The following is a 72,089-nucleotide window of genomic DNA, read 5'->3' on the forward strand; positions in this document are numbered from 1 at the left end:
TGAAATCTTAATTCCCAGTAAGATGCTACTTGAAAGTGTGGCCTTTGGTAATTAAGTCTTGAGGGTAGAGGCCTTTTGAATGGAATTAATGCCCTATAAGGAGCCAAGAACTAGTTCATTTTCTCTGCCATGTGAGGACACAGAGAAGACTGCTGTCTATAAATCAGGAAGCTAGTCTTACCAGACACCAAATCTGCTAGTGTGTTGATTTCTGACTTCTAAGTCTCCAGAACTGTGAGAAATAAGTTTATTGTTTAAGCTATGGTATTTTTGTTATAGACATTCAAATTGACTTAATAGATATAATTTCACTATTTTATGTATATATATAATATATAGTCATATATATATAGTCATAGAATGTGCAAGAGATGTAAAATGATGTATTAATGATTATTTTAGTATTGAAACAACTATTATTATGAGAAATTCAGGGTAAACTTGAATCTTCCTTGAGATGTATGATTTTACTTGAAGTAGCCCCTCAAAGCTCACTACTCCCTTCTAGTTCCTCCCTATAAAAAGGTTCACAGATATGGATGATAAGAACAGTGTTAGGAACATTAGATTATTTTTGTTGTGCCTTATAGAAATGAACATTCTGGGCAGCCCAGGTAGCCCAGCAGTTTAGTGCCTGCCTTCAGCCCAGGGCCTGATCCTGGAGACCCAGGATCGAGTCCCACGTCGGGCTCCCTGCATGGAGCCTGATTTTCCCTCTGCCTGGGTCTCTGCCTCTCTCTCTCTCTCTCTCTCTCTCTCTCTCTCTGTGTGTGTGTGTGTGTGTGTGTCTCATGAATAAATAAAAATCTTTAAAAAAAAAGAAATGAACATTCTGATTTACTACTTTTGGTTAACATATTTTACTGTTGTCCATTAATTAGTGTTGAAGCAAAACCAACTAGAAGTAACCTGAAGCTACGTTCACATATTATACTTTGCAAATTTCTGTGCACAAAAGCATGAGAACTCTCAAAGAAGAGCAGAAGAATTAACTTCCAAGGTAACTCCTACAGAGTATCTATAATAGGCAAGCTCAGCCTAAGCCAACATGATGAAAGTCCAGGAGAGATATAATTTCATCATGAAAATGACCAAAGTAGAACTTTAAAGTGAATTGAACCTCTATTCTTCAAAGTAAAGCTTCTGTTTAAGCAAACTGCAAATGCCAGTTACTTATTGATCCAACCCAGGCATTGATTATCTTTTGTCTATTCACCAGCCCCCACTCCCAATCTCTACCTTCTTCAAGTTTAAGAAAAAATTTGCTATTTAAAATGCTTTTTATTTAAAATACTTACCTCCTCAATTGTTTATCTATATGCTTTATATGTAATAATTTTTAAAATCTGCTAGGAGATATATTTACCCAACACATCAATTACATCTTACTGCTGATAAAAGTAATTTTTATTTGATGTCTGGTAAAATGCCCATATACACAATCACACTATTTTTTTTCATCGCTTTTAAGCATGAACTGTTCTGTCTACTTAATACTTTTTTGTCCCATTGGCAGCAAATGCTATTGTGTGCCTTTGGGTTTGAGATATTGGGGGCTTTCTTTTGCTTTCAAACTTCTTGCTAATACTACAGTTTAGGTCAGGCTTACTGTACATGAATGCAATAGTTATATCATTATATTATAAGAAGCTAATTGTATTGCTTGTGCTAATGAATTATTCATGGAATAATCACATAAATTCAATCCACGCTGATGCTTTATTTTGCATACTAATTTGAACATGGTGCATTTTTCACATTTTGATCTAAAATGATCTTGGATAATGACCTGCTTGTGGATATAGAGGTTTACATTGACTTCAGTATTTTTTTTTCTCTAAACATTGCTCTATAATGCATATACTTCACCAGGGTGATATAGGTCATGCAGAGTCAGAGACCTGCTAATAATTTCCTTTAAGGCCTTTCAATTATTGCTTATTAACAGGATTTCCAAGAGAATTTCCTCAACACAAAGTATTGTGTTACCCAGGACCTTTCAAATAGCAAACATTCCTTCTTTTGTCTTTTCATTCTAACTCACATTTCACAAACTCATCACTCTCCCTAGTCTTCCTCAATCCCTGGATTCTCCATTTACTTACCTTCTCTAATTTGTACTCTTAATCCATTCATGCCAACAAATTCCTTACAGATAATGCTGAAGTTTTATGTATGGAGTAAAGACTTACTATTGACCCATGGCTGTGTATGCTAACTGTTCTCTTTGACTTGTCCTTCTCACCTCAAACCCTCACCCAGTTTTCAGATTGATCCTTCCACAACCAGTCATTATAGCATGTGCTTCCTCTGCACTGCTTCTTACCCAATACCCATGTTAAAACAGTTCTGTTCAGCTTTCAAGTCTTTTCTAAAACATTATTTCTTCCTAGTGATCTTATTTCATCTACCACTCTGGTTAGATCAATCCACTTATTGCTTCAGAGCATAGCATGTTCATACCACTATCTATACCTTTGTTTACCCCACCTGCAATTACCTAAGTTTTCTTGTACAAATGAAGTACTTGCCACTCCCTCAAGGCTCAGCACAAATGCAGTGTTTGCTGTGAAGCATTTTCGAATTATCACTACCTTTGGTGATTTTACCTAATTCCCCTTAACACCTGCTATACTACAGCATTTTATTATATGCTTTTTTGTTGTTGTTTTCACTCTTTATTTTTGCTTCTTACTCTTTTTTTTTTTTTAAAGATTTTATTTACTTATTTGAGAGAGACCATGAGTGGGGGAGAGAGGCAGAGGGAGAGGGAGAGAGAGAAGTAGACTCCCAAGCAGGGAGTCTGACATGGGGTTCAATCCCCAGACCCTAAGATCATGACCTGAGCCAAAGGCAGATGGTTGACCCACTGAGCCATCCAGGTGACCCTTTGCTTCTTACTCGTGTTCACTCATTTCATGTGTTTTAATTTTACCTTCCTAACAAGATTATAAACTTTTTGAGAGTCTGAACCCTACTGTATGTTAGTCCTCTCTCTCCCTTTGAAGGGAGTGAATTCTTGCTGCCCAGTAGAATCTAACATATCATAAGTGCTAATAAACATTTATTTGACTAATTTTTAATACCTGTCATAGCAGGTATTGATATGCACATAATACCATTAAAGGGGATCCAAACGACAAAGCTATATTTCACACTGTGGGTAGTAATCTAAGTAAACATATTTACCATGAAATGGAATTGTGATTTTTATTTATGAGGGTCCAGAGTTGGAAAATTATTTGACATATCTTTCTGGAATTGGAAGTATCTAACATCGACCTTTTGGATGTGAGGATAATTTAGCTGCATGACCTGTTACCATTTGATTACTGGAGTAGATTTAGTTCATCTGACAGGCTGGCCAGGTGTTCCTCTTATTTCTGAATGCTCAATTTGTGAGAAAGAATCAAGAGCATGAGCATCTCACTTGGAGGAGAAGGTATTTCAACCATCTTTCTGCATATTGAAAGTAGTATCTATTCCTAGCTATTACACAGACTGGCAAAGTTTTATTTTAGTCCTTGGAATTCAATGCCTTAAATTAATGAAAAGATGATTTTAAAACAGTAAAGTTTCCTTGGAGATATGCAAGAGGTAGATTGCAAATTTCATCAAGGAAGTCAGAGACCATGTCTATTTTATTTCTGTGGTATCCCCAGCATTCAGCAGTGTGTCTAGCACCCAATGGATGCTCAATAAATGTTGCTTGGAGCTATCAATGGGAATGTAAATTTAAATGTAACTCAAATATTGTGGATTCCACCCACCTGTGTATACAGAGATATTCTCACTGATATTAATATTCTACCTTTTTTTTAAATATATATATTCATGATAGACACACACACGGGGGGAGAGAGAGAGAGAGAGAGAGAGGCAGAGACACAGGCAGAGGGAGAAGCAGACTCCATGCCAGGAGCCTGACATGGGACTCGATCCCGGGACTCCAGGATCAGCCCTGGGCCAAAGGCAGGTGCTAAACCGCTGAGCCACCGAGGGATCCCCAATATTCTACCTTTACTTTCCTGAACCATCCTCCTGTTCAACTGTAAGAAGTCAAATGTTTTGTAGTTTCTGTCCTCAAAGATTTCTGACATCTCAAGGGGCACTTGTTTTTTTTTTTTTTTTTTTTTAATTTCTTTTTATTGGAGTTCAAATTGCCAACATATAGAGTAACACCCAGTGCTCATCCCATCAAGTGCCCCCCCCAGTGCCCGTCACCCAGTCACCCCCACCCCCCACCCACCTCCCTTTCCACCACCCCTTGTTCGTTTCCCAGAGTTAGGTGTCTCATGTTCTGTCACCCTCTCTGATATTTCCCACTCATTTTCTCTCCTTTTTCCTTTATTCCCTTACACTATTTTTTATATTCCCCAAATGAAAGAGAACATATAATGTTTGTCCTTCACTGACTGACTTATTTCACTCAGCATAATACCCTCCAGGTATCCAGGGGCACTTGTTAGTATTTGTTGCTTGCTGCCATGGCTAGAAAGTCAGGACTTTTCTGGTCTTTGGCCCTTGGATCCATGGAAGAAATGCTTTAAGATTAAAATATTGTTTCCATGACCACCACTGCTGTCATGGCTGCTAGGAAAATCTCCCATGCATTGTGTCAGTGAAATTGGATCTATGCCTCTATACCTGAAGATGAAGGGGTCATGCAGTAGTAAAAAGGATGCCAATTCTATGTTAATTAGGACTCCCATGACAAATTTGCTTGAGCCCAGTGGTTAGGGTCAACACCCCAGCATTCTCATTAACCCCCATATAACTAGGGAGCCAGGATACCAAAGGTGCAGCTCTAACAGCAAGACGTAGGCTGACACTCTGCTCCCATCACTGTTTCCCTACCTGAACTACCTGGGCAATCTTACATTCCCAATGTCAGTGAAATAGGAACAAACACTGCCTAAAATGACAGATATTTCTTCTCTTCATCTGGAAAATCTGCCATGCTTAGAATATGACTCAAAGACTAAGCCCTCACTGGCACCCATGCAGAGTGAGAGGTAAAGTGTTTCTTCTCTGGTCTAGTCAGCCAAGGATCCTAGAACTAGGCTGCTTGAACTCTCAACTGAATGGAAATATCAGAGAGGGAGACAAAACATGAGAGACTCCTAACTCTGGGAAATGAACAAGGGGTAGTGGAAGGGGAGGTGGGCGGGGGGATGGGGTAACTGAGTGACGGGCACTGGGGGGGGGCACTTGACGGGATGAGCACTGGGTGTTATACTATATGTTGGCAAATCAAACTCCAATAAAAAAATACAAAAAATGTTTTTTTGATGACTCATTCGAATAACATGTGCATTAGGGTTGTTTGGTCTATTTAGCTAATCAGCTGGCAAACTAAACCCACATCCACCACCCCCCTCCCTACCCAGGCAGAATTGCTGGCTCCAGAGCACAGGATTAGGCCACACCTGTCTTTCCTGTCCTTTGGTTTCTGAGCTCATTCCCTCCCACCTCTGACCCACCCATATAGCTGAATCCTTCTGGTGGATGCACTTAAGTAAGTAAAATGACACCTAATATAAAATGCCAGAGTTCCACTATTTTAAAAGTAAATATGAAACAAAATGCACAAAACACCTTGCAGTGTAAGACGTCCATGGTTTGAGATGACTTCGCTAGAAGAAAAATGCTGGTGAGAACTTGAGTGATAATACTGCTACTTACTATAAAACATTTCAGGTGGTTCCTGCATTGCAGGGAAGAGGTAGATGCCAGCCAAAGGAGCCAGGAATGCTGTAGATCTACTCACGGTATCTTGATGTAAAACCTTACATGAAATCTTTGTAGAGTTGGCTGAGGTTTTTTTTTGTTGTTGTTTGTTTTTCTTTTTCTTTTTTTTTTTTTTTTTTTTAGGTGATAAGAGGCCATTTCTCTCCTTTCTTTCATCAAGAATGGGGGGGGGGAGTTAGGAGATATGTATTTTTCAAAGGAAAAACAAAGGTATGCACAACATCTGTGCCCTGGATATAAGACTTCTGTCCTATTAGTCATGAGGTAATTTAATAGATTAGAAGCATAAGAGAAAACCATCCTCTATATATGACTATAGGCATTTGGCAGGAAATGAAAGGGACATTATAAGATTAAGAACTACAAAGTAACCTCGGATGTCTTATGATATGTAGAAGAAAGAAAGGAGAGAAAGAAGGCTTGAATGAGGCAGTGCAGGATTTATCACTAGAAGCAGGGATCTACTAATACTAATACTTCCCTAATTGCCAAACATTTTATTGACTCACAGCAGTTATTTCCCCCAAAGAACTGAATGGCACTTACTGTGTACCCCCTGTGTAAGGCCAGATATTTTCACATATATTATCTCATTTCATCTTCATAGATCCTCAGGTATGCTACCCCCTTGTTCAGATAATGGAGGTGCACCTCAGAGCCTTTATGTAATTTCTCCAGTCTCTGGAAGTAAGGGTCAGAGGGAAAATTTTAATCCAGGACAAACTCTAGAATCCATACTTTGTTGGTGGTGGGGGGAGGCTTAATATAAGAGAATAAGAATTTTAAACAATTAATAGGAAAACACCCCTAAATTCCAAAAAGGCATTCTCTTTTTTCAAGATTTTATTTATTCAGTCATGAAAGACAGAGAAAGGCAGAAACAGAAGCAGCCTCCCTACGGGGAGTCTGATGCAGAACTCAATCCCGGGACCCCAGGATCATGACCTGAGCCAAAGGCAGATGCTCAACCACTGAGCCACCCAGAAAAAAGACATTTTCTAAAAGAGTATCATCATCATCATCATTGTTATCATCAGAAAGAAAAGTAGATCTGTCATCTCAATGCACCCTGGCTTAGTGCTAGCATTAGCTTTAAAGGAATTAATAGAGTCATTCCCTTGACTATGGTTTTAGAATCATTAAAAAGACATTGAAAAACCAGTGTGTCTTTTTAGGTATTTTTACCCATTATTTTGAAACTCAACCTTTTTGAAAACTTCCAAAACTTTCTGTTCAATTCCTTATGATGTCGATTAGGAGCTGAAAGCAGAAAGTAGTTTCTCTTTCGAAATCTTAGTGACTATAAACACACCACACCACCACGTTTTGAGCTCAATATAATTGCTTTAGAATGAGGCTCTGTATTTTTGTTAAAGCATTTTTTAATTTAAAAGACATTGTTCTATTATCAAACATGCCTTATGTTTAAATTGCTTGAAACATAACCACTTAGAAAGTGAAGTCAACTCAATTCAACTCAACTGAGACTTTTTTGGCCAGCCTTGTGGGTAAGGAGAAGAGAAGGAAAAGAAAAAGGTCTAATTATGGTGATCAGGTGCCTGGAGAGGATGGAGGTAATGCTGCCAGACTGAGGCAAATAAAAATAGAGGCTACTCAACTAAATTTGAACTTCAGATAAACAATGCATATATATTAGTATAAGTTTGCCCCAATTATTGCATGAGACACACTGACAGCAAAAAATCCCCATTGTTTACTTACCTGCAAATTTTACTAGGCTCCTATATTTTATCTAGCAATCCTAGATGAAGGCAAATATAATTAGCATTGGGTCCCACTGGCCACATGTCTTCCATGCCCAGATCATCAGACTCCTCATAGACTCAAGTAGAGCCTTAAAATTGAGGCTGCTTTTACTCACTGCTTAATAGTGACAAGCTATTGATAGCCAGGCATTGCCAAATTCTCATTAGTTTCTAAAAGTCAGGAACTACATTTAGAAAAAAGCAGCTCGCTTATGGAGAGGTCATCTATCCAATAACCTCAAGTACCAGGAACACAGCTGAAACCCAGGAAACGAGGAAAAAAAAAAAAAAAAAAACCTCTGAGGATCCAAAATAGAAACCATGTGCTAAAGCTCATGCTCTTTTCTCTGAGAAGGGGCCCTCAGACCTGCACTCAGTATAATTTACTCTTCTTTTAGGCACCATCTGAACAAGTTTACTTGTCTGATTTCCCCACCATTTGAGATAAAAAGCAGGAAATTACGAGGTGGGCAGGACAACTAGATAGCTGAGGGGTCAGCTGCATAAAGGAGAACCAGGAGGGAAAAATCCACACCACTATATAAACGATCTCCATTAAAAACTCAGAAAAAAAAAATATACCAAGCTGTTATTAGCAGTTATTCCTCAATATTGAGCTTACAAGTGGTTTTTATTTTCTTCTCTGCACTTTTTCACACTTTACAAACTTTTTACATGCATATTTATATCAGAAAAAGTAAGGCAGATTTTTTTTTTTCAAGATTTTATTTTATTTATTTGAGAGAGAGAGTGAGAGCAAGGGCTGGGGGGAAGGACAAGAGGCAGAGGCAGAGAGAGAGAAGCAGACTCCCTGCTGAGCAGAGAGCCTAAACTGGGACTGATCCCAGGACCCCAATATTGTGACCTGAGCCAGAGGTAGATGCTTAACTGACTGAGCCACCCAGGTCCCCTGCAACACTGATACTTTTAATATCCTTGGTCCTCTCAGGAAAGTTCTATCCTTGGATCTGTTAGGAGATTTACCAAATTATAAGCCAAATGTTTATTTTTCACTCTCTTCCACCAGTTTGTAAGCTTTTGTAAGGGCAGGGTTAGTGTCTTTGCAGCCTTGTGGTCCTATAATTAGCATAATATGTAGCATAATGCATGCTTAATAGGTATTTGCTGAGTAAATGGCTGAAGTCAAAACACACAGAGCTTCTGTGGGTTCCTAGACCTTCGGTTCTCTAGCCTCAGTCACTCTGGGACAGGGCTATACTACAGTGTGCTTCCACCTTGACTATTACCATGTTTCTAAGGTCCGTGATGCAACTGAGAATGAGGACTACAGTGTTTGTTTTGGAAAGCTCAGAGGAATATAATTCATTCCTGCAGAGTTTCTATTGAAACAGTTAACAGCTTTTAAAATTTTGGCTTAAAGGAATAAATGTCAGTAATTTTGAAAATTTCTCTTGTCTAGCACCCCCTGGGTACTCTGAGGCCTGGCTGTATTTGTTAGTTAAGTGTAAAGGGCTACAGAGATAGGACAGAGCTTCTTAAAGTTGCACTGTAGAGCAAAGCACCATCTGTAGTCTGTTGGCGGCAGACCATGATCACGTACCGGGTTTATGTGAAGGAATGATGAACCAATAGACACGATGCTTGATGTGCAAGCTGTGTAACATGTACATGTTTGCAAATTAATAGAAACGTGACAAATGCAAAAGCTCAGCTTTCTTTGTAAACTATCCCTTTAAAAACCCCTCCTCCTCGGTGAAGCAGAGTGAATCAGATCTTAAAACTCTACCCTTTTCTAATTAGCATTTGTAAAAGGAATCTAATCATTCCTCTATCTTCTTAATGAGTCGGATTCATCTTTGTTTGTGTTGAAACTATGGCTATTTAACCAGAAAGAAATTTATGAGTTTTACTGCACAGTGGATTTCACAGCAGAGAGATCTGACCAGAATAGTATGATTCAGCATGTGTTATTTTTGTTTTGGAAATGATTTTGAAGCACATTTTAGTCACTTGGAAGGGCTTCTCAACATGGGGCAGTGGGGTTGCTTTCCCGCCATCACATTTTCAGGAAGCAGATTTCCCATTTTGCCCACAAATGTACCCAGGGCTTTGCCAGCAGAATCCCTTAGCCCCAAGAGGCAGCTCTTCAGAATTAAACTGCACATTAGGACATTTTTCACTATAGTCCACTCAAGCAGCAGTGCTAATGAGCAACAGGGCTAGCATGGGTAAATCAATCCAGGGAGAACTTTCTATTTTAGCCATTACATCTGACTCTATTTCCATATCGTTAAAGTTAATTCAGTGGTAAAGTTAAAGTTGTCTTTCAGCTTTTCTTTTTTTCTTTTCACTCCTTGAAGGTAATGCTGAAAACAAACAAACAAACAACAACAACAACAACAACAACAACAAAAGAAACCCAGAAAAGTCCAAAGCGGGTAAGAGGAGGAAGAGCGACAAGATGATGTATAAATGATTCATCCCTGGATACTTGAGATTTAATGATGAATCAAAACTACTTTCAGCTAATAATAACAATAAAAAAAATACCTACCCCATAGGCAGCAAATCTGAGGTACTGTCATAAGAATTGTTGAGGCTACAAGCATCAGCAATTTTAGGAAAGACTTAGTATGCTGTTTTGGTTTTTTAAAATATGCAGACTAATGTGTTTTTTCAAAGTAGAAATTATAGAATATATTCCTAACATTTTTGAGCAAGTAGCAAAGACTTCCTAAAACACACTTTTTGGTGTCACTCCTGAAGATCTAATAATCTTTTGGTATCCCACGTGACAATTGTTAGCTGTGAAGTGACTAAACTCTTTTGCTCTTGCTCAAATCACCACTGAAATGATGATGACTGGTTTACTACTCAGGAAACAGTTAATGGTGTTACACAGAAAGCATCATGGCGCCCAAGTTTTTGACCAAAAACATGAATCTGTGAACATGAAACAGTGAATCTGTTTGCAAATCCCTATCTTTTCCTGCCTAAGATAGAAAACACCCAGGGCACCTGAGTGGCTCAGTTGGTTAAGCAGCTGCCTTGGGCTCAGGGCATGATCTCAGGAAGCCTGCTTCTCCCTTCCCCCCGTGTCCCCACTGTTCATACTCTGTCTCTCTTGCTATCTCTCTCCCTCTCAAATAAATAAATGACATCTTTCAAAAATTAAAAATTAAAAAAAAATAAAATGTTGAAAACAACCTTCCATACCATTCTAGACATGAGAATGCTGATACTACAGCCACCAAATAAAGTATGTGTATCACTGAGTACCTCACCTACACAGAAACTTCTAAGAAATAGTGAGGAAAAACAATCCTCCATGAAAATCAAGTAAAGCTATAAATACTTTAAAACTGCATTTGGAATAAGAGCATATGAAAAGTAAGTTAGATTAGTAAGGTCTTTAAAATGCACACACACAAATCCCAAGGCTGACTTTGTAAGGCAAAGTTACTAGGAAAAAAATCCATTCTTTTGGCCATACTAGTTAAAGATTATCATCAGCTTATTACTACAGAAGAAATGGAGTGCCAAACTCCAATGCCCATATTTGCATAGAGTTGATCATGTCCAAGAAGGTCTGGTAAAGTTTGTATTGCTCTCATTATTGATCTTTGGGTCATTCACTATCAACAAATCCATTTGCCCTTTCATAGTCCTGAGTTAAAGAAACCATTACTGGGGTTCCAGGGATAGATCTAGAACAATAGAACAATAGTCTCCAACAATAGTCTCAGTGAATATTTGTGGAATGAATGAATTCTGGCTCTCCATGCTAGACTCATGATTCTTGTGTTCTGAATGGAGGAAACAGATAAAATAAAATCTTTAATGAATTCTCTTACAGTAGGGCATACTTTTGTCTGGGTGTGCTACACACTATCCTATGTTCTTCATCTTGATTTCAAGATGAAATCGAGGCCTCAGAGTAAATGTCCTAATAAACTTCATCTCTCTGGCCTTGACCTTTAAGTGTATTTTGGTTCTGGTCTTGGCATTTGGACAAGTGTCTATATAGAGTTTATCCCTCGTGGCCAGTTCAGTCTGGCTGAACATAATGTCCAGTAGAGGGCTCCCAGAGAGACTGATTTGGCCTACAAGTCCTTTTGGCCCTTTTAATTGGCAAGGCTAAAGATTTTGGATAGGTCTACTCTGATACTTCCAACTATCCCAGACCTCCTATAACCAAGAAGAGGTGATGTTGTTGTTGTTTTTAAGTATAGGCTCCACATCCAAGGTGGGGGTTGAATACATGACCCTAAGATCAAGCATCAAATGCTGACTGATCCTGTTGTTATTATTTTTAATAAGTTCTTTTGATCAGGGAAAATTGGTATATTAGTTTCCTAGGGTTCTCATAACAAATTACTGCAAGCTGGTTACTTAAAACAACAAAAATGTATTCTTTTACAGTTCTGGAGGCCAAAATCTGAAATCAAAGTGTCAGTAGGGCCGTGTTTCTTTAGAAGCTGTGGAGGAGGATCCTTCTTGCCCCCTGCCACCTAGCTTCTTGTGGCTCTGTTTTCCTTGACTCATCACATATAACTCCAAGTTCTGCCTCCATCTTCATGGGGAATTCTTGCCTGTGTTTTCACCTGTTCTGTGCATTATTAGGACATTTGCCATTAAATGTAGGACAAACCCAGATAATTCAGGATGATCTCATGCTAAGAGCCTTGATCTAATTACATCTGCAAAGATCCTTTTTCCAAATAAGATCACATCCATAGGATCCAGGTAAACATACCTTTTGGGGAACCACCATTCAACTTCCTGTAGTAGGTGATTTAGAACTACTCATTTTTGCTGCATTCCAAATTAATCTTGAAAGTTGAAGGGGTAAGCAGTCTGTGACATTATAGTGATATTCTAAAAACTTTTTAAAAAAATTATATGCTTACCTTAATCTGTGTCTATATCCTCAACTAATCATTTTAATTTAATATTATGATCATCTTCATTAGTAGTTCATCTGAGCCTTGATATTATTGACATTTGGGCTAGATTGTTCCTTCTCGTGAAGGGCTATCCTGTTCATGGTAGGATGTTTAGCAGCATCCCTGACCTCTACCCTCTGGATGCCAGAAGCATTCCGCTCAATTATGACAACAAAACATGTTTCTTGACATTTCCAAATGTCCCCAGGGTCAAGGAATTATTCTTGGTTGAGAACCTCTTCTCTACATCAAACATTGCTAGATGAGACTATTAGAAATTATAGTGAAACCTTAAAATTCATCTAAATCAAACCTTTGCTTTCTTTGGCTAACACCAGTGCCCTAAAAATATTTAAAAAAATGTTTTATTTCATTTCAGCCCAGAATAATGAATAAATGGAACATTTTCTGAGTGATACATAGTTTTAGATGGTGCAGTCTTCACTACCATGCCAATTGACAAGAAAGAATACAGTTTAGAGTGTGCTTTCTAGTTAACTTTTATGTTGTTCAAGAATAGGCAGAAATCTGGACACTTCAATCAGAAAAGAGAAACTGAATTTCTTCGTAAAAGAGTTTGACAGAGATATATATATTTGATATCCATAAATGAAGTTAAATTGCAGAAAATCCTGTTTTATACTGAAGAGTATAAACAACAGTGATTAATCAATCCTTTCTACTGTTAGGTTCAATATGGAGCATTCAAGCAATGGTTCTATTATTTAGAAACATCCAAGCCACTTACGAGTTAAAGTGAAATATTAGGCACAGATCTACAAGCTGTTGTCATCATCCATTTTAATAAAACATCAGAGAGTATATGACCAAAAGTTGCTCCTTCGAAGCTGTAGTCACCTCAGTAAGCTACACAACTTAGTAAACCATAGAACTCTCATTGCCCCCTTCTCTGGACATTGTAGACCTGGAGTAAGTACCAGGTTGGGCTATACCAATAATTCATTCTTGTTTGGAATTATATCTTATTTTGATTAACTCATTTTTAATGTATGTATTTCCTGCATTCAAATCCATATTTAAAATATTTAATTTTATACTATTATGGATATTCAAAAAATACCCAATTTCCCAAGACAATTCAGAAAGAGAATGCAAAAGGGTCACCTGAGTGGCTCAGTCAGTTAAGCGACCCACTCCTGATTTTGGCTCCGGTTATGATCCCAGGATCATGATATTGAGCCCTGTGTTAAGCTTACACGGGGTGTAGAGCCTGCTTAAGAGTATCTCTCTCTCCTTCTCTCTGCCCTTCTCCACCTTTGTGCTTGCACAAACTCTCTCTCTCTCTCAAAAAAAAAAAAAAAAAAAAAAAAAAAAAAAAACAAAAAACAGAGAAAATGCAAAAATATTTTGAGCAATGATAACATCTCTGCAATAAATATAAGACCTCCCAAGGTGACCACTCTGAGAAAGACAACATACATTTGAATTTACAAATTTTGGTATGTTTGTCTTAAAAAAATCATTTAAATTATTTTATAGATTTAACTTGTATGTGACCCATTAGCTAAAAATTCTCTGAAAACAGAAATCCAGTTTCTTGGTAAAGTTCCAGCTAACCATACTAAATAATACTAATATTAACAATACATATGATGGAGGATTATTTTGAGCTACTAATTAACTTGAGGGGTAGCATAGCATACTAGATAAAATCAGGAGCTTGATAGCTCAACAGTGCAATTCTGACTCTGCTACTTACTGTGTGACCCTGATCTCCTAACCCGTAAAGTAGGTCTAATAGTATCAATCTCATTGGGTTGTCATAAGGATTAAATTAGTTAATATGTATAAAGCATAAAGTATAGGGCTCAGCATATAGTAGGTGCTCACGAAAGGATAATTATTACTGCTATAAAGTAGTAGTGGTGTAAAGCTGCTATTGGTTTATTTTTCTCATGTTCCTTTTTATTTGGTTTGACCCAGGTCCTTAAAGACTTCAATGTTCTGAACCAAAGAGGCTGCTTATAATTTCTTCTATTCTGTCAAGCAATAAAAAACTTGAACAACAAGAGATTCTCTGCAGGCCTTACTTTTCATTTCTTCATTTGTTTTTATTGGCTTTGGGGATCATATCTCTCTGCTGCATTTTACAAGCTATTTCAATCATGATTTACTTTCATTATATATTAAGGCATATTGACATTGCATGGAAATTAATTTTGTTGCCACAGAATAGAGAACTTAAAAATCATTGTGTGAATTAAAGAAAGAGAAGGGGGATTATTTTGTGTGATATGAATCAAATATGGTAAAAAAAAAATGCAGTGCTCCCTCATGGAAGTAGAGTTCCATTGAGGAGTTGATGATATTTAAATTTTATGAAATAGGGGTCCCTGGGTGGCTCAGTTGGTTAAGTGGCTGCCTTTAGTTCAGGTCATGATCTCAGGGCCCTGGGATCTAGCCCCATGCAGGTCTCCCTGCTCAGTGGGGAATCTGCTTCTCCCTCTGCCCCTCCTCTGGCTTGAGCTCTCTTCATCTCTCTCTCTCAAATAAATTTTTTAAAATTTAAAAACTAAATACTTTTCCTTTAATTCTGTTTGATGGCACTCTACACACACACATACACTTAAAAGTTTTTATATTATTTTATAATGCATTTTTAAGCATGGCATTTCAGTGATTAATGTCTTAATCTTAACATGTTTATCAATTCCAGTGGGAAAAAACTCTTCATCTCTCAATATTCATAAATAATAAATGCAGTGTAGCAGTATTATTGTAAATATTATCAGTGACATACTAAAATGAACATTTTTGAGTACAGATTTTCTTAATTGAAAAGACACTGAGCAAAAATACATATGTTACATGGAAAATCACAGTGTATTAGAACTCCTTTACAAGAAAAAAAAAAAGAACTCCTTTACTAGCCTATTATTTACCTCAGAGGGGTAATAATTTTTAAAACTAGAAAGGATCTATTAAAAAAATGTAAAATAATGTAGAAAATAAGGCTACCAAAATTCTCAGAATCAAATTACAAAATATCCTTGAAAAAGAAAAACAAACCCAAATGATTCTTCATTCTCATTTCAAAGCTGTTTTAGTGATAATCTCTTTGATTCTAAGGAAAATCACCATTTAAAAAATTTATTTATTTATTTATTTATTTATTTATTTATTTATTTATTTATTTATTTTAGAAAGAGAAGGTGTGAGTGCAAGGCAAAGGAAGAGGGAGAGAGAATCTTAAGCAGACTCTTAAGGCTTACTCTTAAGGCTTACTAACCATGAGCCTGAAGTGGGGTCCTATCTCACAACCCTGAGATCATGACCTGAGCCAAGACTAAGAGTCAGACACTTAACCAACTGCACCATCCAGGCACCTCAAAAACCACCAATTTAAAATTAATACTGCAGGCAAAATTTCCAGAAGATAAGCAGTTTTTTTCTATTTGCTAAGGTAGTTTTTTCAAAGATGCATCATAATCAAATACTTTTATTAAGCTCTTCACCCAAGAATAACATATCATAGGAAGTGGTAATACTGAAATCGTTTAATCTTTTGTTAGTGCAAAAGAGTACCGGACAAAGCAATCTTTAAGACCCCCTGAATTGGGACAAAGTCTTGAGGGATTTGGGGCATGAGGCAGGAGGCTGCCTCAAGTTGTTTATGAAGGTAAAGAAAGAAGGTGATAGAGAAGTTACAACATTTGTACATAAGAAAGCATGAAGTTATATTCATTGCCTCTGTGCATTGTTCTCTTCCCAAAGCTCCAGAAAGAAAGGGGAGAATATACACCTCAATTCCTTCTCAAATCTGCACTCTACCCCTGCCTTTTCATATTCTTGCTCTTCAGAACATCCTTTCGACCTGAGTTTATCTGACTAGAAAATTGTTACAGTAAACACAAATCTGATAAGGATTTTATGTCTAAAATACATCATCTAGGAGATCTAGAAGGCTGTAACTGAACAACAAAACCAATTTTTTTTAAATGAGCGAAAAATTTCAATAAACAATTCACCAAAGAAGAGATTCAAATGGTAAGTACATAGAAAGATGTTCAACACTGCTCTTCATTAGAGAAATACCAATTAGAAATTAAAGTAAAATACTACCATGCACATTTCAGAGTTGATAAAATGTTTTAAATTGATAATACAAAGTGATGATAAGGATGTGGAGCAACCGAAACTCTTATACATTTTGCTAGTGGCAATGCAAAAGGGTATAACCAATTTGAAGCATAAGTTTGAAAGATAAACATACACCTACCATATGACCAAGCAACAACTCTTCTAAGTACTTACCTAAGAGTAATGAAAATATAGGTTCACAAAAAACCTGTATTTGAATGTTTGTAGATTTTTTATTCATAATTGCCCCAAACTAAAAACAACCCAAACGTCCATCAACTGGGAAACTAATAAACAAATTGTGATAACTCTTTACACTGAAGTGCCACTCAGTAGCAAAAAGAAATGAACTGTTAATGTAACAATGTGGATGGACCTCAAAAGCATTGTGCTAGCTGAAAGAAGTCAAATACAGAAGTCTTATACTGTGTGATTCCATTTATACAAATATTTGGAAAGAGCAAAATTAAAGGGATACAGAATAGTGATTGCAGAGCGGTGGGGGTGGGGAGGAAGAGGATTGAGACTGATTACAATGGAGTGCAAGGAGAAATTTGGAACCATAGAAATAGTCTATCCATATCTTGATGGAAATAATAGTTCCACGTCTTATACATTCATCAAGATTTATAAAACTACATAACTTAAAAGGGTAAATTTTACCATATGCGAATGATACTTCCATAAACTTGACTTTAAAATAATGATGCAGGGTATTTGAAATCACCCCCACATCTTGGGTAGTTTATTCCAAACTTATCTAGGCAGAACCAAGCCATGATCAGAGGAATAGATGTACATTATCATCATTTATTTTGGCTTCTCATGATTTTTTAGTACTGGATGCAGCCATCCAAAACCTGGTAGCACTGTTGCACTTGATAAGAAATTAACAATTTCCCTAAGGTTGCTGCATTAATCAGGATAGACCTGGTTATGCTAGGAGAGCAAACCTCAAATCTCAGCGGTTTAACACAGCAGACATTTATTTCTTGCTCATGTAAATCCTGTTATGATTTTCTGATGATTCTCTAGAGCAACTGTTGTCCACAGCACCCACTCAGTGGTCTCAGATGATCTATTCTCCTCCATCCCGTAGATGTATCATCTGGAACCTGAAGTCTCCTGGTCAGTGCGGCACAGAAAAAGAATGCTCACAGCAGCAACTAAATGCTCTAGCCTGGAAATGAAAACACGAGTCACCTCTTCTCATAATCTTTTTCCAGGAACTAGTCACATGGTCCAGCCTAATGGTAAAGGCAGAGAAGTACGATGTCCCCCTTTGTGGCAGGAAGAAGAGGGTAACCAGATAAGGATAAGCAACCAAAACCCTCTAACATGGTTTCTTTACACTCGATTTCACCATTTATATTCTTCTATTTCTTATTCAAATAGATTTTCACTCACTGTTGTTCTTCTGAACAGTTGAAGTAGCAATATCCCCAAGCAGAAGCAATATGGTGGCATATTCTTGCCCTGAATTTCATCATTTTACTCTCAACGTTGTTGCACTGGGGCAAATGAAGACTGCTAAGGGCTTAATGTTTTCTCCTGGGATTTCTTGTTGAGTTTTGGTATTTAGGGGCTGATGGGAATTAGTTTTGCATGCTTCTCTTAGTCTTCTTGCATCTGGGAATTTGGGAGCAATTAATGTCATCTTTTAATGACAGAGGGAATTAACACTGAATGTTAGCTATGTTGATAGAATGTACTCAAAGGTTCAGATGGCAGTTTGAACTTGTGAACTGTTAAGGGCCAGATACGTACTCAGTTAGTTAGAGATCCCTGAAGACACAAAATGAAGGAGAAAAAAAAACAAGACCCACCTTTTCCAGCTACCACAGGAGTTTTCTGTCTTTGTGGAATAAGATTGAAAATCTCTATACCATAGGGAGAGGAGTTAAGTTTAGATCATTGGTGAAGTAGAAGCTTTTATGGAGGTAGGAAAAAAAGGTTAGGAAAGAGGGCGCAGTAGTGGGGTACAAATGTAGAACAAATAGATGTCATCTCAATCCAAAAACAGTACTTTTAGAGAGCAATAAAAGTTCAGAGGTCTTTGAATCTGTCCCAATTTACTGTTTTCACTTGGAAAAAAATGAGTTAACCATTTTGTTTTTGTTTTTGAATCTGTTATAAGAGAATGTAACAGATAATGTGGTCAAAAAGAAAGTCATTGATGTCAACTAACTATCTCATTTTTTTTTAAGATTTTATTTATTTATTCATGAGAGAGACAGAGAGGGAGAGGCAGAGACATAGGTAGAGGGAGAAGCAAGCTCCATGCAGGAAGCCTGATGTGGGACTTGATCCCAGGACTCCGGGATCACGCCCTGGGCCAAAGACAGACAGACGCTCAACCACTGTGCCACCCTGGGATCCCTAACTATTTCGTTCTTAATTAGTGATAATTCTAGTTGGGACAGAAACAAGAACAATAACAAAATATGTGTGTAGGGGTGTGTGTGTGTGTTATCTGAGCACATGTAATACAAGTATAGTTAGGCAAGACATAAACAGATTTTTAAAAAGTAAACTGAAAAACTTTCAGAGGTGATAGATAAACTTTCTGTTACAATGCAGCATAGGTGGCTATAGCATAATTTATAAAAGATGCTGTATGTGATGCTCATTTAATCCCCTTCTCTATTTGGCATATCAGTAGGAGACGCATTAAAGGAATATGGTTCTTTTTTCATGGAACCCAGACCTGGCCTCAGTATCTTTCTCAGCCCAATACTGGAAGTAGCCACTACACAAATCAGTCAGTTAATCATCAATCTTTGCATTCAATTTCAAAGCTATTTTTTTCTCAAAGATCAGTAAAGGATTTCTGAATTTTCAGTGGTAGAGAAGAGTCAGTCTTTCAGAGATTTTTTTTCTTTCCACAAAAAGCTTAGAAAGGTTATTCATTTCTTTTTTTTTTTTCCTTCCTTTCTTTTGTCTTTCTCTAAACAAATAACAAGTACTCACCAGTTGCCATAAATTGTGCCAGGCGCTGTAGATGCAATGATGACCAGGACAATGTGGGTAAGTTTCACTTATTAGAAGTTTCATTTATTAGAATGCTAATAACCCCTACTTTGTCTCTACTGCCACTAGCCCCATCTACAAACTCTGTTCTCTCTTGCCTGGTGTTGCAGGAGCAACACTTGGTCATTCTCTGTATTTGCTCTGATCCCATCAAATTCATTTTCTACACTAGAGTCAGAGCAATTTCACACCAGATCATGTGATTCCTCTGCCTAAAACTCTCCCCTGGATTTTCTTTGTCCTGAAGACAGAAGCCAACACTTCAAAAACGGCTTCCAAGGCCCTGCACACTTCATCCCATCTCTGGGATGCATCCCATCCTGCTGCATTGACTGCTGCTCCTCCCTTCATTCTGTGGTCCACCCACAATGCTTTTCTTTGATTTCTCAAACTTCCCCATTTTTTTTTCTCCCCTACAACTTTGAGCATGTTCCTTTGTAGCCTGGAAGGCTTCTTCCCAGCTATCCCTCTGATTTACTTACTCTCAGTAGTCACTTTCTCAGAGAATGTTTCTCTGACCACCTGCCTCACCCCGAGAACAATTTAATTAATTTCATGGCACTGTATACTTTTCTTTCTTTCATCACACTTGATGATCAGACATTTTATTTGTTTGTTTATTTGATTTAATGTCTGCCTGCTTTACTAGACTGTAAGCTTAATGACTACTCCATGAGTCCAAGAAAAATGTCTGCTTTGATCATGTGTGTGTAAGAGAGAGAGACAGACAGATGTATTTCTAGCACACAGTAGATGCTCAACAATAGTGGATGTTTGAAGCCGTGAGTAAACGATGAACTCACAGGTTGCATTAGCGAACAGATAAAGATAGCTTGCAATCTAATGGAGAACCGAAATAAGTAGAGAGACGATTAGAATACAGTTTGATAAGTGGTCTGAGTACAGTTTGATAAGTGACAAGTACAGTGTGCTATGGGCAAACATAAGCTGGTGCCTAATGCCAATTTTGAGGGGCTAACTATACTAGAGATAAGAAGGAATTACATAATCAAGAGCTACAATACATATATTACAGAAATGGAGCAGTACCATGTTTCTAGCCCTTTCCAGCCTGTGTATAGTAGTAAATAAAGGCAGAAATACAAGCTGTGGAAATTCAGCTGAAAAAGGCTATATTTTAAAGTCTGAACTTCAAATGATTGCAAACAGAGAGACTAAGAATTCTTTCAATTAGCACATCTGTCTTTATTCAAGGAAGTGACCACACTGAGGCTGATTAACTGTTAAAAAGAGATCACAGAGCAAGTCAGCTGATGGCAAAAATCCAAGTAATGACAGAATAAGAGAATCAGAAAGGGTCAAAACTGGGGTATAGTCTTTCCTTTAGTTGTTCATAGCTAGAAAAGAATGTTAGGAACCCCAAGGATCTCATTTTAATTGTCTCTGAGCACCATGCCTAGGCTCTTCGACATATACATTTTATACAGACACTCTAATAAATATAATATAGTTCATTCTACATTATGGGCTTAGTCATTCTCAAGTCATCTTCTTTGTTGTTATTATAAAAATTCAATTAAAAAATTCAGTTACTATTAAGACGATATTTGGATACAAACAAATCCAAACCACATAGGCAGTTGAGCTTCTCATAAGCTAGCTGCGTGGTTCACCTGTTGTTAGGTGATCATGCTTGATCAAGATCTATTCCTGATGGAAGGTGGACCGCATGATATTCACAAGTAAATATACACTCAAATGCTATGGATTTGCCATGTAGCTTCCAGTGCTGGGGAAAGGAGGTCCCAGGAGAGTCTTTTTTTTGATGGTGGAGCCCAGCAACATGAGGGCAGAATGTAAATGCTAAGTCACAGAACACATTTTATCCTCACTGTGATCAACCAGATTTTGCTATAGGGTAGCAAATGACTGCAGGGTCCAGTGGGAGAAGCCAAACAGCTGTCACTACCCTGAAAAAATGGATGTCAAGAAAAGCATTCAGCAATGTCATACTGCCGTAGGCTTGTTAGAAGCTGCCCCACAGAACTCACCTTCCTCTTCATCCTCAGAAAAGGAAATTAAATATTACTGGTGAGCATGGAACCTTCCTGATTTCACCATTATCTTCTCATTTCCAAAGATGCATTGTGTCTCTTCTTAAAATACTACAAAAATGTCTAGCTACGTCTAGAAATGGTGTTTTGTTCTTGCACAAAGAATATTTCCTGCTCTCTGGAAAACTTTGCTCCTTTTCTTCTGAATTTACATTTGCAGGACAATTTAACATTTCAGAACACAAAGTAGATTATATATCAAACTTAGTCTTGGTGAAATTATCTTAACACTTGTAAGAAATACGTGTCCTTGGTTTAAAGTATTTTTTTTAAGATTTATTTATTTATTTTTGATAGACAGAGAGAGAGAGAGAGAGGCAGAGACACAGGAGGAGGGAGAAGCAGGCTCCATGCCAGGAGCCTGACATGGGACTTGATCCCGGGACTCCAGAATCGCGCCCTGGGCCAAAGGCAGGTGCTAAACTGCTGAGCCACCCAGGGATTCCTGGTTTAAAGTATTCTAATTAAAGATAAATATAATGTGTTATTTAAAAGATGGTATGCAACTGGGGAGTGCCATAGGTAACTACAGAAGATGAACAGAAACAGATTTGTATTCAGGATACCAGGCTCTAATCCATCTATGTTATCTATGTTAATGTCCTTAAATAAACCACTTAAGTGTTCTATGCCATAAGTGTCTTATACATAAGATGGAAGTAGAAAGTTTTAACTACCTTAACAGGTTGATATGTTTAAAATAATGCGAGTCTATGTTTGGGAAACTTTAAGTCACTAAACATCTCAGATATTAATATTATCATTGTCATCATCATTAGAAGCTAGAAAAATAATTAGATTACCTTTAGGTGCATCTTTAGACTTTATACATCCGTTTTTTTTGTCTTGATTTGGAGTCCTCGGTGTTCATCTAATTGAGCTTTGTAGTATACTGCCCGGCAGGGATGATAGTTGACTCAAGTGTTGTTTTTTGTTTTATTTTACATTGGAGTAAAATTCTGACACTTCATACGTTTTGAGTGACTAAGACTGCTCACTCGGTACCCACAACTTCTGCAAGATGGCACTGCATTTGTGTCAGACAGCCTCAGTGCCTCTCTGTGTGAAATATTTCCCCAGTGTTGCTCATTTTCAGCAGGTACAGACAGGCCCTGGCATCTTGCTGACCATCACCATTCATCCCAGGGGGAGCCCTGGTCTTTGCGGAGGTACACCATCGCCCTCTGCTGGACAGACCGGCGCACTCGGCTCGGAGTCCTCAAGTGTGGGCTTCCTGCAGCCACTCTCCCATGTCATTAGATCAGAGCGGTGCCCTACAGTCCTCATTAGGGGCTCAGTGATGTTGGTAACCACAGAACTTTGGGTATATCCGAAAGATGCTTTGCCTAACACCATAAACAAGCACCTGACCTTTTAACTTGGGAGTGAGTTTCAACCATACTCATTACAAACTGCCTCACATTCACATTGTGGAGAACACTCTTGCCTGTCGCTTGATTCAACCCATCTTACTGAGGAATCCTCAAGTCAGAGAACTATTTAACCTCCCATGAATTGAAAGAAATAGTCCCCCATAGTTTAGCATGATCTGCCAGTGAGATGCAGCTCCTCCTTCTGAGTTACATAAACTCCGGTAAGCTATCTTCTCAGCTTTTCTGTAATCAAATATATATTGAAAATCTACTATATAACCAGAAATCTTTGAGGTGACAGCAATCAATAAAATATTTCTGTTAAGTTATGTACCAGTGGCCCTGTATCTATTTCTGACCTGCTGAAATAGAAATTCTACTAAAGGATGTTCAACTTTGTATGATGCACAAATTGCTTAGGTTATAGCAGAATGCAAGAGCTTAAAACAAAAGTAGAAATTAAAACCAGAAAAAAAAAATCAATGAAATCGATGAGAAAGACTATCTATCAGGCAGGTGATGAAAAAAATTCATAAAACCTTAAAACTGAAAGGATCTAAAATTCATCCAGCTCTTTCTATCTAAACAAAAGGGTTTCTACTGGATTTTGATGTCATTTATTTTCTGACATGTTATTCCAAAAACTTAGTCTCTATTTCTCTTTTTTTTAATAAATTAATTTTTATTGGTGTTCAATTTACCAACATACAGAATAACACCCAGTGGTCATCCTGTCAAGGGTCCCCTCAGTGCCCGTCACCCATTCACCCCCACCCCCCACCCCCCTCCCCTTCCACCACCCCTAGTTCGTTTCCCAGAGTTAGGAGTCTTTATGTTCTGTCTCCCTTTCTGATATTTCCCACACATTTCTTCTCCCTTCCCTTATATTCCCTTTCACTATTATTCATATTCCCCAAATGAATGAGAACATATAATGTTTGTCCTTCTCCGATTGACTTACTTCACTCAGCTCTATTTCTCACTGATAAAAGTTATAATACATATTTTATTTAAATATGATCCTCTTAATACTCATCATTTTGCTTTAGGATTAACAAAAATCTTTATACATCCATGTACTATATAATGGCTCGAAAATAAAATTCAATATTATTTGCTGCTTGACATCTACTAAAACTGGGAAGGCCTCCAATAGCCTAACTGTAAGTCGCCCTCCTCACACTGCTCCTCCAAAAAAGATCCCCTAGACAAACAACCTTCCTTAGTGAGGAGACCAGGAACAGTTCCTGCTTATCCCTGAATAGCCGGTTTCAGTGCCCTGCCAAACTGTGAATCATTCAAACAAGCCAATTATATTCTTCGTGGGAACCAGAGTACCTCACTCTCTTGATACCACAAGGCCTGCCTCCTACAGCTCCTGGTTGTTCACTCTGCTCCCAGGTGCAACCTCCACATGGCCACATGGCCTGTGGTGTCCTCCTCCCCCAGATTGTGAGTATATGTAAGTATATGCTCACTACCTCATCTGTCCAGTGTTGTGTGTTGTGTGTTGGATATCACTGTAACCCTACAGCGGGAATCCCTCATTCACCAATGAAGTGAAGAGAAGGCAGTTAAAACAATCCACACCTATGAATTCTTTTTTTTTTTTTTCACAACTATGTATTCTTGTACAAAACTACAGAACTCTTCTGGATCTTCTCTTTTCCAGGCATTTACACTTTCATTCCACAAAAATCACTGCTTATATGAAGCTACCAGTCACTCAAGTACAAAGAGACATTGGAATAGATGTATTTTCTGGCTGGGTGCAATTGACACCCTCAAAATCCCAGTTGAGGCACAAGTAAGCTCAGAGTTTTAGGAAGCCAGTTGCTTCATGAAAACTAGAAGGACTGATGACTAGACGGAGAGAACTCAGAAATTATAGAAGCCAGGGGCGCCTGGATGGCTCAGTCAATTAAGCATTGACACTTGATTTTGGCTCAAGTCATAATCTCCAGCTCATGAGATCAAGCCCCATGGCAAGTTCTGTGCTTAGTGCAAGGTCTGCTTGAGAATCTCTCCTTCTACCCCTCCCCTACTTGTATGCTCGCTCTCACTCTCTCTTTCTCAAAAATAAATATAATCTTTAAAAAAATTACTGAAGCCAAAGCAAAAAGTTGGCTGGAAAATATGCATTTGTTTAGCAGTGATTCTTCTATGAAAAGGAACACCTAATCCTAAACCTCTTATGATATTAGAAGATGCTATGTAAATTCACAAATGCACAGATAATTTTCTTCTCTATTTTCATGAATGGTTTAATTCTTCTTCTAAACTAAACTTACTCTTTATACCCTGACTTGCACCTCCCCCCTCCAGAAGTAAATAAGCAAATGCACTGGATATAGATAGACATTAAGTATGATTTCATAGAATGTCAGCAATGGAAAGTATTTAAGAAATTCCTTAGTCCAACTGTCCACCTTTCACTGAATTAATGGATGTGAAAATGAGGTTCAGTTAAATTTCTGTGGTGAGTGTCAGGTGTCAGTGTTAGGCTTACTACTTTCAGCCAGATCTTGTTCAACCCCCACATCCCACCAAATTAATTGAAAAATGTCTTAATAGCTTGGCCAGGTTCCTAATGTGGTAGCTTTAGTATATTCATTGAATGACAGTGCACTGCATTAAGAAAGCTCAGTTTCCTTGTTACCCTGTGTTAAACAATATTTCCTCAAGAATCTAAAGAACTAGTACAAATTATCACTATTAAGAGGATTCTAGAATTCATGACATTCACAAATTAATTGTTTGATAATGTTATTTGGTCTTTTTCAAATTTAACAACATTTGAAATGCCCTACAGCTAAATATCAAGGAAACATAATTACACAAAATGTTAAATTCCACAGGATCAGGCCAGACCAGTATTTTACCTACGTGTTACCTACATGCACATGATAGTGCAAACCACAAAGCAGAATAAAGTCAACCAGTAGAAGCATGAGCTGTAAGCCAAAATCAAGGTGAAAGTGGAACCTCAGGGAACAGAGCCTCCAGAAGTAAGAACCTGTTCAATGAGAGTAACCCAAAGTTGAGAAGAGAATTCCTTGCAAGGCCAACCAGCACAAAGAAACTCAATTAAAGAAGGACATACCAAATAGCTAAGAGAATTTCAAACATACATACACACACACACACACACACACACACGTGCACACACGCACACACACACACACACACAAAATCTCTTCTAAAAGTATGCAACCCCAAAATACATCTCTCAATTACAGGGAGATGCAGGTTTTGTTTGCAGGTTTTGCCATCTCAAGAAAATGTTGAGAAATGAAATTGAGAAGTCCACGTATTTTTGATGATGTAGGTGTATTCCTTTCTCAAAATCCATATTATATCATGAAACTTATGAGAAACCTGAAGCCAGAGGACCCAGCTAAGCCATAAGGAAGTGTATGAAGAATTGCCAAAGTGTCTAAAATAAATTAGTTAATAGTTCTTCTGATAGATGTTAAGTCTGACAGATCTTAAGGTGAAGGGTAGCAATGTTAAGAAGGCTCTAACGGGATTCTGGTTAAGAAAATGAGAGTGATTCTGCATACCTTCAACCCAGATGAAGTCTCACCTTGAAAAACTAAGAACAGTGAAGAAAATGATTGAGCAGACAGGCCTCCACAAGTGGGAGACTTCCCCAGCCAAATTTCAGTGACAGCCAAAAAGACTAGGCCATTTCCAAAAAACCTAACTCACGAATTAATGGTGATTTATTACTCAGGGACCTGACATTAATTAAAGCAAATTTAGCAGTATCCTTATCACTTCAAGTTGATGTTATTGCAGTTGGCTGGTATGAGAATACAAATTACTCAGGCAAGGGCCGCCAGTCAATCACGTCCTCTTAAAATGCCTTTCTACCCTAGCACAAAGATTTCTGGAACTCTAGAACCCCCAAATTAAATTATGTTAGAGGGACCCTAGGATAACTGTCCTCTTAATCTTGGCCATCTAAACTTCTCTCCAAATGCATGACTTAGCTTTTTTAAAAATTCCACAAGAAAATGCATGAGGAAAAGAAAAATAGCCAGAAAAAGGAGTTCAGGGTAGAAGAGTATTTGGATTATTTAGCTTGACTAGCAAGAACACCACAGACTTGATTTAATGCTTACTGAATACTTATTATATGTACACATTTTTAACAGGTAATACTTTAATATATTAGAGGAAGATGATAAACTGATGAGTACAATAAATCTATTTTATTTGCTTTTGTGACAAACAATCCTAATTCACAGCTCTTGGGTACCCAAGGAATCCACAGGAGAAAGCTAATGATAGGGGAAAATACTGAGTTCCTTTTATACATTTTTCTAATCATCACCACTACTGACCTCCAACTTCTTCCTACCTTCAGAATGGGATGCCTATACCTTAAGAATGTAACGCATCTGTCAGGTTTTACAGTGATATTTTAAACATTCTGGAGCTAAATAGGAACCCGAGCCTTCAATTGCAGCATATTCTCTTTTTTTTTTCAAGTTTTCTGAATTAATCATTCAGATACTATCAGATTTAACTGGTAGTTACATCAGATGCCATCACCCAAGTGATTTATTCTCAGCTTAGAAACCCCCCACTGCCAGTAGCTGTCACATATTTCTACACAAGTCCTAGACCAGTGTCAATGAAAGTTAACCCTCATTGAGCTCTTGCTATATAGTCATACTATGGATCAATTCACTGTATTGGTTCTCACAATAACCTCGTAAGGTAGCCACTACTATTATCCCAGAGTTCACAAATATCTAAATCAAGGCACAAAAAGCTGAGGTAACCTGCAAACTTACAATTGCACTGCTACAAAGGAATGAAGATGGGCAGCCCTGGTGGCTCAGCAGTTTAGCACTGCCATCAGCCCAGGGCGTGATCCTGGAGACGTGGGATCGAGTCCCACGTCGGGCTCCCTGCATGGAGCCTGCTTCCCTCTGCCTCTCTCTCTCTCTGTGTCTCTCATGAATAAATAAATAAAATCTTAAAAAAAAAAAAACAAAAACAAACTAGTGAAGATGACATTTTGACATTTAAGCCCAGATGTATTAATTATCTTTTTGCTGCATAAGAAATTATCCTAAAAAATAATGGCTTACGACATTTATTTCACAGTTTCTGTGCATCAGGACTTTCTGTGGCTTAGCTGAGTCGTCTGGCTCTGAGTTTCTCATAAGGAGGAAATGACTGTCATCTCAACACCCAGCTGAAAATGGATCTGCCAAGTTCATGTGATTGTTTACAAGATTCTGTTCCTCATTTGCTATTGGTCTGAAGGCTTCAGATCTGTGCAGATTGTTGCCTGAAGGCTGCCCCTTGTAGCCTCTCTACAGGTTGGCATCAAACATGGCAGCTGACTTCCCAAATGAGCAAATAAGAAAACCCCAGAGAGAATTTGAGCAAAATGGAAATCACTGTTTTTTACAACCTGATCTTGGAAGTGAGATCCCTTAGAAGTAAATGATTTGGTCTAATGAAGGGGGATAGAAAAAGGTGTGAATAGGAGGAAGCAGAGATCACTGGGAACCATCTTAGGAACGGTCTACCATACCAGGTATGCTCTTTAAAAATTATTTTTGAAAATTTATCTTAGGCCTTTTGATGATATAATTTATAAATATACATCTCTTCTACCTTAATCCTTCTAACAGATTGTAAAACTACCATTACCAATCATATATATACAGGATTCTTACAATTTTGTGTATTTTTGAATAGTTATTAAAGAACAAAAGAACAACTCTGAATTACAACTTAGTGTGACTTAGTAAACAATTTAAAAGCAAATTTTAACTTGCTACTATATCTTGAAGTCAGTGGCTCTGACTTCAAAAGCATCTATCCTAAAAGATAATCTATAAAATGTGATAAGTACTAAATATTCTTTATTTGATATTAAACATAAATCATACTAAAAGGCAGAATTTTAGATTCAGGGAATTTTAATGAATTTGACATAGAAAGACCAAAAAAATAAAAAAATAAAAGGATGGGCATGCTTCTTATCTTCAGCCTTCGTTTTACACAGGCAGATGAACACAAATTCAAACATAGGTGAGATTTGCTCTGTCTTATGAGACAGTAAAGATATTTCCTCTACATTTAAATATATTCAGGGGATCCCTGGGTAGCTCAGCAGTTTGGCACCTGCGTTTGGCCCAGGGCGCAATCCTGAAGACCCGGGATCGAGTCGCGTGTTGGGCTCCCTGCGTGGAGTCTGCTTTTCCCTCTGCCTGTGTCTCTGCCACTCGCTCTCTCTATCATAAATAAATAAATAAATCTTTAAAAAAATAAATATATTCATATAACCAGTCATATATGTAAATATAATATCAATCCTCTTTAGATTGTACGATGGCAAGCAACAGCTCTGTGAAAATTTACATATAACTAATCCAACCTTGCCTCAATTTCAAAATGCCTTTAGAAAGGGTAATAGTGATAACAGTTACCGAAACAGAATTTCTACTAAAAAAAATTCAAAAGTGTGATCATATTCATTTAACCACCAGCCAATATTATTTAAATCAGGAGTGTTCAACAAGAATATTCCATCAGCCACTCATTATCTAAATTCTGGTTTATGAGGTCAACTGAAATATGGAATCTCTTTAAAAAAAAGTCATGAGACATTTCTCTCTTGTAATAAATGAGTAGTGGCTATTAATTGTTTGTATTTTTGAAAGTAGCTATCAGATCTGCCTTCCTCTCTTCTTATTAATGCCAGCTGAAAGATTCAGGCATCTTCATGACCATCCTCCCTTCCAATACTAACTGCAACCTTGAGGGGGTCTCCAAGATCACCCTCAAGTTTGTTAAATTGCTAGAAGCACTCTCAGAATTTAGAAGAGCCATTATATATGATTCTGGATTATTAAAGCAAAAGGATACAGGTTAAAAATCAGCAGAGGGAAGAGTCATGTAAAGCAGGGCTGGGAAACACCAGGTGCAGGACTTCCAGTTGTCCCTGACAGGTGGGGTAGTGTAGATGGTGCCTATTTCTTCTAGCAGTGATGTGGAACCATATACGTGGAGTCTTCCCAACTAGGGAATCTCACACAAGCTTTAGTGTCCTCAGTTTTATTGCAGTTCAGTGACATAGACATGGTTGACCTTCCACATGACTGACCTTAGTCTTCAGCCCCACTACAGGTAATGTGATTCCATGTTGCCTAAGGCCTTCACCATAAATCACATTCTTAGCATAGACTGCCTGGCATGGCTCAAACCTCCAGGTAAGCAAAAATACTCATATGAGGCATACATTCCAAGGGCTTGAAGATTGCTTCCCAGAAGTGAGGGTAAAGTTGAAGCCTCTCTTTGGACAAGGTTAATTCTTCCAAATAGAGATCATTTTTGTTCCAGGAATATACTTCTTGGAATTCTGCAAATACTCCTCAGTGTCTCCTATTACCATGTGATGTATTTGCTCTTATATGCATCTGTGTAAGAAAATCCAGGGCCTGAACTGTTTTCCACTCCAACAGACCATAAAGATTTGGCTCAGGTTTATGCTTGCCTTTCTTTTCCATAGTATGGCATTGGGCACACTTTTGAACAAAACCCCCAGCCCTTCTTGACATCAGCCATTTTTAATTCACTCTCTGGCTGGGTGCACCAAGAAGTTCCCAGTTGGAAGCTGGATGTCCAATCTCTCCTGGACATGTCTTTAACCACCACATTATTACCTTGACTTGAGTTGTTCCAAAAGAACTTATATGCAGGTGTAAATTTGGTAGATGGTTCCAAGAAACAGGAATGAGGTTGCAGGAAATGTGGGACAGAGGAGGGAGAAAATCCAATATGAATGTGTGATTTGGAGACTGCTGTGCAAAATGGTACAATATTCCACTGGGACCTCCTGAGAAGTTCACAAAATGCCTCTCCAAATTGTCTACCTGAGGTGGACAGGGAATAGCGATCCATTGGCCTATCCTCCATTGGTCAAGCATTACCCTTGCTGAAACTTGCTCTGACTACAGTCTTTGGTGTTGGAGGAGACTTGGGACAGAAGTCAAAGTCATTGCTGTTAGACAACTGGAATGTCCATTGGAACACTACTCCAGAGGTGCCTGGAGCCAGAAAATAAACTTCAGTTATGTCTGCTGCAACTTTATGACCTATACTAGTGATTCACAAATGTTGAATATTTTCTGAATCACCTGGAAAGCTCATAAAAAAATGAAGAGATGTAGATTCATAGAAGAGAGATACAGTGTGGGAACTTCTCACAAGCTTTAATGTCCTCAGTTTTATTTATAGTGTCCTCTTACTAAATTCTCAGGTGATTCTGATAAATACATCAATATTTGAGTACCAATTATGGTACTCTCTATGAACCCTGCAGGGACAAGGCAGCCTTACTAGGAATTTGAAGTTAATTTTGCTACTGTTAACCTGAACTTATGGCAGGTACAGAGTGTGCCCCAGGCTACCCCACACCTCCCAATCCCCAGTTGTGTTGTTCAGCCCATGTAATAGTTGTAACTGTCTATTCAGCAAGCACCTTGATACCCTATCTAGCTCTTGTCAACACTCCCCCTCAAAGGAAAAGAAAATTACATTTAATGAACATTTGCCATGAACTTTGATAGATATTTTAGAGATAAGACTTCTTTAATTCTGATGACAACCTTGCAAAGTAGGTGGTATTATTCCTATTTTTCAAATGAAAAAAGCTAAAGCTCAAAGAGATGTGAAGTTGCATGTCTACTCCACTGGAAAGACCTCTCCAGTCCATCACACACCTTGCACTGTGGAGAACTAGTAACAACAATCTGCATTAGGTCCACCTAGAACACATACATCTCTGCTATCTTAAACTTTGAAGAGGAAGACACTAACTCAGTTAGGCAGACATTTAAAGTTGTAGAAGTCAGACCAATCATCCTATGGGAAAAGTGGTACCTAATCACACTTTGACTGTGTGGGTTTACTTAATGGGAAGACATTTATGGAGCACCTGCTATGCACCAGGCACTGTGTTGGGTGCTTTGTATCATCTGTTTCCTTTAGTAGTCATTGTAGCATTGTAACAGGGCATTGCTGTCTCTTTCCTGATCTCACAGAACAGTATCTGTATCTTCTGGCAACAGTGTCCCAGTAGCTTTATTAATCAGGAAAAATATCCTCACAAAATATTAAAGGTGATTACAGGCAACAAATTACATTCAGATTTCTTGCTGTTTTCTCAGATCAGTTCAAATCTCTTTTGGAGACTAAAAGACAGCACTTAATTTTGAAGTTTGAAAATTCGGACTGAACTTTATTTATTATTTATACCCTTTGAAAAAAATTTAATTGAAAATTTAAATGCATTGTAAAGTGTTTAAGGGGGGGGGGCACCTGGGTGGCTCAGTGGTTGAACATCTACCTTTGGCTCAGGTCGTGATCCCACGGTCCTGGGATCGAGTCCCTCATGAGGCTCCCCTCAGGAAGCCTGTTTCTCCCTCTGCCTATGTTTCTGTCTCCCAATCTGTGTCTCTCATGAATAAATAAGTAAAATCTTATTATTTTTTTTAAATTAAGTGTTTAAGAGGAAGTTAAAATATGTCTTACTATGCAGTGGCAGTTTGGGCCATATCTTCTAATATTTATTTTCATTCCCTGTATTCTAATTGGTTCTTTCTAATTTCCCAATAGCTGTAATTAGCAAAGGACGGTCTTATGAGCATAATACAGCAAATCTACATTTAGTGCTTCCTGTCTCAAAAACAGTAATTCCATTCACTCTAGCACTCCCATGTCCATGGGAGATTGTTAACTCTTTTTTCAGAGCTGCTCCAGACATTCTTCAAAGCAAATGTATTTGGTATATTACTTTATATTCCTTGAACAGACAGCAACATAGTTTTTGACAGCTTATTTTCAACAGCTAAGCATGAAGTCATTGTAAAACAGTCTAAAGGCATTTAGCCTGGTGTTAATGATCTGTTTTGACTCTTTCTTGTCTACAGTCTGATGTTTCTGTTTCAACTTCTGCTGCTAAAGATAAGATGACATTTGATAGTTGGGTTCATCCCATGAAAAGTTTAATTTAATTACAGAAGGGGCTGATTTGCTAGATTAAAAGGTCAAGTATTGTAAAATTCATTTTGGGGGACAGAGATTTGAAAGAGCTGCCCGGTACAAAGTTCATTATAGTCAGAGGAGGGCAAGGCATTGAGGAGATGAGGCAAAGTGAAAGCCACTCACTGGCTGTTTTCATTCAAGGAGACACATTCAAATATATACAAAGGGTTGAACATAATACTTAGCATCCTTTATCATCAATACTGTTTTTTTTTGGGGGGGGGCTTTTTTTTTTTAGCTTTTGAAGAGTTCTGCATTAGGGTGATTGGCAAAAAAATTAACTCAAATAATAAATAAAGGCTAGAACCGTCTTTGTTTTAAAAATAGCACAAGGCTGGAGACTGTCAAAATGAAAGGCTCCTAGCCCTGGCAGGAGGGGCACGATTCCTCCTGCCGCCCACCCCTCCACCCCGACCACCACACACAAAATCTGCTGAATTTGTATTGAGATTAAGTGTCTTCAGGCTGCAGATAATTCCAGGGAGCTCTGTTTGCTCTCAGCCCGCTGGAGAAGATGAGGGACACAGAGCCAAGAGCCCAGGCTCCTGAACAGCTTGGTTTAAGGACGTGAGGCGCCTGGGGGATGAGACCTGGGGCCACCTGACCAGCTGATGCTAAAACAATCTGCACCAGCCCGGCGACTGCCGTGTCCCAAAGAGTCAGGAAGGGCAGAGGGGCAGCGGGTAGAAGGGCGTGCAGGGCTGCAGGAGCCTCCAGCACCCAGGGCAGGAGGGGGAGAGGCGGGTGGACTCGCACAACTTGGCCTCGTGCCATAGATCAAATGTTGATCAAAGGATAAAAGAGGATCAAAAAATGACTCAAAGACTCCTGGCTGAAGCTGCCGAAAGAGGGGCCGCTTCATTAGACAGTGTGGGGTGAGGAATGTGAGGAGCAGCTGGCATTTCAGTTCCATTAAAAAATCCTCCAGTTTACCGTCGGTTTTAAAGTGGCTCCTGCGTCCACACTCGCCCGCATGGCTCTTCCCTGCGCTCTGGGCCGCAGCTCAGGGACAGCAGGCCGGGAGAAGGTGGGCCCCTCCCCACCCACCCCACCATCAACCCCCACCCAGCCCCCAGCTCTTAAAAAACCTAATTACAAAATGACTGGATGAAGGGAACGTGTAGCTGTAATATGCCCGGACCTCCGTAATCCATTTGATGTGGTGCCTTGCAAAATCTGACTTGAAAAATTAATACTAATTGATTTGGACAGAAGTGTTGTTGCATGGATTGAAAACTGGCTGAAAGACTGTAAACAAAGGATAATGACAAATGGCAGTGCAATCAAGGAGCAGGAGTCGAGTTTTCCATAAGAGGATGGTGTCCAGGGGCCTCCCAGAGTCAGGATGGGGGTTTATTTTGGGGCAGTGCGGATGTTATCTACAAAGAAATGAAGAGCGTCTGAAGGAAATCGCAGCTGACTCTCAATAGGAAGGAGGGTAAACATTAATAAAAGGAGAATCATATCGGGTCAAAGGAATGCTAGAACCATGGAAGGGAAAGATCAAAGAAAAAAAATCACTATAAATATGAGAAAACGACAGGGAGATATTCTTTCCAAACTCAAAAATTTGGAGCAAACATGTAGGTAAATTCAAAGGATCGAATTAACCTGATACTTCATCATCTCTCAAATTTACTGTTGATGCTTTAGTATTTATTTGATCGAAATAATGACAGATTTCAGGGCAATAAATATTCTTACATCTAGAAAGCTTGTAAAAATACCTATGTCCCCTACTGCTTTCAGAACCCAGATCTTTGGGTGTAGGTTCATTTGCATGTTGATTTATCAGCTGAAAAATCAGAAAGGGTAAAACCTTAAAAGCACTTGCATTCAGACAACCAAACTGAAACAAAATGAGAAAAAAAAAAAGATATTGCAAATGCAGCTTGTATTATTTGCACCTGGAGCTTGTAACAATTGGTTTACCTTTTAATGTGAAGAAAACAATTTCCTGCCAATATGAAATAAATCAATTGATTACACATTGATTGAACATCTATTATGCCGTGAGTCCTTTACTAAAGGGCTTTTGTTTTTATAAGTTATTTGAAAGTAAAATTAGAAAAACAAGAAAAGTACATTTCCTTATCTGAAGAAGCTTTACTCACAAATAGAGTCTTGGAATTTCAGTGCCAAGAAGAACCTAAAGGCTCATGGATTCCTACACCCCTTCATTTGGGACAAGAACTAGACCCCACAGGGACCTAAGACTCCCCTGCTGGTGGTGATGTGGCCTGGTTAGGACCTGTAGATGTGTCCACCCAGATGTCTCCACACAACTGTGCATCCATAAGACCCAGTGTAATCTTTCACTTCCCATACACAACCACCATGCCTGAGATCTCACTTCACCACTGTCCTTTTGGCCAACCTAAGCCAAACTCAACTGAGGTACAAGGTACGCACCCCAGGCGTCCTTTTTGAAACCCTGACCAAACCTGCTAATGGGACCAGGCCACAGACGGTAGCACCTGTCAGTGCCCTTCTTTGTGCCAGGGTGAATAGCATCTAAGCCAGAATCTTTCAGAACCTTGGGACCACTTAATCCCACAGTGCTTTTCATTCTTGCTGTCCTTGGCCCCCACCCAAAACGCACATTCCAGCAGCGGCCTGTCCCCCACATCCGAATCCTCACCCTTCTCTCTGTTCCCTTCCCTGTGAGTTCTACCTGGTGAACACCCAGTCTCCTTTCCAGGCTAATCTCAATCATCATCCCCTTCTCTGCAAAGGAGAAACACCACCTGCCTCCTCTTAGCTGCTTTGGCCCCTCAAATTAACAACTCCCTTCATTTTTCTTCCCTCATAGGGCTTAACAGAAGCAAAAATGGAAGAAATTATCAGTTCTGTGGGGCAAGGTGGCTACCATAACTCTTCAAGTGGTTAGAGAATTTCTTTGTTTGCATATCTGCCTACACTGGATATAATCTTTCTGAGGGATTTTTTTTTAAGATTTTATTTATTTATTCATGAGAGACAGAGAGAGAGAGAGAGAGAGGCAGAGACAGGCAGAGAGAGAAGCAGGCTCCCTGCAAGGAGCCCGATGTGGGACTTGATCCCAGATCTTGGGATCACGCTCTGAGCCAAATGCAGATGCCCAACCACTGAGCCACCCAGGCATCCCCTTTGTGAGGGCTTTCACCTTATTTGTGCCTCCTGGTATACCCTTAGTGCCCAGGACAGTCTCTCCTTGCCCATCATAGGCTCTCCCTAAATATCTAACTCAAGGAGTATCTACTGGACCATTAGCTTTGTGAGGCAGAAAAATGCCTTCTTTCTCCACCAGCTCACAGTTCCTAGCACATATGACTAGATAATCACTTTAAATTCTTTCCACAGTGCCATCTGGAAGAGTTCTTCTACTGTAAATAAATTCCCCTTTCACTCAAGCTCTTTACTCAGCTCCCGCTCAATTTGCTTACTGTATCTTAAACCTGGTTCTCCTTGAACATGAGACTTCTCTTTTTTTTTTCCTCTTCAAAAAAGGCTACTTCTCCCTATAGCCCCTTCTACCTAGGACCTAAGATGGGCCTACTCCTAGATTCCCATTTCAACTCATTAGGTGTCCTTATAAACAAAATTATTGAAAGAACAGTCAGTACCCTGTGGCAATCAGTCTCCAGTCCCCATCTTCACTGACATGGCTCTTAATCGAGCCATATTTTGTAATGGACAATTCTTAAGCCTATTTCTGGCTACTTCAATTCTCAGTTCATATGTTTTTCAACTTCTCTATAATATATGACACTTGCTACACCTGCTTCTTTTCCTCCTACTTCTCTGTTCTAACTTTTTCAGTGTTCTAAAAGCTCTTTGTCTTCTATCTTATTCTTTATCTAGCATTTTGCCCTGAGGCCTCTGAGCCTTATTCTCTGGTTAAACTATCACCTTTGCAATGACACTCAAATACATTCTTCTTTTAAGGCTCAGACTCATTTATCCATCTGTCTCTGGAGAGCTCCTCTTGGGTAACCTAAAACACTTCAAAACCAACCTTCAGAAAGCTGGATTTATTATGTATCCTCTAACTCCTCTCTTCCTGTGGCGTTCTCTGACTTAGTCAAAAGTATCCCCAATTATCCTGTCTTCCCAGCTAGAAACATGGAGGGTATTTCTAGACAACCTCCACGCTGTCCCCCTCAGCAGCCAATTGCTTTCATTCTAGTTCCAGTATTATTTTCACAACCTTCCTTTCTTTTCTATCCTTGTGAACACTTAAATTCTAAGTGTTTAGAGATACTGTGTGTGAAAATAAACACACAGTATCTCTAAACACAGTTCTCCTGTTTAACAAAGATAAATATGATTTATGTATCAGTGTTTGCAGTGTATTCCCCTCCTTTCTGCAAGAAATACCTAAGAACCATTTGCTATGTCCATAGTGATAATGGGTCAAAAGAATTGAAAATTTAAAATAACCAGAAACAGGACCAAAGGAAAGAAAGGTAGTGAGGAGAAAGAACACATTCAGGAAAGCAAGGAGAGGAGTAGGGGATAAATCCTGGAGCCCACACCTAAATTGAGAATGGATGAAAGTTTTAGGTATAGTTCTAGAGTTTGAAGGTGATAGAAAGATGGATGGGGGGGAGGATTTTTATAACACTATTCTTGAAATTCTAATGAAGTCTTATATTGCATTTAAGTATTTTTGGCTCTAAAATGTGTGTTTGACAGTGACATCTCAAAGAGACTGGACCACATGAATACCAAGGTTTAAATGATCTACACATAGATTCTTGTAGTAGCTATATATAATGTCCTGAATGTTCCCTTCAAACCTCCATCTGAATGCCAGAGTGACATTTTAAAAATGAAAATTTGATTATGATAATGCCTTGTTTAAACATTTTCAGTGATTTGGGGCAACTGGGTGGCTCAGTTGGTTAAATGTCTGACTCTTGATTTTGGCTCTGGTCATGATCTCAGGATTGTGAGGTTGAGCCCTGTGTCGGGCTGTGTGCTGGGCTTGGAGCCTATCAAAGATTCCCTCTATCTCTCTGCCTCCCCCACCCCCCAAAAAAGGAAAAAAATTTTCAGCAATTTATCCAAATGGTCACAAAAGTTCAAGTTACTAACTTAGGCATGATTTTCCCTTATACTTTGACTTTTGCCCAAGCATTCAACCAAAACTTCAGATATTCCACAGTGCTAAAACTTTCTTGAATAGCTAGCAGTCCTCTGTAGATATCACCTTGCATATGATTTGTTTCTTCTACTTCAAATGATCTCCTTTCCTTCTTCACATCACTGGTTCGTATATGTCTCTGAGTTCTGTACAAATGACTGCTTCTAAAATGCCTCTCCTGGCATCTGAATCTGAGTCAGATGATTGCCCCCATCAGCTCTGTAATCATGACCCATGCATTCTATAACCCATCATCCCTTCCTTCTCCTTGAGAGAGCCAACATTTCCAGATTGATGTTTGCCTGCAAGATTTTTTTCAGAGCACTTATAAACACCACATGCAATGTGTGCATGAAATACATATGTATATTTTATAAAGTTGTATGTATTGTAAAATTAATCAAGAATATAAATAGGACAATCAGAATACTTTTGAGCAAAAAAGTGAGCTATAACAAATAGTGCAATATACTATCTCAAAATGTAAACTGAATATTGTGTGCATATATGAAGTTTCATGCAAGCCAGCAAATCTGTGTAGAGTCTATGAACAATACAGGGAGTTAGACATAGTCTAAAGTCAGTATTTAAAATCAGTGGATAAGAATAAGGTATTCAATAAAGGGATAAGAAAAACTAGCTAAATACTTGGAAAAAAAGATTGAGTTTCCTGATTTAAAGCAAACAAAATAAATCTCATATGGACTGAACATTAGAAGGCAAAAATAAGTCCATGGAAGTAGTTGGAAAAAATATAGGAAATTATTTTTATCATTATAGAGTAAAAAAAAATTATCTTACTATAACCTGAAGATTATATTCCTTAAAGGAAAAGACTAAATTGTTTATGAAACTATTTTTTTAATTTTTTTATTTTAATTTTTATTTTAATTTTATTTATTAGAGACCCAGAGAAAGAGAGAGAGAGAGAGAGAAGCAGGCTCCATCCAGGGGAGCCCAACGTGGGACTCGATCCTGGGTCTCCAGGATCATGCCTTGGGCTGAAGGTGGCACTAAACCGCTAAGCCACCGGGGCTGCCCCGTGAAACTATTTTTTATGGTAGTTCTTTCTTTTAAATGTTGTAAAATATGGTTTTTCTGCTTTGCCTCTGGCCTTTTCTCAGTAAAAATAAGCTCTTACACTAGAGCTATTGTTTCAATCATACAATTCAAGGAAATCTTTATAGGTCATCAATATCATCCCCAGATTTTAAGCTCCAGTGTCTCCCTGAGTACCCCCAAAATATTGAGGTCTATCTTGTTATAAACAAGAGTTTTTCACCTTAAAATTTTGTGATTCTTTGCAAATTGTTTTCTGTCTTATCCCAATCTTCATGTTTACCAAGATTTGCTTTTCACATCTATCTCTCTGTGAATATGCCAAACAACTGATTGCCCTTCTCCATATGAAGAAAAGTAATGGGATTCCAAAATTCAACAGCCCTGATTTTCTACTCCCCCTCTCCCCTCTAGACTGTCATTCTGGCTCCTAAAATGTCCTCCAATGTCCTATTACATATATCAAAATGCTAGCTAAATCCTTTATGACTCACTGTCTCTTGTTTGATCAGGCAACAGAAAGGAAAGGGCAGCCTGAGCTGGGAACCCAAGAATGAGAAGTTGTAAACTGTTACTGCAGTTCAAGGATTAAGAATCAAGACCAATAGCCAGAATCTTTGCAACCAGAAACTGAGGGCCAAGTACCAAAGAACATCGTGGAATACATTTAGGCCGAAGCAGTGAACAAGGATACCCAACCACAATCAATTTAGGAAAGAAAGTTAAATCAGAGGTCATTATAGAAAAGTAAACATTTCTGTTAATGGTAAGACCTCAAGGAAGACTCATGTGTCTCAGGCACTTAGTGAAGAGAATGTCAAAGAGGATAGGGAGGATCACGTAGGAACGTGAATGTGGTCAGCCTGAGCAGGTAATGTAGGCCAAGGGTTCCTTCTGTTTTTTTTCCAGCTCATGTGGGTCAACTCATAGTAATTTCCCCCACCCACAAAACCCTGAAATTTCTCCATGTTCTTTCTCCTTCTTAATGATAGAAGTGAGCATGGAAGTTAACCTCAGTGTAATGAAATATAAGGAACTGTCCCAATTTCTTATTTGTCTAGGACAGGGGTCAGCAATTTTTTTTTTTCTGTAAAGAGCCAGAAAGTATATATTTTAGGTTTGCAGGCCATACAGTTTCTGTCACAGTTATTCAACTCTGCTGGTGTAGCACAAAAGCAGCCACAGACAATACACAAAAGAATGGACACAGATATGTTCCAAAAATCTTTTATTTATAAGAAGAGGCAAGACTCTGGCCAACTCCTAGGCTAGAATTTGGTTATATTACATGTTGTTGCTCACAATTATGAGGTCCTAAGTGAGGTTTGGGAAATATTTTTACTACAAGCAAATTTTAGCATAAAGATATTTTACAAAGGAGCTGATCTATGATGTTTTCATAATGTTTTACCCAATATTAAATGCAAAGAAATTTAATTTTGATTTTAATAACCTATGCTCTCAATTAAAAATTAGAGACCTAATGTGCCTTTTCTATTTCAAATCTGTGATGTGATATTACTGCTGATATGAACAGCAACAGAAAGGATGAGTTGAAAAGCATTTTTCCCTTAAGACAATGAAGATCGGTGAAATATATTTTTAAAAAGTGATGTTGGAAAGTCCCTTTTGCTGGTCATCTGTTTCATCTTGCACTATAGCCAAAATAAGAAGCATTTACTCTTGTTTTATTTATTTTTTATGGTTTCCAGTAAGAAATCATTCTCTAATTCCATCATCCCATTCAGGATGCTAAGTAAACCTGGAGAGACACACTCTATAAAGGAGTTCAGGAGGCCAAATGATCAGTTATTTGCCAAAGAAGCAGAATATTGCTTACTTGCCTACAATCCTTTAAAGAAAAAAAGAAAAATTAACAAGGGAAGAACAGTAAAGAAATTCAAAAGGTCTCAGAGTGTATCAAGCATCCACAAAACAATTTAATTTCCTCAGTCAAGATATAAATGGTGATGGATAAATCATGTCCCTATTTCTTATTATGCTCCATCAAGTTACTTGTTTTGAGACAACACAAGGACTCTCCTACTAAAGTGTTTTCATTTATTCAATAGCTACAAATTTTTAGCATTCCTACTTATTTATCATTAATGCTTTGTTACTCCTTTTTATATTTCAAGAACTAAAAGGACAAATCAATTTCTGTGAGTTCACAATTCAATTCAGTAAAAATTTTTGAGTGCCTACTATGTGCCTGGTAATGATCTAGGCGATTGAGATTCAAAAATGAACTAAGCCCTTTTTTCTTATGGAGCTTGTAGTCTAGAGGAGACAGATAAACCATAAATGGAACAAATAAGTCAATTATTGAGTACACTAAAAGATGATCGACAATGGTTAATTCTGAAGACTGGGGCAGGGTAAACAGTTACAATATCTGGTAAAGGTCAAAGTGGGTTTCTTTGAGAAGGTGAAATTGTGAGCAAAGATTTCAAGGATGTAATACATTACCCAAGAGCATATCCAGGCAAAGAATATTTAAAGCAGAAGAAAGAAATGGAGCAAAAGCCCTAAGATAAGAGTGTTCCTAGAAAATGGAAACAAAGCGAATGTGTGGCTGGAGTGAGATGGGGGCTAGTGGTATAGACAAGGTATTTGTGATTACCAGATTAAAAGATTGGGGCTAGGGCACACTTTGGGGACATTCTGATGTCTTCTTCTCTGAGTGAAACAAGGAGCAATTTAAGAGTTTTGAACAGGGGCAGCCCAGGTGGCTCAGCAGTTTAGCACTGTGTTCAGCCCAGGGCGTGATCCTGGAGACCCGGGATGGAGTCCCACTTTGGGCTCCCAGAATGGAGCCTGCTTCGCCCTCTGTCTCTGCCTCTCAATCTCTCTCTCTCTCTCTCTCTCTCTCTCTCTCTCTCTGTCTTGCATGAATAAATAAATAAAATCTTTTTTTAAAAAAGAGTTTTGAACGCAAGAGAGATATGAGCTGACCCGTGGTTTCATAGGATCATTCTGGCTTCTGTGTTGAGAATAGACTGAAGGAAAGTTAAGCAAAGAAGGACAAAGAGCAACTTGGAGGCTATTGGCCTAATCCTGGTGAGTAAGGATAGTGATTCTGAGTGATGAGAAATAGTCAGATTCTAAATAGGAACCAAAAGTTCAATCTTGCCTTGATTGATGCATTTGAAAACCCAGCCACCAAATGGAACTGTCCTACTAACTACACCATATACTAGGGCACAGTCACACCTCATAAATATGTACATCTTTCTCCTGATATTCTTAAAAATTTGGAAGAAGATTGGGAAAAATATGTTCTAATTCAGACTGAGCAGACAAAAAGGAAAAAAAAATGAACATTGAAGAGACAGTAGGTAATGATAGAAAAATGTGTCAATCAAATCAGGCTGGACATGTGTGACCTAAACATTAGAAGTTAGATCAACCTAATAGTGTAGGATTTGGGACAAGAAGGGATAGAAACCATGGCAAAGAAAATCCTAGTATGCAGCTTTACATAAAAATGTATGAAAATTATATGTAAAATATTACCTTTAAAAGTTTATTGTATTTGATGCATTTGATTATGTATTATCTATCACTGTGTAACAAATTATAGCAAAACTTAACCAGCTTTAACAGGAGACATTTATTATAGCTTATGAGAGTCAGGCATCCAGGCACAGCTTAGCTAACTCAGGGTCTCTTACAACGCTGCAATCAAGGTATTGGCTGGAGCTACAGTCATCTCAGCTCTGGGAAGATTGACTTTTGAGCTCATTCATGTGGCATTTGGTAGCTTCAGATTATCACTGGTTCTTTTTTTTTTTTTTTCCACGAGAAACACACAGAGAGAGGCAGAGACATAGGTAGATGGAGAGTCAGGCTCCCTGTGGGGAGCTTGATGTGTGGAGCCCAATTTGGAACTCAATCCCAGGACCCTGGGATTATGACCTGAGCCAAAGGCAGATGCTCAATCACCGAGCCACACAGGTGCCCCTCTTCATTGGTTCTTATCTCCAGATATCTCTTCTTTTTTGAGTGGTCTTTACTAGAGGCCTACTCACAACACTATAGCTTATTTCCCCTAAGAAAGGGCAGAAAGAGTCAGAGGAGAAGAAAAGAGAAACAGAGAAAGAGACAGGAAAAGAAAGCCTCCAGATTAAAAAAAAAAAAAAAAAGAAAGAAAGAAAGAAAAGAAAGCCTCCAAAATGGAAACCACAGTCTTCCTGTAACCCAATCTAACAAGCAACATCCCATTACATCTGCTGTATTCTGTTCATTAGAAGCCCACATTCAAGGGAAGGAGATTAGACAAGGACATGAATATCAGAAGGCCAACAACCCTGTGGCCATCCCGGAGGTTGCTGACCACAGGGCATTCACAAGAAGTAAGGTGATAGGCACCTAAATAGTTACAGTAGACTAATACAAATCTTAGATAATTGGTGTTCTCTGACAACTAAGTGAATCTTAAATTTCACTTTACTTGTATGGCTGACTGATCAGTTCCCATTAATTGTTCTGAGTGCACTCATCCATTCACTGCTAAAGTTTGATTACAATAAAATTCCATAATTTCTAGAAAATAAGAAATTGAAGTAAATCTGGTTATAATTCTGATAAAGATTGCATACAATGCATCTCAAATAATATTCTACACTTATTTTCTGATTACTTTAATAGAATAATATCACAATATTTTGTATCACTTATAATAGGTACATAGAAGTTTCAATTTTTAATCTTTCCTACTTTAAAAAATGATGAATTAATTAGATTACTTACTGAACTTCAGTAAGAAGAAGCAAAGCATATTTTCCCTTCCATAAAAATCTGTGATTTTTTTTTTCATGGTGAAGAGGAGACTGCGGAATGTTTAATTAATTTCTTAATATCTACATGTAATTCTCTGATATCTACATGTAATATCTCTAATATCTACATGTTTTAATAGAAAAACACATCTATGACCATTCTGGAAATATTTAGTTTTTAAAAATTATAGTAAAATTCACATAACAAAAATTTACTCTCATAACCATTAAAGTGTATAGTTTAGTAGTGTTAACTTAAATACACTCACATTTTCGTATGGCCAAGCTCCAGAATCCTTTCCTTTTCTTTTTCTTTCTTTCTTTCTTTCTTTTTTTTTTTTTTTAAGATTTTGTGTATTTATTACATACTGAGAAACACAGAGGGAGCGGGGGCAAAGACATAGGCAGAGAGAGAAGCAGACTCTTTGCAGGGAGCATATTGTGGGACTCGTTTGAAGGACTCTGGGATCACGCCCTGAGCCAAAGGCAAATGCTTGACCACAGAGCCACCCAGGCATCCTCAGTATCCTTTTCATCTTACAAAACCAAAACTCTCTATCTTATACAACAATTGTCCATTCCCTTTTACCAAGCGTGGTGACCACCATTCTCCTATTTGTGTCTCTAAGAATTTCACCATTCTAGGTACTTCATATAAATGGAATCATACAGTATTTGCCTGTTTGTGACTGGCTTATTTCGCTTAACATTTTGTCCTCAAGATTCATTCATACTACAGCATATGCTAGAATTTTCTTTCTTTTTAAGGCTAAATAATATTCAAATGTATGTAATACCACATTTTGTTTATCCATTCATCCATCAACAAATAATTGGGTTGTTCTACCTTTTAGTTATTATGAGCAATGCTGCTATTAACATAAGTATGTATATATCTCTTTGCTTTCAATTTTTTTTGCATTTATACCCAGAAATGGAATTGATGGGTCATATAGAAATTCTATTTTTAACTTTTTGAGCAAATATCATGCTGTTTTCCATATTACGTGCATCATTTTATATCAACAGTGTACAAACTTTTCAATATCTCCACACCTCAATCAACACTTGTTATTTTCTGGTTTTTTGATAGTAGCCATCCTGATGGGAATGAGGTGATACCTCACTGTGATTTTAACTCACATTTCCTAATGATTAATAATGTACATCTTTTCAAATACTTCTTGACCATTTATATATCTTGTTTAGAGAAATATCTGTTCCTTTCCTGTTTTGAAATCAGATTGTTTTGATGGTTTTGAATTATAGCAGTTGTTTATATATTCTGGATAATCCTTATTGGTTATATGACTTGCAAATATTTTTTCCCATTCCTTATATTGTCTTTTCACCTTGTTGCATGTGTTCTTTGATACACAGAAATTCTTAATTTGATGCTTTGGAAATATTTTTATTAGTTCTGCCAATTACAAAGCTACAACTTAGAATTCAGTGGTGTAGTAGCATATAAGTTTGAGTATAAATGGTTTTTAAAAAAAATCCCTGTGTAAATTTTGATGATCTGGGTGACAGGATTCCCACAATTTGATTTATATCAGAGATTTTGACTTGCTTTAACCTGTGTGGGGTATTATAAGTGGTAAGGGGGAAGAAGGTAGCATGTGGGAAAAATGTACGAGACATTTAGTGGATCCATATAGTCTTGTGACACTTTTAAGGATAGTCAGGTATCACTTCAAGGGGTGGTGGGTTAAATCATGCAACACCTGTGATTCTTTCACTCTTGGCACTTGGCAAAATCCAATTGCCTTGTATACATTTATTAAAGAAATGTTATTGAGTCTTCATTTTATATTTTCTCAATGAAAAGCTTGTGCTTTGCATTTGAGTATGGACTTCTAAAGGATAGGGGCCATGCCTAAGGAACTACCCAAAGCAAACCAGTGTTTCATAGGGTTTGTTTAGTGATAATGACAAAGCTAAAATTTCAAAGAACTATCCATGCACCTGGAAACGAGAAAAGACTCCTTGGAGAAGCAGGCAGACGGATCATATAGGGGTTAAACTGAATGGAACCAACACGGTCAAGTTCAGACAAGACTTACAGGGATATCAAGGAATCTGCCTTTTATTTATTTATTTATTTTGGGGGTCTTGATCTTGTTAAAACTGAGGGCCCAAAGAATTACCTCTTCTAACTTTTCTGACTCTAATTTCTTAAGTTCCTGAACTTAATTTACATATTTATCTTTGATCTCCTAAGTTCCTTGCCTCCATTGGCTTTATTCTGCCTGCATCTTCCTATTCTTTTCTTCTTGCATTCATACATTGAATAATTATTAGAGCTTCCCATGTACCAGAGCATTAGAGTCAAAACAAACAATTCTTGCCCTAATGGAGCTGACAGGCTAATGGGGAATAAAAAGTCAAAAATAGAAAAGTACAATTTAAGAAAGTACAATAGAATGTGACAAGTATTATGAAAAGTAAAATGAATTGCAGTGGAAGCAAAAATCCCCACACCAGTTCTAGGAGGAAAAAAAGCTTTCCAAAGGAAGTTATGTCTAAGTGAGACTTGAATTGTATGGATAACTTAGCCAGAGAAAGCATGTAGTGAAGTGGGGCAGGGTGGTGGTAGTGGGGGTGGCTGGGTAGTAGAAAACTCAAGACAGAAGGAAGAGGCTGTGCAAAGGCCTCAAGTAGTGAGAGTAAGAGAGTGAGAGAGAAAGGTGTGGAGAATGCGATGTGTGGATTGGGGTGTGGGAGGGAGAGAGGAGAGAGTTACAAATCTAAATGATTGCAGCATTAAAAGGCTAACAGAAGAATGGTAAAGAGAGAGAGCTCAGAAGGAAAAGGCATGTTAAAGAATTTGGACTTTCAGGGCAGCCCTGGTGGCATAGTGGTTTAGCGCCGCCGTCAGCCTGGGGTGTGATCCTGGAGACTGGGAATCAAGTCCCATGTCAGGCTCCCTGCATGGAGCCTGCTTCTCCCTCTGCCTGTGTCTCTGCCTCTCTCTCTCTCTCTCTCTCTCTCTCTGTGTGTGTGTGTGTGTGTGTCTGTCGTGAATGAATAAATAAATAAATCTTAAATAAAAAAGAATTTGGACTTTCAATGTAATGAAGAGCCATTGAACACTTTTAAACACAGTAGTAGCACATGCGTAAGATTTGTATTTTAGAAAAATCCCTGTCTGTGGTGTGGAGAATAAGTTGCAGCGAGATCTGACTAGAAAAAGGGAGACTCCCTATGAGGTGAATAAAAATAAGATGATGACTAAATTAGATGAGTAATAGAGGAAAAAAAAAGAAAAATGTGATGAATTGATCCATATCTAAGAATTCTAAAGGAAAGGAAAGGGAGTAGTCAAGAATAATACTCAGATTTCCAGTTTTGACTAGTGGGTGGAAGGTTGATAGAAAAGATGAGCTAGAGATAGAGCAGACTGATAGAAAAGATGAGCTCAGTTTTGTAGCTGGGCTCTGCTGGGCCCTCTGGATCTCCAAGAGACATCTTGTAGGAAGAGGAATTTCCAAATCTAAAATTTAGGAGAGAGGTTGCCCCTAGAAAGTTGAACTTTGAGGTCCTCTTTATATAGAGAGAGGGTTATTAAAGCCACAACAGGAAATGAGGGAGACATTGAAAAATTGAAAGTGTGAAAATTGAAATGAGAAAACAATCTAAGAGCCCTGAGAAATACAAACATTTCAGGATTCTACAAAGGAATTTGACATTCCAATGTCAGAGAAACAGAATGGAAAGAATGTGTTGTTAAGGATCAAAAGGGACTGGTCAACAGTGGAAAGAGGAGTAGAGAGGTCAAACAAGCAAAGATTTCAATGATTTAACAGGAAGAAAGTCAGTCATTGCTGGCTTTGGCAAGAACAGTTTCTATAGGTGGCAAGAGCAGAAGCAGAATTGAAAAGGTGTGAAGAATGTGTAGAACTGGAAACGAAAGGCAGTGAATGTAGACAACTCTTAAAAAAAAATCAGTTGTAAAGCAGTGGTGATAAAGGAGAGTACTTGGTGGGAAGTGTGAGGCTGAGGGACAAATTTTTAGTATGTGAGAACATGGAATATGTTTATGGACTGATGAATAAAAGAAGGAAAGTAAGACTTGAATATAAAGAAAAGAGTATCATTCATCAGAGTCAACTCAGGCTGCTGTAACAAAATACCATTGATTGGGTGACTTAAACAACTGATATTTATTTCTCATAGTTCTGGAGGCTGGGAAGTCAAGATCAAGGTGCCAGGTTATTTGGTTCTGAGTGAGGACCTCTTCCTAGTTTGCAGATAGCTACCTTCTCCCTGTCTCCTCACATAGTGGTGAGAAGCAGCTCTGGTATCTCATCCTCTTCTTCTACGGGCACTAATCTAATCATGGAGGCTCTCTTCTCTTGATATTATCTAAACCTAATTATATTCCAAAGACATCCACCTCCTAATTCCATCACAACGGGGATAAGGGTTTCAATGTATGAATCTGAGGAGACACAAACATTCAGCTCATAGCAGGTATCCTAGGAAGGTAGGGGGTAGGATCATGAGTGCAGTTGCAGGGATTAATCTTCAACCAGGGAAATAGCTTTTCTTTCCTGAGACTTCTATTTGTAGATTTGGCAGCAAGAAGTTGGTGTTATATTTTTCCTCTGAACAAACAGACAAATTTATTGGCCAATAGTGAAGACAACAAATGAAAGATTTGAACAGAGTGGAGAAAATTCAGTAGGGAAATATATGAAGTATTGAAAGCCTAGTTAGTTTGGGCACCAGGAATTTATAGTGTCATCAGTATATACAGTTGTGTGATCATCTTCAATAACTCAGGTATCTGGGTTAGATCTACAGAAGTAGGACACCTAGACTGTGTACTTGCCATGAGGATGGATAGAAAGGCAATTTGACTAGAGTTTTTAGAAACTGGCAAAAGAATGGTTGAAATGAGGGCCCATGACATCAAAGCAAGACAGAGAACGAAAAGAAGACAAAATAGAACAAAAAGAGGAAAGTACAGGGATCATAGACTGCCAGCCCTGAGGAGTCAGGGACAGGGTTGATAAGAATACAGAGTAGGAGAATTTGTGGGAGAAGAGCTGTTGTAAGACTGAGACCTTCAGATTTAATGTTCTGGAGGTGTGACAGTTCCAAGTAATGACAAGATTTAGGTGTGGCCACAGCATTGAATTATATAAGAGAGGTGTAGGGATCCCTGGGTGGCGCAGCGGTTTGGCGCCTGCCTTTGGCCCAGGGCGCGATCCTGGAGACCCAGGATCGAATCCCACATCGGGCTACCGGTGCATGGAGCCTGCTTCTCCCTCTGCCTATGTCTCTGCGCCTCTCTCTCTCTCTCTCTCTCTCTGACTATCATAAATAAATAAAAATTAAAAAAAATATATATAAGAGAGGTGTAGATGAACATGGCTGGAGATGAAGTAATCAAGGAATAGAGCAGCTAATAGTAAGGCATAGTATGAAGCTGCGTATACAAAAATTAGATGCTAAACCATTGAAAGCATAAGCGTGAGTACCCAGAACACAAATACATGAGAATAGCAGTCAAGGCCAGAGGCTGCTATAACCAGATGGAATAATCTCAAAGTGGTGGAAATCTCTACCAAAGGCTAATGCAGTAATGCTCTCGAAGCAACACTGGGGATAGAGGAGGATGGTTGACAATATGTGGAATGTGGGGAAAAAGTAGCCCCTGCATGCAAGGCCATGTCCTTTCTTATGAAAGAGTTGGATTTCTGTCAGAGAAAGGAATAGAGGTTTAATGAAAAGTTTGAGGATGAAAAGAGGGATTTTTTTTGTTTGCCTTAGACCCTACAAAAGTGAGCATACACATGGGTAGTTTGGGTCAGGGGGAAGAGCCAAAAATAGCAAGAGGGGAAACTAGACTGGAAGGGAAATGACAAAGGCCAACCCGGATGGCAGGCAGGATGCAAGGTTTCCAGAAATACATCCTAGTAGTTCCTGGTGGTCTGCTGCTTGGTCTCCGGAGACTGAGGCTGGCCAGGATAGAAGTCCTGGGGCTTGAAAGTGGATCTGCGGATAGTGAAGGTATCTCCGATTTGATGATAAAATGTATCCATTCCCCCACCTTCTATCACATGACCATGGGCTATTGAAATGTTCTTTCAGTTCAAATGCCCATATGTCTGACTTGAACTTGATAAAATGGCCTTAGTTCCCAATTATTTACAGTTGTGTTCACTTCTTTTGACATAATGTTTACTCTCATGACTTAGCATACAGAGCTTTTCCCTGACATAGTCAGTTGATGTTTGTCAGTGACCTAATCTATAACTAAGTATTTCACTAAGCATAAGTACAAAAGTCCTCTGTTTTTTTATTACCATCTCTGTCAACAATTGCTTGTAAATGTTTGATGTTACAGAAGCAAAAAGCTCCCTCCAGGCTTGGTTTCAATTCTGATCTTTGTAAGACAGAATTTTTAAAAAGTCTTCCAAAATACATCAAGGCATTCCAGACATTGATATATTTATTATTATTTTTAAATAGCAGAGAAAACATAAATATTTCTTTTTCAGTGATTCTGATTTAATTCTCTTTCCAGCTTTATTAAGATATAATTACATATAAAATTATGTAAGTTTTAGGTGTACAATATGTTCATTTGATACACTTTTATATTATAAAATGATTACCTCCCTAGAGTTAATTGCCATCTTCAGCACCACATGTTTACTGTTTCTTCTTTGTGGTGAGAAATGCAACTTCTACTATCTTAGCAACTTGCAAGTATAGTACAGTGTTTACTATAATCACCAGTGCTGTACATTACATTCCTCAAAATTCCTTCATCTTATAACTGAAGGTTTGTACCATTTGACCAACATCTCCCCATTTCCCCTATCCTTCAGACCCTGGTGACTACCATTCTACCTTCTGAAGAAACAGAAAATTTACGATACTCAAAGTCCTAGATATATAAGAATGTTCCAAAGAAGTTTGGAAGGATGACGTAAGCACCTGTTTTCAAAGTAATTCAACCCAGTATCTACGAAATTATCCATAACAAAAGATTTATTTCTAATTTCTTGTCCATTAAACACCTGTACTTATGCCAAAAAAAATCCTTGAAAAAAAATGAAATAAAAAATACTTTATATCAAAAATCTCAGTTCTTTACTATTAACTTCAATATACAAAATATTTACCTTGTCAAATTGCTGAAAAAATTTCTAAATATATATTCTCAGTTCCTGTACTTATGTTATTGTGATTCAGTAATCAGTCAGGAACAGGCACCTGGCTGTGAAGGAAACCTTGAGTAGCACTGGTGTCATGGTCTTCATCCAACATATTTCTGAAGTTTGCTCCTAACTCTTATAGAGACCTTTGTCTGGGAGAAGGAAAATAAAACTAAGATGCTGATGAAAATCAATGCTTCCCTTTTAAAAGTAGAAATCTGTTTGTATGTTAATCTTACTTCTATATTGTATTATCTTTTATAATCCAGTGATTTTTCTGGGTTTCTAGGAAAAGAAAGCACAAGTAATGGAAGAATGAAAAAGAACGGTATCCTAGAGTTACTCTATATCATTGATTTATAGTGATGTGTAATATTTATATCTCATTTTCTGTGTAATCTAAGCAAACACAATTCTTACTAGTAATCAGCATGCTGGTAGTCAAATGGTTGGCATGATTTTCTTTGGAGCAGGAGTGTTCTTTTCCTACTATTTCAAATGATAGACCACTGATTCTCTAAGGAACATCAAAAATCATTACGGATTTTAAGACTAAACCAACAGTGTGGACAACAAATGTAAGAATATTTTAGTGACTTATTCCAAAATTTGAGATAATTTCATTTCCTTCTGGCAAATGATAAAGGCTAAATTGGCTGAATATTTTGTCTCACAGTGGAGGCCCATGATATTTTAACCATGGTGTGCCACTTCATTGTGTCACCTCCCTTCACTCTTAGTTACTGCAGTCATATGGCTTACTCACTCTCTATGCTGTCCCCAAAGCCTCTCACTTGGCAGCTGTCCCTCCATGAGTATAGATGTGATAGTTTGGAATCCTTCCCTTTTGTCTCTGAATCACTTATTATCCTCCTAATTAAAGCACCTCTTTCATTAGTTTATGATGAACCATGTAGAGTAATGTAGGGCACTTTGTATTAAAAGATACATTAATGGCAATCCTATTAACATAAGCAAGACTCTCTCCCACTATCAGCCTATATCTTCTGTTCCTCTCTGTCTCTCCTATTTTTTCTCCTTTTTTCTATTTAGAATCCGTTCTTACATGGCGCTGGGGTGTGGCTGCAGTTTTCAGATTTTCCATATTTATAAGCAACCTGAACTAGGGAAATGAGGTACAGAAAAATAATGAAATCATTAGACTGTTAATATTTTTCTATTGACTGCATGCGGCTGGGACAAAATGAGTTAACCAAGCAAAAATTTTTTCAGTCTTATGCTTTTTTATCCTATACTGCAGCACTTGTATTCTATAACAACAAAGAAAAAACAATCAAGGTTGGAAAAGGATGTACAGTGTGAGATGAAGAAAATATTCTAATAGAAATATGGGTCATAGATAATGCTGTATTTGTTGATTTAAAAATATTTATTGAGCCCTTACTATGTTCTAAGCTGGAAATACAGCAATGAATAAAACAGATAAATAGATCCTAGAGAATTGGTGCAGAAGGCATTATTAAATAATTCATCAAAATATGCTTTGTGTAATAATATAATTTCAGTCATAACATATAAAAACAGATTGATTTTGTAAAATAACATTAACATTAGTTGGATACCCAGTAAATTGGAGTGCTTTTGCTTGAAATATAAGAAAATTATGACATTCTGGAGTACACTAGCTAGCTTCTTATTGGGGAGAAAGTTTAATTTGACAATTTTGTGCTTAACATTTTTAGGAATTTATACTCTCTTAATTCTCTCAATGTGCTTCAAAGTATTTAGGACTGCAAATCATATTAAGAAAAAGCCAGAACTTGAACATGATGTAGTCATAATAATTATTTCTAGCCTAAATGTTTATGTATTTACAGGACTTATTCCTTAAGCAACTATTTATTTATTTGTTTGTTTATTTATTTATTGTTAAAGATTTTATCTATTCATTCATGAAAGATACGACAGAGAGGTAGAGACAGAAACAGGCTCCCTGCAGGAAGCTCGATGCGGAACTCAATTCCAGGACCCCAAGATCCCAACCTGAGCCAAAGGCAGACGCTCTGAGCCACGCAGGTGCCCTTTGAGCAAATACTTATTAAAGAAGACTATAGAGGCTGCTTTTAGGCAAACAGACTTGAAGGATGTAATGTGGAAAGGGCCCACAGTGATTCCCTAGCTGAAAACAGACAGGGCCATCAGGCGACCCGTCTTAAAATTGCCATAGGCCCTAATTGACCAATGGACTACTTACAACCAGGCACAGTGATCAGAAAAAGGGAAATTCCGTATGTCACTATATCTTCTCTCCTACCCTCTTTAAAAACAGCTTCCACCCACTGCCTGGTGGCAGATAGCCTCTCCTTTGCTGTCCTGCCTGCTGATTCTTTGACATGACTTCAATAAACTTCTATCTTTTGTGTTCTGCCTCTGGCGATTTTTTTCACTGTGCCACTGGCTTCCACCCAATCATCACCCCATATTTAGGAACCCCCATCTGATGGGGGAGAAACACAACGATGACTTCTTTGTAAGGAAAAATGCTACCACAAATTCAGATATAATGGTTTTAATCTTGTATGAAGTTATTTTACTATGCCTATCAGATAACCACTGTACCATATTTCACCAACAGAAATACAAGAACATTATCTGAGTGAGAGTGTTACTGTTGATCAGATATGCATGTGAAGCCGCCAAACTTTTCATATCAAGGATTGTATTCTTCTGGCCACCTGGGGAAATAAGCAGCCAGGAAAATCTGGCTTGGGCTGGAAGAAGACTAATGTACTAATATTTATTTATGAAAGCATCATATATTCTGCTCTTCCAGGAACTACTGCAGTCAGGGATTCACTGCAGTGTACCCACAGTGAAAACAGAAACTGGAATGTTTACTACATGGAAATGCCCCAATCTACCACGGAAGAAAGGTTAAAGGTTTTTTCTTTGATTTAAAAAGGAAAACTAAAGCCAATTAATTATGATCTCACTAATTTGACAGTTAAGATAGAGGCCTTTTAACAGGGTAATATGTCGTTACATAAGCAAATTTCTTAATGGGCTGAAAGACTGCTGGTTTTTTGAAGGTTAATCAAGACTCCAGATAGGCATTAGATTAGCAGTCATATCTTCTATAAAGCAAAAGGTTCAGATAGTTTAATTTAACCCTTTTCATCTTCTGAAGAAGATTATTCATGAGTCTCCTTGGTGAGCTCATTGTTGTCTGCAAAAGAAGGCCAATGTTCTCTTTTAGAGCTATGTAATCAAATGACCCATCAAGTTAATTAATAAGATTTTAATACAGTGCAGCAAGCATGTTAATTAACTTGTCAAGTATGTACACGAAGTCTTCACACAAGTTATTTTTAAAAGTCTTTGCAAGTATGTATGTATGGTACTAAGTGCATGACATACCTCTGAAGCAATTACACAAGAGCCCTGGAAGGAACCGTAGCTGGCTCCATCAAGGAAAGAGAGGTTGAAAGTAGCTAAGAAGCAAGGGATGCAGGAAAGAAGCGTGTGTGTTTTGTTTTGTTTTGTTTTGTTACATACATTTTGTATTTTGAGTTCTGTCCCATGAGCATATATTCACTATACAAAACATATTTTAAAAAATTAAATCTTTGCCCAAGACTCGACCAAGGGAAGACAGAAAGAAGGTAAAAGGGCAAGAAAAGAAGGGGATTGTGGAGGAGATTTGAGAAGGATGGATAGGACAAGAGAAGTAGGGAAAGGAAAGCGTTCATACAGTTCTATTGTTACAACACTGCCCCTGGGCTGAAACTCCCCCCCTTTCTCCCCTCTTCTTCCCACAAAGTCTGGATCCAGTTCCAGTTCTGTTTGTCTCTCTCGCCTAGTGGATTCCCACAGATGTCTCCTGTCTTGCCTGATTCCAGTGTTGTCTGTGCAAACCTACCCCTCCCCTGAGCTGGTCCCATCTCAAAACTTTCCAGTGGCTCTCTACCACCTACAGGATGACGTTCACTGCCTGCTTCTGATTCTCTCAGCTCTCCTCCTACCTTGAATTTGCAACTCTGGCAACCCTCAACCATTTGATCCTCCTTCAGCAGGATATGCTATTTTTATTCATCATGCTATTGCTCACATTGCTCTTAGCACCTAAAAAGCAATGCTATGGCCTTTCCTCCTGTTTACGACATTGCTTTATGATTATCTGGTTATGAGAGTAGTTACTTCCCTGGGCTACAGTACAGTATGCCTTGTTCCTATTAGCATGATCAGGGCCCATTCTTTGAGCTGGCACGTTGAAGATGTTTGATACATCATGACTAACGTGGAAAAGGAAAGCACCCTCGACCTAACTCTGTGATCTGAGAAAGGCATTTGACCTACTACCTCTATTTGTTAACTGTAAGAGCACAATATACCTGGAGAATTTCTCTCTTCTGAGATTTTCCATTAGTGAATGTTTATATTGTAGCTAAAGCCCACAGCTTCCATACTGTAATATCACAATCATTGGTTGCCTCACATTTTTATTATGGAAACTTTCAAACACAATCAGAAGTAGAGAGAATAATTCAATGAACCCCAGGTGTCAACATCTTGCCACATTTATTTCATCTCTCCTTCCCATCACACATGTTGAAGGCAAATTTCATTTACTGTAATATTTTACCTGTAAACACTTTATCATGCTTCTCCAACACATTCAGACTCTTTTTTAAAGATTCTACTTATTTATTCATGAGAGACACAGATTGAGAAGCAGGGACATAGGCAGAGGGAGAAGCAGGCTCCCTGCGGAGAGCCCCATGCAGGACTCGATCCCAGGACCTTGGGATCATGACCTGAGCCAAAGGCAGATGCTCAACCACTGAGCCATCCAGATGCCCCACATTCAGACTTTTTAAAATAACATCCATAGCAACGATTGGCATTTACCCACAGTATTGTAATCTGCCTTTGCATTCTTTAATAATTATGTGAGGAGAAAATATAAATTCAAAAATCATTTTGGATATGTTTAAATAACTGGGACATCATTCTGCTCTGTGGACATTTCTCATGATAGTAACTGGCCACGGTGTGGTGAAGGTTAGTCTACATTCTTGCAGAGAGCCAAGGACCATGTGTTCAGGTGGGGCCTGAAGGGTATTAAAACAACTCAGAGGATGAAGTTTCAAACATCCTAGCTATGCCACTGAAACTAATGCTGCTAATCTCCCCACTTTCATGTGCACTAAATTACTATCTACATTTTTTGGGGAAATAATAGTCTTTTACTTGAATTATCAAAGGTAAACTGAGAGCAATAAAAGACCTGTTCTATCTCAAAACTATCATGCTTACTATGATTGCCACAACAGTGACCCTTTTCTAAATATGTAAGTTATTTTAAATGGCTTAGAACACTCAGAGCCAATTTTAGTTCAAATAATGAACTTTTAAAAAAATTATATAAAATTGGTATATAACATTATATTAGTTTCAGGTGTACTATATGATTGATATTTGCCTATCCTACAGAGTGATCACCACAATAAGTCTAGTTACCATCCCTTAACCATACAATTGACACATCTCACTTTTTTTTTGTTTTTGACTTCCCTCAACTCACTTCCTCTCTGGTATCTACCATTCCATTCTACCTAGGAGTTTTGTTTTGCTTTGGTTTGGTTTTTAGACTCCACACATATGTTAAATCATACAGTATTTGTCTTTTTCTGTCTGGCTTATTTCACTTAGCATAATACCCTCAAAGTTTATCTATGTTGTCACAAAGGGCAAGATTTTCTTCTTCTTTATGGCTGGCTAGTGTTCCATTGTGTATCTATACCAAATCTTTATTTATTCATCTATCAGTGGGCACTCAAGTTGCTTCCGTATCTTGACTATTATAAGTAATGCTGCAGTAAACATAGGGATGCATATATCTTTTAAAAATAGTTTTTTTTTCATTTTCTTCAGATATCTAGAGGTGAGATTGCTGGATCATATAGTAGTTCTATTTTTAATTTTTTTGAAGAACCTCCATACTGGTTTCTACTGTGGCTGCACCAGTTTTCGTTCCCATCAACAGTGCTCAGGGGCCCCTTTCTCCACATCCTCACCAGTGCTTGTTATCTCTTGTCTTTATGATAATAGCCATTCTGACAGGTATGAGATGATATCTCATTGTGATTTTGATTGCATTTTCCTGACAATTAGTGATGCTGAGCATCTTTCCATGTGCCTGTTGGCCATTTTCTTTGGAAAGATACCTCTTCAGATCTTCTGCCCATTTTTTAATTGGATTGTTGGCTCATTTGCTATTGAGATATATCAGTTCTTTATATATTTTGGATGTTAGCTCCTTATTGAATATATGATCTGAAAAAATCTTCTCACATTTAGAAGATTGCCTTTTTAATTTTGTTGATGGCTTTCTTCACTTTGCAGAAGATTTTTAGTTTGATGTAGTCTCATTTGTTTATTTATACTTTTGTTGCCATTGCCTTTGGAGTCAGAGCCAAAAAATATATTGCTAAGAGCTATGTCAAGGAGCTAACTGCCTATGTTTTCTTCTAGGAGTTTTACAGCTTCAAGTTTTACTTTCAAGTCGAATCCATTTTGAGTTGATTTGTGTATGTAGTGCAAAATAGTGGACCAATTTCATTCTTTTGCATGTGGCTATCAGTTTTCCCAGCATCTTTTATCAAAGATGCTATTCCATTGATCTATATAGATGTGTGTATGTTGTGTGCCAATACCATACTGTTTGATTACTATAACTTTGCAGTATAGTTTGAAATCAGGGAGAGTGATACAGCTTTGTTCTTCTTTCTCAAAATTGCTTTGGCTATTCGGGGTCTTTGTGGTTCCATACAAATTTTAGAATTCTTTGCTCTAGTTCTGTGAAAAATGTCATTGGAATTTTGATGAGGATTGCATTGAATTTGTAGATTGCTTTGGGTAGTATGGACATTCTAAGAAAATTAATTCTTAGAATCAATGAACAGAAAATATCTTTCCATTTATTTGTGCCTTCTTCAATTTCTTTCACCAATGTCTTGGACTTTAAATGTACAGATATCTTCCTTGGTTAGATTTATTCCTAGGTATTTTATTCTTGTTCATACCATTCTAAATGAGATTGTTTTCTTAATTTCTCTTTCTGAAAGTTCATTATTGTGTCTAGAGATGCAATCAATTTCTATATATTAATTTTGTATCTTACAACTTTACTGAATTCATTTATTAATTCTAAGGTTTTTGGAAGAGTCTTTAGGGTTTTCTATATTAATATAGAATAATATATATATTACATATAATATATAATATATAATTATAAGGTTTTTGGCAGAGTCTTTAGGTTTTTCTATATTATTTCCATATTAATATACAATAATATATATTATTCTATATTATCAGGCCATTTGCAAATACTGACAATTATTGAGTGTGATGTTTTCTGTGAGTTTGTTGTGTATGCTCTGTTGAATGTTGAGCTATGTTTACTCTATCTTCACTTTGTTGGGAGTTTTTATCATACATGGATGTTGAATTTTGTTAAAGGCTTTTTCCGTGTCTCTTGAGACAATCATATGATTTTTATCCTTCCTTTTGTTAATGTGATATATCATATTGAATGATTTGCAGATGTCAAACCATCTTTACATCCCTGGAATAAATCCCACTTGTTCATGGTGTATAATCTTTTAAATATATTATTGAATTCAGTTTTCTAATATTTTTTAGGATTTACACATCTCTGTTCATCAGGGACATTGGCCTATAACTTTTTTGTATCGTTCTTGTCTAGTTTCAATATCAGGATAGTGCTGGCCTCCTAAAATGAGTTTGGAAGCATTTGCTTTTCTTCAAATTTTTGGAAGAGTTTGAGAAGGATCAGGAATTAAAAAAAAAAAAGAAGAAGAAGAAGAAGAAAGTCAAAGTTGGTAAATCTAATTGTGGACAACCTGCTTCCCAGGATGAGCTGTAGACACAGCAGTTTCACTTTTGGAGTTAGCTACAACTCCCTGGAGGAACATTTATGACTATCCAAGGAATATCAGCTGAAGCCACCAAATAGGTATGAAAGCTCTATTGAGGCTGAAGGGACATTTTTTCTTACAGAGAAGTAAAATAATAGATCAAAATAAAGGAAATAAACTCATTTCTTTAAAAAATAAATAGCAGGTTTATATATTTATATACATATGAAAGACTGAGTACATGTAAGAAGAAAACTAATGTCAATAATCCAAGTATATAATCATCAAAAAAATTGTACCTTTTCTTAATGTTTCAAATCCACTGATTTGTTCTGGTTCCTCAGATTCTTTGTTGCAGAATCTTTTTAAAAAATGTTAATGCTACTAATTAGCCCTGGTTAAAAAAAAAACAGAAACAAAAAAAATACCATTATTGTAATATGCTAGTTACCATTAAAGAAAATAGCAACAATTAGTTTGTCTTGCTTTGTTTTGTATTGGTTTGATTTTACCTTAATTGAGTATATCAGTATCATTAAACACAAAAATCTACTACTTGGTTTTTGACCAGCAGATGCTAATCATTTTACATTCTTTAGCAATGTTGTTTTATCTACACATACAAATGCATATGCAAGTTAGCTTGGGAAGGGAAGAGGCAGCAATTAAATATTTTGAACTGTTTACACTCAAGTATAAATGAAACATTAATAAACTATGCCTATGTTAATAATTTTGACCACTTTTACATCATTTTCAACTTTTAAAAATAGCTTTTAAAGATATAATCTGTTGAGAGCTAAGTCATCAGGCTTTGCGGGTTTATATATAATAAGTACAAAGTGTAAGGGAATGATCTTGGTTAGGGGAAACCTTTCATGACTATTACTGCTACAGCAAGGCTTTCTCTTTTCATAGGATTTTATAGTTTTCCAATGACATTTTAACTTTCTTTATTTGATTTCACAATTGCCTGTGAGTTAGAGAAAAAAAATATTATTGCCCATTATGCTCTGATATTCAGAGGAATTACAAAATAGATGATTTTTCTGGGTTGCTAGAAATGTTATACACCTTAATCACAATTGCAGTTGCATGAATGTATACATGTGTAAAGTTCCATCAAGCTATATATGCTTATAGTTTGTGCAAATTATACCTTAATAACAATATTAGAAAGCAATATGCTCAAAGTGACAAGTTGGGTGAACTAGAGAGGTTTTCATATACCATGTACAATATTTAAGTCCTATTAAGGAGATGGTCAGTAGAAGCTTCCTGCTAAAATAATATAGCTATTCAGTTAGATAAATAAAATTTCACTGAAGTGGTAAGAAATTTTACTTATTAAACAAAATGCAAAATGATTTCCTAGTCCAGTAGTCAAAGTCTACATACTTTTTAGGAGTAAGATGATGTACAAAGTGCTTTCTTTGACTTTTTAATGAAATATCCAATTATATAAGTAGCTACTCAATTAATAAATAGAGCCAAATTCATTGTCCTCTTTCTTTCTTTGTGATTTAGCCATTCTAATTCTTGCTTCAATGGACCACAAAGTTGATCATGAAGCAACACTTAATTATTTTACCTACTTAAATTACATGAATTTACCACTTAGTTATTTAGAATTAATCTGGAGAAATTTGGAGAATATATTAGTCTTGGTATGATAAGGCATCTGCATGCAGGTTTATGGTAGTGGGGGTAGAGAGAAGAGGGTGACAGACACTTCATCATTTACTTCCCTTTGGCTTTATATGGAAGAGGTTATTTAAAACTCAAATACATTTTCTAGTGCCCAAGTTGACATATTTACTACAGCCCCATTTTGCAAAAGATTACATAAGTAACTTGAGCACACAGAAATATTTCAGAGATTACAGGGATACTACCTATGGCTGACTTGGGTTATCATGTTAAAGTATATTCCAGCCACACCTAAGATACAGAAGCTTCACATAAAAACATGCCTCATATATTATAATGCCCACAGATCTGATAGGACTTGAAAACTGGAACTAATGTATTTTGACCAGGATTAGCTCTCTTTATGCACAACATTACTTAGAGAGTATTAGTGGTATATTCAGGCACAGTATGGACAATCTCAAAAAATGAAGGAAGTGCCTGATTCCTGGTTCATAGATAGCTCCTTCTTACGTGTATCCTCATTGGTGGAAGGGCAAAGGATCTCCCAATGGCCTCTTTTATAAGGACACAAATCCTGTTCATGAGGTCTCTAGTCTCATGACCTAATAACTCCCATAGGACCCACTAGGAGCACCCCCATAGGAGTCCACCTTGGGATTCTAAAGGTAAACTTAATTCAGATGCCTTGTAACCCTCTTAAGTAGAGAGCAAAAATTTCATCTTAAGGTAGTATGTATATGGAATTACTTATTGAATCCGCATTGACATTTTGTTAGGAATTTCTTATAGACTGAATTGTAATACCTAGAGGTTATTGAGCATCCTTGATTTTTTTAATTAATAATTACAGATCCTAAACAAAGGACAGAATAAAATTATGATTTTTTTTGTGGTTCACACATACTATCATTTTTGTTTGTTGGTGTGATTTTTTTTAAAAAAAGATTTTATTTATTTATTTATGAGAGAGAGAGAGAGAGAGAGAGGCAGAGACACAGGCAGAGGGAGAAACGGGCTCCACGCAGGAAGCCTGACCTGGGACTCGATTTCTGGGTCTCCAGGATCACACCCTGGACTGAAGGCAGTGCTAAACCGCTGAGCCACCCGGGGTGCCCTGTTGGTGTGATTTAAAATAATTTTAGTTAAATAAACCAGACCTTCCTGCAATTCTTTTGCTTCTTGTACCAACAAAAATAAATGAAAGATATTTGTATTAATTATTCCTTTATATAACTGATGAGATGTTAGCATACACAGAGTTTTCTGCTAGAGAGAGCAAGCAGGGCAGGATGACCGTCACAGAGCTATAAGTCATTGAGAGTATCACACCTGATGACTTTAACTTCAATTTGCTACATGTGCGTGTTGTATGCATGCACCCACAACTTTGTTTTTGTCTCCTGCTGACCCTATCAGATATCCTCTTTTGAGTCTTCTTCAAAATTTTGGCAAGTTGAAACATCCATACATTCAAGAGTATATCAACTAAAAGAGGATTAAATAGCAATCCTGAGTTGAATTAAATAAGGATTATATATAGTATTGGCATCTGAATTAACTTGGGCATTTATTTTTTTATGCAATATTGTGATGTGGCCTCTCTGCTTAGTGTTTCACTTCACATATGCTTATGTAAAGTTTAGCAAAAATAGACAATTGTTTCTAACTTAGAACATCAGAATGATAAACACTGTAATATACAGTTAGAAATATTATTTTCTCCAAGGCAGAAAAACTTACTGGCATAAACTCAAAAACTACATTTCCTTGGCTTTTGTCTTAAAGGAGAACTGACAACCATGAGTTAAGGAAATAATTACGGGAAAGGATGCGGAGAATATAAACCAAGAGAGCAGAGACATGTAATACCTATGAATTACAACTTTGTGTGGTCAGCATTTTTATTTGTAGAGATAGTCTGACTATGTATTATCTGTACATAAATATGGTCACAGTACATGTAAAATATTTATAAATTACTTGTCAGATGCAAGTACTTATTTATATTTGATTTTTACTGCTCCTATCACTACACAATCAAGGCACTTTAAGGAAATTAAAAACACAAGTTAGTTCTAGCTGTATCTATAATAAATTCAACTTCATAAAAATAATTAATCCTGCATCTGAAATATGATTTTAGTAGATTGACTTCCTTTTCTAAATAATAAATATAAGTAACCAGTGAAATATTGTTTATAAGCATCCAGGTTTAAGTGGTAGATCACAACTGCATCATTTAATTTCCCTCCCATAGAATTTAACAAAATGAGAAAAACAAAACAAAACCAAAAGCCAATCAAAAATGTTCACTCACGGCCACAAAACAAGAACAAGAGAATAACATAATGCAATCTAATAAACTAGTACAAAGAAAGAAACAAGGGTTTCCAGAGGGGAAGGAAACATGTACAAAAACAGATCAGCTCCCAACCATGTCCTCATCCTCAGAAAAAGCTTGTAAATACTCCTTAATACCATATAAATGGTGTAACGAAAATTCAATCTTTTTCTTTTGATTGAACACTAGTAGAAAGTGCTCCAGGGGAAAAGTGGATGAAGTCAGGAAAAATAAATTCTATGGTACCTCTGATAGAAGTAAAGGCTCCAGGGTTACACAGTGAACGGATCCTACCCGATGGTACCTTCCACTATGAAGAGTGACTCTAGAATAGAGCTGGGTGCAGAGGGCAGAGGGGAGAGTAGAGCCCTGAGTTCTAATAAAGATTACATGCCACTTCATCTGGGCTATCATCTATGCTTGGCCACCTCCCCTCCTCCCAACCATCTGGCTACAGAAAATTGACCAGAATATGAAATATTCAGTTTTTAGACTCTTGCTTGGAAGAACAAAAAGATGGATCCAGAAAATACAATGTTGGGCATTTAATTTTTAAGGTAGATTAAGTGTTTGAACCCAGCCATTCACATGTAAACAAGATGAAAAGATACCACCTTAAAAGAAAATATAAATACCTTCCTTAAAAGTGGAAGAAAATTCCTTGCAGTTGGTGCACTCTGTTAAATGACTCAGTAAAAACACAAATTCAGTAAATCAGGCACTTAAAGACAAGACTTTCTTTCAGCTTTAATACTCACCATTATTCTAATGGAGGTCAGTGTACATGTGGATCAGCTCATCTCCAGTCCTCTCTACATTTCTATGCTGAATCAGCACCCACCTCCACAATCTTAAATTCCAATATTCTATTCAGATCTCAACAATGCTACCGATCTGCATTTCCACTATTCTCAGTCTTCCATTTCCAGCCTCTGCCTTTTCGCTAACCCATCTTCCTCTCTGGCTCCAACCTCCTTCCCTATCCAGTACAGATCCTATCAACTATTACCCTAATCACCTCTTGCCAACAACTCTATCTCCCTAGAAATATTGTCTCTCTTGGTTTCTGTGAGTCCATCCTTTATTCGTTTTGCTCTCTGGTGTCTTCTGTACTAGAGCATTTTTCCACCATTATTCCTAGAGGTGAGTCTTCCCTAGGATTTCATCTCTTCCTTCTTACTTCGCCCTATGTATAAGTTTGCTTTTGTTGCTGTAACAAAATGATCACAAACTTAAAACATACATTTGTTCTTTTATAGTTATGAAGGTAAGAAGTCAAAACTGATTTCATTGGGCTAAAGTCAAAGTGTTAGTAAAAGTTGGTTTCTTCTGGATTTTCTGAGGGAAGAATTAGGGTTGTTGCTTGTTTTTTTTTTCTTTGCTAGTTTCTAATGATCAGCTGTGTTTCTTAGCTTGTAGCTCTTCCTCCATCTTCAGAGAGCAAAATGTCATTCTCTGTTTCCATTATCACATTGCCTTCTCTGACTTTGATTCCTTCTGAGTCTCTTTTATAAGGAGCATTATATCAGGCCCACCAGATACCCCAGGATAATCCTAGTTTTATCTTAATCTTAAAGATTCCTAATTTAATCACATCTGCAAAGTCCTTTTTGCATTTAAACTAATAGTCACAAAAAAAAAATAAAAATAAAAAAATAAAAACTAAAAAAAAAATAAACTAATAGTCACAGATTCCAGGGATTGGGATGTAGATATATTTGGAGAGGGGACATTATTCAGACTATCATACAATCCACTGTTCCTGAGATTTTAATTCCAAAGTCTTTTAACTATAACTCATATATTAAAGATTCTCTAAATTAATTTCGGCAATTGAGACTTTTCTGCTAAGCAATGGACCTCTCCAATTCTTCCATGTGAGTATTCCAGACCCTTCAAATTCAAACTATTCAAATAGTTATCAGTCTATCCTTTAAAAAATTGTCCTCTCCCTTTTCCATATATTTAAACTTTTCCAGGATGCCTACATCAGTCTCAGCAGTTGAGCACCTGCCTTCGGCCCAGGGCATGAACCTGGAGACTTGGAATCGAGTCCCACATCGGGCTCTCTGCATGGAGCCTGCTTCTCTCTCTGCCTCTGTCTCTTCCCCTCTCCTCTGTGTGTCTCTCATGAATGAATGAATACAATCTTCTAAAAAATAAAAAAATAAACTTTTCCTTCAATCTGCACCAGTTTCATTAAGATAGTTAAGGAGCCCCATTCTTCCACTTTTACCTGCTTCCCCAAAAAACCTCTCCAATGTCCTCTGAGTAGGTTAAACTTCTTTATTTTATGCTATCTATAAACATTATAAGCATTATAAACCATCCCATCTATAGTACTTAACACATTATAATTTTACACAGAAATATAATTTTATATAAATTTCTTGGTATGAATATTTTATTCATCTCTTTTCTCCACTAAACTACCAGCTCCATGAAGGAATAAAGCATGACTGTTCTTACATAATAGTGTATTTCACTAACTTTACACAGGTCCTGGGGCTCAGGAGATGCTCAGCAAATACTTGTTAAATGAATGGATGAATAAGTAAGTCCCTGTACTCCCAGGAACTGTGGCAGGTGTTTGAGAGAAAATAATAAACCATGCAAACATAAGCAAGTCCTATTATTTTTAAAAGCCCTTTTTAAAATTTTGGGGGTTAATTTTGATTAGCAGAGAAGTTATTGAAGTTTATTTTTATAGTAGCTTTCCCTAAAAAATTAGTGCATAAACAAGACCAGTATTTTTCCCTTGTTCAGTTTTCTTGGTTAAGAATGTGGATACAAGTTTCTTTTTATTGACATGCAGAAGTGGCTTTAGATCGAGTAAGGGAATTTTTGTTCCTGGGTCAACCTGTCCACATATGGAGGGGGAACGAGGCATTAAAGAGAATGCCACTTTAGGGATGCCTGGGTGGCTCAGCGGTTGAACATCTGCCTTCAGGTCAGAGTGTGATCCCCGGGTCCTGGGATTGGGTCCTGCATGAGGCACCTTGCAGGGTGCCTGCTTCTCCCTCTGCATATGTCTCTGCCTCTCTCTCTGTGTCACTCATGAATGAGTAAATAAAATCTGAAAAAAATAGAGAATGTCACTTTAGTAAATATTACTTTTTCATAATTTATGGAATCCCTAGTCTCAATGGTTTAAGGTTTCCTAGAACTGGAGTTGTGATTAGCAATAAATAGTCTTGCCATCTTTTGATGGTCACCTGACTTTGTGGTATGGAACTGGGAAGAGAAAGGTGATCTTCATTATTACTCTACCTTCTGGTAATCCCAAAATTGTGACATATGTCTTCTAATTTGATTGTGTAGATAGCATGAGTACAAAGAAAAACAAGTGCCCCTAACTATGTAACTTTAACTCAACGCTCAAAATCATCAAAAATAATGCAGTCACAGTCTTCTTCTAATAAGAAAGCTTGCTAAAAACTTTAATTTCCTATCGCCATTCATCGTTCTGAATAATTGGAAAATAAACGCTGAAAATTTCATTTATCATATTTTTATTGAAAATTAGTTAGCAACAGATAAATTAGAGTAGATAGGAAAGAGAATGCAGACATCAAAAACCTCAGAAAGTCAGAAAGAACATATTTCTAAAATCAGATTTCATGGTATAGAAAATGTCCTACATTGCATATATGGCTATTTCTAATAATAAATCTGTCAATGAAAAAAATAAATAAATAAATCTGTCAATGGCAGTCAGAAATATCATTTCCACAATATTTGCACAATGTTTATTATAATGTTTGTTTGCCTATTTTATACATATCAACTGCTTGAGGCTATCCAATTTCCTAAGCAGAAAATGGATCTACTGTGGTATATGTTTTCTGTTTATGAGTACAATTCCTCCTCCACTTCTGTAATGTTTTGAGTACAATTCACAATCTTGAGCAGCTAGTGGCAAATAACAAATGAGAATATCATCTGAAAATCTCTATGTCCTCTGAATGGGTCTTGATAGAATTTCTAGCACCTGGCCAGGTATGGGGCTTTACAAGCTATAAGGCCTCCTACTTGTCTTCATCATCAAGATGGTATACTTAAGGCTCTCTTCATCATTTCACTACAGCTTGATATTTAAAGAATGCAATCAAGATTTATTTATTGGGAATGCGGAGCTGCTTGAACTTGACAGTAATCTAGTGTTTGCTTCCCTCTTCTTACCTACTAGACTAAGAATTCACCAATGGCCATTCTGTCTTTATTTCAAACCCAATCAAATCCTTTCTATTCTCTAGTTAGGCAGTAAGATTTTACTGTAAGACCTGCTGTAGCTTCTCATTGATAAATCCTGTTCTTTGAATTGGAGAAACTCACAAGGCTCACAGGCATCTTTCATTTTCAATGTCTAACCCATATGAACATTTGAAGAGGTTTGGCTAAAGATAATAAGGTGATACTTTTTTCCCTGACTTTTCAAATCGGAATTAATAAATGATGTCATTAGTTGATTAAATCTTAAAGCCAATTAATACCAAAGAGTTCTTGTGAAATTAGTCAGATTCCATAATTTGAAAGAAATTTGTACATGTGATAGCACAATTCAATATTTATAAAGGTTTCTTTCTACAACTAAAGAGATACCTGTTAATGGGTTTCTAAAAATAAGGAGATTCAGTAATTATCACTTAAACAACTCATTATCTATTTCAGAATTATAACAGTCAAGCTCTTTATCATTATGAATTCAGATTGAGAGGAGAGTGAAGAGAAACCGTGGTCACTCTTCTTTTCATAAATGTGGCCCACTACGTTATGTCACTTTTCCAAATGTATGATGGAGTTTCATGGAGGTTGTTTTTGCTTTTGCAAAAAAGCCTTCATTTAAATTCTCTAAGCCAGTACCAAATTTTTTTCAACTCTATTTTAGTCCTTTTCCCCCTGCTGCCACCTCATTGTTTTACAAGTAATGATAAATGTGATAATGAGTAATGACATCTATTCATGGAAAATGTGAAAGGTCTGAAGTTACAGTACTTTTCATTAGGAAAATGTGTCTCTAGCAGAGTTAGGCACTTTGACTTAATCAGCCCAGCTCCAATTCTGTAAAAGAAATGAATTTTCCTTAAATTTCATAGAGTCCCTGTTTCTTCCACCCCCTCCTCACTATTTCAGCCCTATTAACTACACAAGATTTTTCATGGTGTTTAAGTGTAAAGAAATGTTTCAACTCTTATTTTTATCCATTAAAATGCAAATGATGTAGGGCTTTCTGATTGTTTAATCCCCTGGGAGCTTTTGGATATGCAACATTGAGTACATGTTTTCAAAGTGAATTCTTCTATATCCTTCATCTTCTCCCTTCCAATATGCAGGACACAGTGTATGATTAGTGTTAAGCCAGGAAAGCGAGATGTACATAGAGATTAAAAATGACCTTGCTTTCTTGGTCTCCATTTGGGACTAGCTGTATGATGCACAGAGGCCATTTTAAAAACTTGAGGTTGCACTTGTTATTTCTATAGCTCTTGCATATCAGAATTTCAAACTATTGATCTCTAACTTGATGTGTTACTTGAACTCCAACTAAAAAACCACCTGTGTAATTAATGTAAGAAAAAAGACCCACCACAAAAGTCTGTGTGTTTAGAAATATAGAAATAGGAAATAGGAATTTTTGTCAGTTTGACTTGCAAACGAAAGAACAGTTGTTAAATATTCAAATAACAAGCATTTACTCTTACAGATACAGCATATATGTAATGCCAAATAGATATAATGAAATATATAATGCTACCAAAATAAAATGTAAATTTCTACAAAAAGAATGAAATCAATGAATCTGTAGTAAAGTGGGTAAGAATTTTTTTAAAAAGATAATATGTATCTTTTTATATTTATCAATCTGTATATCTGATATGTATATTATATATGTACATCCGTGTAGCCAACTCTAGGTGTTTTTTAATATCACGAACAAATAGACCAGCTGGTATTATGAAGCCCATGTGTGTAGGAGTCTGTTCCTCTGAAATATATGATGTGCAGTTTGCTGTATTTATATCCCCTCCCTTTCCAATCACTGTGTGTTCAACTCATTTCTGTACATGCCCTTTATTTCCAAATAACATTTTTAGTCATTCAAAAATAAATAAATAAATAAGGGCACCTGGGTGGCTCATTTGGTAAGCATCTGACTCTTGATTTTATCTCAGGTCATAATCTCAGAGTCCTGGGATCAAGAGCCACATCAGGCTCCATGCTCAGTGGGGAGTCTGCTTAAGGATTCTCTCCTTCTCTTGCCCCTCACCTCTCTCTCTTTGTCAAAAAAAAAATAAATCTCTAAAAATAATAATTTTTAAAATTTTAATTATGTCACGTATATGTAATGTATCATATGTAAGTACATATGTATGATTTATTATTACTTAGATAATATAGGTACATATATTAATTTTTACATATATACATATACATATAATTTATAATATGTATAAATTATATATACAATAATAATAAATACATGTAATTTATATGTATTTATATATATTTTTATATATACAATAATAATAAATACATATAATTTATATGTATTTATAATTTATACATGTCATATATGTATAATTTATATGTCATTATAATTTATAATAAATACATGTCATATATATGTTTTTCAGCTTCTTAACTCTTACTGAGTTAAGGTGCCTTTTTTTTCTTTTTTTTTAAGCTGCCTTTTTAAAATGACCTACCTTTATCCAAATATCCCGTTCTACAAACTCAAGGCCATTTATCTTATTATCTTTCCTTTCTTCTCTCTCTTCCAGGAATACTTACCATCCAGGTTACAATGTCATCCAGACTTGGTTTTCCTTGGCTCATTTCAGGCTTCATCAAACGTACCTATTTTGTGTCTCAGATCTTCAGGTTCTCAGTCAGTATTATGAAACAATCTTTTTCCACATTAATATTTGTGTATATCTACATAATATTCCATGTAGGTTACAAAGGGAAGATGGTTAAAACTACAAATCCACTGTCATAGGAAGAAACTCAGGCAGGATAGCATATAAGGGATTAGTATTTAGTGTCTTAATGAGCCCTTTTTGGCTTCTTGAATTGCCTGATATAATTAGCTTTTTGCACTTTCAGGAAGTAAGATCTATTTTGAATTGCAGATATTCAAGAAACATATTCCCAAACCCATGGTGGCTATAGCCAAGCCAATAGGCATAACAATTATGGCTCTTCTAGGGAAGACCATATCAAATGTAAGTTCTCAGATCTGACTAAACTATTTCCTTTTTCCTGGTCTTATTTTCATTTTAATTATTAACTCTCAAAAAAAACAAAACAAAACAAAATAAAGTTTCACCTAAATTACTTTTGAGCATAATATTTGATTCTTTTGTTCCTAACAAGTACACCTGAGTATAACCATTATCAACAAATTCCTTTTTTTTATCCCTGGACCAGATTACAGGATACTTCAGAATCATGTGACTATCTCATAGTCATTTTAATTCCCAGGCAATATATATTAATCTCAGTGTTTGCCATATAAGGTTGTGGCCATTTGAAGCCCTACTATGTAAAGGGCTCCACAGTTCTTGGCCTGTCTAAGCATGACACTTCAAAGGAGGCTTTTGGTTCAATTAGTCTCTCGGATCCCAAACCTTACTACTTCTAGCTTTAAAATGCTTCCCTTCTTTTTGGATGGAGAAGATGGCAGGGTAAGTTTCATTTCTCGGAGTCAAAAGATTTTTTTGGACCACTTGACAAAGGTAAAAATGCTGCCTGCTTGCCATCTACCTGAGGAATTTTGCAAAAGTGTTGGAAAATTAAATTCTTAATCTATAAAGATTCTTATTCAAATAAACTACTTGATTCAATAATGCAAATTTAATTGCTCCTAGAGTTTGAAAAGTATTGTTTCTATAATATGGTAATTACTTTAAACTGGTTCATATTATAAGCCATTCAGAGGCTTTAAGCAAAAAACAAAATGGATCATATCTGTAAAAGTAGCAACTGGACTTGAATGTAAATTTAGTCTTAAATAAAATTATATGTCTCAAAATTAACAAGTAATAAACATTACATAAAATTAAATAGTATTTTTTAAATTTATTCTCTTCCTTATTTAATTCATCAATTCAGATTTCTGTTTTAGTAGCACAATTTAACTCTATGTCATTTTGGCAAGAGGAGTAGGCTACACAGAACAAATAAGTAGAACAAATTTCTGCTCTTCACGCACAGGAAAGAGTTTTCATAATACGTGAGAATCTTCCAGAAACAAATTATGCCTTTCTTATTAATAGGTCCAAAGATGTGAGGATGAAGAGGAAACTAAAGTTTCCTGAAAATTAGTTATTCTATCTTATATACCTTGAAATGTGAACCAATGTTCTATCACAAGAGATTTGTAGAGGATTCATAATAGAGAGAGCCATAGAAAGCCAAGCACTTAAAAAAATATAACTTGCCATATTTTCAAAAGCCCTTCTGACACTTAACATGCCATAGGAGTGATGCACTTACTGGCACTGTGCATTCGTAGTCTGAAGAAATACAGTACTACTACATGGATTTCTTATGTATTAAAATGTTCCCCTTTGCTAGAGTTTTGAGGCCAATCAATGCACTTTAGGTATGCCTGAGCTTGTAACCCTAAAACTATCCTGTCTACATTTAGTTAGTATTGTATTATTTTAAAGTAAAAGCTAAGTTGCTTTTGTAATTGTTCACAATTCACTTTACTATGTACACTTTATCTCTCTCTCTTTCTCAAAAAAAAAAAAAAAACAACAACAACCCATGGGTGAACCTCAGCTAGAATAGTATCTTTCATTTCTCTGGCACTATCAAATGGCATTAGAACCATACAGTGTTACTGGTACAGGCATCATGACTAAATCAGGAAACCAAGCCATTAACTGGCTCCATGACCCTGAGTCACTCATCTCACCTTTTGAGGTTTCTGTTGCTTCTCACATAAAATGAGGTGATTATG

The sequence above is a fragment of the Nyctereutes procyonoides genome, unplaced genomic scaffold (genome assembly GCF_905146905.1).
Source record: "Nyctereutes procyonoides isolate TBG_1078 unplaced genomic scaffold, NYPRO_anot_genome, whole genome shotgun sequence".
Taxonomy (NCBI): Eukaryota; Metazoa; Chordata; class Mammalia; order Carnivora; family Canidae; genus Nyctereutes; species Nyctereutes procyonoides.